This window comes from Physcomitrium patens, chromosome 1, assembly GCF_059467195.1.
Source record: "Physcomitrium patens ecotype Gransden chromosome 1, ASM5946719v1, whole genome shotgun sequence".
NCBI lineage: Eukaryota > Viridiplantae > Streptophyta > Bryopsida > Funariales > Funariaceae > Physcomitrium > Physcomitrium patens.
This window is the reverse complement of record NC_143410.1, coordinates 30,173,245-30,245,333: the sequence shown is the minus strand read 5'-3', so window position 1 is coordinate 30,245,333 and position 72,089 is coordinate 30,173,245. Positions and strand designations below refer to the sequence as shown.

Here is a 72,089-nt window from a genome sequence, read left to right as displayed (position 1 = left end):
GCTTGCAAATTCTTATTGGGCTGTTCAATCCATCCCAGAAACAGCTTCTTAGTAACGCGATCAGCATCTTCCAAGAAATATTCGTCTTTCAATGCATGTGAAAAATCCTCCCATGAATTCCCACAACGATCCGTAATCGATGTAATGTGGTCCCTTATCTCCGGTATCATGGCAAGTCCAAATAGTGCAACCATTTTCTTCTCAGAAACCCGATTTAATTCCATTTCACGAACATAACATCTTAAATACCTTGAAATATTCCTCCCATCAAATTGATCAATTTTATTGACCACTGCTTGCAATACTTTGGTTGCCAAAGCTTCTTTTTGATCATTGCTTTGCTGTTGCTGCATTGAGAATGAGAAGGCTTGAAACAAACTAGCAATAGACGGATCCATGTGCATACCTTGTCCTTTAGAAGACTCCCCACCAGAAACTTCTCCCAAGAATCCTTCAAAATTTTTATTTTTGTTTTCCATAAAAATAAAGATAAAATCAATCAAAATCCAATACCTTCCACCTCAAGCTTTCACGTCGGGTTCACCACTTATGTCGTATTACGTGCTTTCCTGCTCGACAACACGCCGGGCGTCTGGCTGTAGAAGGTAGTATGGAGATTCGCCAATAATCAAGCAGTCTATCAGTTTTTGACTGCTGGAATATAAACGACTGCAAGAATACACCGTAAATCTATACGGATGCCCTTCGACTACTTGTCGAAGTCCCTTTTGCCCCAGCCAATAGGTCTCTAGAGGTTACAGAGAACCTCGAACAATCCAATCTGCTAATCTCCGATACCGCTTTGTACTTACAATCTTGTATCCACTGATTGTCTTGTTAGATTAACCCAATAAATTTCATTCACTCCACATACTCAATCCTATAGACACCCTTTTAGTCCTTCAATCACAGATGTAACTTGATTTCACAAAATTGTCAGGAGTGATGACACCCACTTCATTAAAAATCTCGATTCACGATTACAACACTGACTTCAGCAACGATTGCGTTAGTCTTTCCAAAACTCTATGAAGAAGAAAAATCCAATTCTATGTCTTTTCTTCCCCGACCCAAAGCATGAAGCTCCTCTCCAATCCCCTTAATCTCCAAAAACCTTCAATGAAAACCAAACTAATAACCTTCAAATAAGCTTGAAGCTAGCTCCTTGATCCAAAAAAAAAAAAAAAAACCCCCCCTAACCTTATCCTCTGAATTTCTTTAATCTTCTGTCTTGGATCCGGAATTGGCTCCCACCGTCAGAGCTTAGATCCGAAATTGGCTCTCGCCATCAAAGCTTTCTCCTCCGATTTTACCTTTAAGAGATCTATTTACCAAAAACAACGTTCCCTGAAACAGAGAATGGGACAGCCTGATACAGAATCAAACCCCATAATCGGGACCACATTGAGTCGCTCGACCAATTCAGGTCTCATATTGGATAAGAGTCTAGTAGTAAGACCCGGATTTTCCGGTAATCAGACTGCATTGGGTTGCCCGACCAATACAGGTCTCATATTGGATAAGAGGACCCGGAGTAAGACCTGGATTTTTCCGTAATTAGAGTGCATTGGGTCGCCTGACCAATACAGGTCTCATATTGGGTAAGAAGACCCGGATTGGATTCTCGAAATTAGATCCAATTGGCTCTTCGAACCAGGCTCACCCGTCGTGTGAATTGGTCTTTTCCCTTCCTGCTAACTCCCGTTATTGGAATCGAATGGAGCATTTCAGTATGCCCCGGCTGACTGTAACGGAGTGACTGAACCTGGCCACTCAGTATTTGCACTGGAGTTGGTCGTTGCTCCCAATATTCGAGGTAACTGAACATTAATAAAATTCCCCTTTCTTTTTTATTTTCACGGTATACTCGTGCTACAACACGACAGCATTGTGATGATGTAATATGACTAGTAGGTGAAAGGGTGAAGAAATATATCATATTTTGAGGATCTCACTTCAAAAATATTATAGCAAATTATCTTGGAAAAATAGATATTAGTAAAAGGATAGAAAAATTGAAGGTGCTAATGCTGCCATTTTACAAATTATGCTTCTATTTATTTGTAAGGCCATAAATAAGGCAAAACAAGGTAGATTTGAAAAATAAAGGATAAAGATATATGTAAGGAGGAGTTAGGAGTGCAAATTAGTAAAAATTACCTCAAGAAGATGAAAGTTGATACCCGGAGAGGGCCGGTTATGAACCAGGGTCGAAATCAGACCCTAAGGCACAGAACCGAGTCTCGACGACGACTACGGGACTCTTTGGCAGATCGGAGAGTGGGATTTGATAAATGATTGGATAGGGTTTCTATAGGCATTGATTTTGGATGATTTAGAGTTGATATGACTTAGAAAGAGCTTTGCAAAGTAGAGGTTTGTTTCAGACGACTTGGATTTTATAAAATAAAATAGGGTTTATGTTTTGAGTGATTTCGAGAGTTTTGTTGCAGATCCAAGGGTGAAATTTCTTCGGTTCATGATTACAATTGTTTTTAATACATGTTGTGAATTTGAGCTTGATCTAACGAATGAAATGAGAGATATTGAGTTTAAGCGGATCAAGGTCTCAAAAAGTAGAATTTTAGGTCCAGTGGGGGTTTTTAAGGTTTCATGCAATCTACTAGTTGGATTGGAATGAAACTTCAGTGAAAGGGTATTAGACTTGTTTTTCTGTGTCCATGAAAAATTTGAAATCAATCGAACGGCGAAAAGAAGAGAAATTGCCCTGGAAATTTGGCATCAAGATTGGAGAAGGAGGCCGGCAAACACCCGAACACATTTTTGAGGTTTTTGTCAATTTGGTAACTCCGATCCTTTTCAATTTTTTTTGTGCTTGCTTTAAGTTTGATTTTTAAGAAGTATGCAAATTTTGAATTGAGATCGACGGTTTATTCATTAGATATTGAGGTTTTAATCAGTCATAGGAATTACTAGAATTTGGATTAGGGTTTGGCTAGGGTTTGATTTAGGGTTTGATTTAGAGTTTAGGATTTGGATTAGGATTTGGTTAGGGTTTGATAAGGGTTTGGTTAGGATTTGATTTAGAATTTGGATTAGGATTTGGATTAGAGTTTAGAGTTTAGTTAGGATTTGATTTAGGATTTGGATTAGAATTTGGATTATGATTTAGGGTCTAGGATTTAGGATTTGATTAGGATTTGATTAAGGATTTGGATTAGGATTTAGGATTTAGTTAGGATTTGATTTAGGATTAGATTAGAGTTTGATTTAAGGTTTGGTTTAGGGTTTAGGATTTGGATTAGGATTTAGGATTGGATTAGAGTTTGGATTAGGATTTAAGGTTTGGTTTAGGGTTTAGGATTTGAAATAGGATTTGATTTAGGGTTTAATTTAAGATTTATTTAGGATTTGACTTGGGATTTAGGATTTATTAGGGTTTAAGATTTAATTAGGTTTGGTCTAAAGTTTGAATGAAATTCAATAGAGTTTTAACTAGAATTAAATTAAGATTGAATTGACATATATTTGAGTAATATTTGTGTTGATTCTAATATTTCTTTAAGAATTTTATTGTTTGTTTGAAATTTCTTTGAGTTGTTTTGAATTTGATTACGTTTGTTTACCATTATTATAGTCTAATTAGAGCATTGTTAGTATTCTATTAGAATTAGGATTTTGTTATCGTAATTTTAATTCTTCTTTCTACAACCAAGTGCCTGGAGCATTCTCAAGTAAGACTTCACACATTATGATAGCATTCCACCATAGGAGAAAGGACATAGTTTGGTGCAGATGTTGAAGCAACTCCAATCATTTCTATATCTTCACTTCTTGCCTATCTTGTTGCTCCTTGTTGTGGTAAATTGAGTTGATGTATCGCAAGCATTAACTCCCTCAATTGCTCTTGCATTTGTGCCATTCCATTCTTTATTTCAACAAGTTCTGCCATGATAACACTTAGAAAAGAGAAGATGTCTAATATCGCTCAAGACAAATAGAAGAGAAGACTTGAGAACAAAGAAAATACTAAGGACAATATCAGTTTAGAAGAAGGTAATCTGCAACTTATAATATGCTTATATCTTATCAAGAAAAAAGGGGTAATCCACTCTTAATAAAGATTAGACAAAGCTTTGATATTGTAGGTGTACTCTTGTCAATCTGTCAAGGATAAGAACTCGATGAAAAAATAATCCAGATAAGTAAGCCTTCACTCAAAGAAAGGTAACAAAATATAAATAAATAAGTATGTATATTGTAAGAGAAACTAGAATGGCTATTGCCAAAAGACAAGAAAATAAGAGACCCTTGAAACTAGACTAGAAGCAAGAAAGGAGTTGACAAGAATGAAGAAGGCTTTGCTCTTGTCTCCATATATACTATCTAACTAGGGGCTATGTGGCGATGTTCTATAGGACCTTCAATATGTGTTGACTTTGTAGGACACATGCCTTGACTTACAAGGCAAGTTTTTCTATGTGAGGGCCACATAGTTAGCTTAATCTTCAAGCTAACAACATGTGTGGCACATGGCCAACTTGTTGACCACGTTTCTAATCCAAAAAGTCAATTAAAGACACCTATGAAGTCAAAGCAGTGTCTATGAAGCTTCTAGGAAGCTTTCATATTAAATACTATAGAATTAACTTACTTTTACTAACTTTTACTTATTTCTACCTATTTGTATATGTAATTATTAGCTTACATGAGTATGTCCGTGAGAGTGCCACATATGTTGTTACCTTGAAGACCAAGCTAACTATGTAGCTCACACATAAAAAAACTTACCTTATAAGTCAAGGCATGTGTTCTACAAAGTCAACACATATTGAAGGTCCTATAGAATGTCGCCATATAGCTTCTAGTTAGATAGTATATATGGAGATAAAAGTGTATTGAAACATAGAAAGCATACTCCACACAAGTAAGTTAGGACCAGCAAGGTTGCACTTTAACAAATAGAGTGTTGTATGAGATAATTCTTCTCATGCCAACCCTTTTCCTATATACTAGTACCAAGGTATCAAGTGCTACAACCCATATGGGATATCTCCTAGGACCAGCCCTCCCCTTGTACTCTAATGCACTATAGACCAGCACCTAACCTTATGGGATATCCCTAACAACACTTGTACTTTATTGACCATTAGCAACTACTTAAAGAGTTCTTTCCTTCAACACTCCCACTTTGCTATTGGTCAATTATCTATCAATTCTAATGCCTTACTCAACTTGTTGTGTCTTTCTTTAACTAAGGCTTTTGTCAACAAATCAGCCAACATGTCTTTGGTTTCACAATACATCATATCAATAACTCCCATCTCTATCTTCTCTCTTATGAAATGATGCTGAATATCAATGTGCTTGATTCTTGCATGATGCTTTGGATTCTTTGCAAAAGCAAGACATCCTTGATTGCCACACTTCAATGGAGTGGCCTCTAATTGCACAAGTCCAATATCTTCCAATAACAACTTCAACCAAATTGCCTCCATTGCTCCATGACTTGCTGCCATGTACTCCGCCTCCATTGTAGACCTTGCAATAGTTGGTTGTCTCTTGCAATTCCAAGATATGGCTCCCACTCCAATAAAGAATACATAGCCCGTTGTTGACCTTCTATCGTTTGCATCTCCAGCCCAATCCGCATCACAATATCCATGTAATGCAATATTATCTCCTCCAAGACATAGTTTGAGGTTCAAAGAGCCTTTCAAGTACCTCATGATTCTCTTGATGGTTGCCCAATACATAGGACCTGATTTTGCCATGTGTTGGCTTACAACACTTACCGCAAATGCAAGATCCATCTTTGTGCCTACCATTGCATACATGAATGAGCCTACTGCTGCCTTGTATGGTATGCCTTGCATTTGATACTCAACTTCAGCATACTTCTCATCCGTGAGCTTCATCAACTTCAAGTTGGCCTCCAAAGGAGTTCCAATGGGCTTGCAATCTCCCATGTTGAATCGTTTCAACACTTCTTCAATGTACTTGCTTTGGCTCAATGTGATGGTCTTTGATTCTCTACTTCTTGTGAATTCCACACCCAAACAATAATGGAGCTCTCCCAAATCACTCATCTCAAACTCTCCCTCCAATTTTTTCTTCAACCAATCCAATCTTACCATGGTGTTGCTTAAGATAATTAAATCACCTACATAGAGGATCACAACCAGCAAGAAGTCCTTCGCTTGCAATACATATAAAGAATAGTTAGCTTCACTCCTTACAAAATCTTCCTTTTTAAAGAATGAGTCAATGCGTTGGTACCATGCTCTTGGTGATTGCTTGAGTCCATACAATGATTTCTTCAACTTGCAAACAAAGTGGTGTTTGTCTTGTTCAATAAATCCTTGAGGTTGCTCTATGTAGATGTCTTCTTCCAATTCTCCATTCAAGAATGCTGTCTTGACGTCCATTTGATGCATTTCAAGGTCCATTGATGCTCCAATTGCTACTATGGTTCTAATGGTGGTGAACTTGGCCACGGGTGTAAATATCTCATTAAAGTCCACTCTAGCAACTTGTGAGTAGCCTTTGGCAACCAATCTTGCCTTGTACCTCACAACATTATCCATAGCATCTCTCTTGGTTCTAAACACCCACTTACATCCAATTGCTGATCGATTTGGCGGAAGTGGAGTCAACTCCCATGTCTCATTGTCCATAAGAGATTTGTATTCTTCTTGCATGGCAATCTCCCACTTCATTGCATCATCACACCTCATTGCATGACACAAAGTCAATGGATCATCAAGAAGAGCAACATTGGCATGGTCTTCACTTACTTGTGAAAAGATGTGGTTCTTCCACCATTCACCTTGTGGTCTTCTCTCACGTGTTGGATATCTTCTTTCATGCAAGGAGGATGAGCCTTCATGCACCTCTTGCTGCCTTGTATGGCTCATGGAGTTTTTTGTCTTACTCATTGGTTGGTATTCTTCATCTTCATTCTCTTCATTGCCCTTGTTGTATCTTGCTCGAATTGAAGTCTTCATAGTATTGGGCTCTTCTATCATGGCATCTTCCTCTCCTTCTTCACTTTGAGAATGCTGTTCTTCATCTTCTTGTTTGTTTGCTGGAATTGAAGATGTGTCCACAAACACACCACTACTCCCACTTGGACACATCTCCCACTTTTCACTACCACTTTTATGCTCTAAGAACTCTACATCACGACTTTTGATGATCTTTTTGGTATCTAAACACATGAACCTATATGCCTTGGTGCCTTCACAATAACCAAGGAATACACATCTTGTGCCCTTTGCATCAAGTTTGCCTCTCATACTATCTGGAACCTTGACATATGCAATGCACCCAAAAATCCTCATGTAGGATATGCAAGGTTTGTTACCAGTCCAAGCTTCTTGGGGAGTCATTCCTTCAAGTGCACTTGTGGGACACCTATTTCTTGTATACACGGCATTTACTATAGCTTCCGCCCAATACTCATACCCAAGTTTTTGAGCATGAATCATATTCCTTGCCATCTCTACAATGGTACGATTTGCTCTTTCAGCAACTCTATTTTGTTGTGGGGTGTAGAGAGTGGAGGTTTGTCTTACAATGCCTTCATGCTTCAATAACTCATCAAAGTGTTTGGACAAATACTCACCTCCATTTTTCGATCGCAGCAGCTTAATCTTGTGTTCACATTGCTTCTCCACAAGTGCTTTCCACTCCTTAAACTTGGCAAAACACTCACTCTTGGCCTTGATGATGTAAATCCATACCTTCCTTGAGAAGTCATCAATAAATGTGACAAAGTACCTTACTCTACTCATAGATGGTGTCCTCATGGGTCCACAAACATCCGAATGCACAAGCTCCAGCAATTGGTTTGCTCTTGTTACAACGCCACTAGGAAATGGTGTCTTATGTTGTTTGCCTTGAATGCATCCCTCACAAGCAAGATTCATGGTAGAATGGCCAAGGTCTAAGCAACTTACCATGGATTAAAGCTCCTTCATGCTTTTGGCATTCAAATGTCCAAGTCTTTGATGCCAAATGTCCACCTTGTCTTCATTTGATAGAAATTCAACAAAGGCAGCAACCTCCACTCCATTGATCCTCTTGCAATTGATAATATAGAGATTGCCATCCCTAGTCCCTTTTGCTACTTCTTTGCCTTCCATGGTTCTCACAAAACATCCATTCATGTTAAATTGTACTTTACACCCATGAATTACAAGTTTACTCACCGAAAGGAGGTTCTTCTTCATCTTTGGCACATGCAACACATCCTAAAGAGTGATTCTCTTGCTTATGCCCTTCACCACCACCTCTACTACAATGGTGCCCATTCCAATGGCTTGTACCATACCATTATCACCTAACTAAACCTTGGTTGCTGGAATTGGTTGATAAGTGTTAAATGAACACTTGTATGGAGTCATGTGTTTGGTGCATCCGGAATCCACAATCCATTTGCTCATATCAAGCATGGGAGGAGTTTGTTTTGCCATGAATGCAAAGTCTTCACCTCCATAGTCATGAAAAGCATTGTTGGCATTCTTTCTTTTTCCTTTCTTTGCCTTGAAACAATTTCTAGTAAAATGGCCTGGTTTTCCACAAATGTAACAAGTTTTAGGAGGATAATGTTGAAACAGGGTACTTGCCTTACTTGGTCTTGTAAATAGTGCTGATTGCTCCTCAATAGACTCCTTTTGCTTTCTTTTGGTCACTTCATAGGCTAGTCTTACTGTGACATAGTCGAAAGTGAGGTCTTTCCTTGAAATGGACTCCAATGCCATAATGAAGGAGGAATAGGAGTTCGGAAGGCTTGAGAGCAATGTCATCACAACATCTTCTTCAAGTAAAGGCTTGTCAACAACAGCAAGTTGGTTTGTAAGTGCTTTTACTTTATTCATATGAGCCATGAGATCTTCACCTTCTTCCATCTTCACGGTGAAGAATTTTTGCCTTGACCATAGCACATTGGAGAGATTCCTACTTTCATAGACATTGCAAAGAGTCTTCCATGCATCTGCTCCCCCTTTGTAAGAAATGATATGAGCAAAGTTGCTTTCATCTAAAATGGTGGAAATTATGCCAAAAGCCTTCTTCTCTCATCTTTTGAAGTCCTTTTGCTCCTTGATGCTTGCCTCTATCCCAGGTGCAAGTTCTTCCTCATCTACTATCTCCCAAAGATCCAATGACGCCAAAAGTAGCTCCATTTTTGCCTTCTAGTGGTGAACGTTGTCACCTCTAAACTTTTTAACAACTCTTAAGCTATCACCCTCAAAAGATGCCATCTCAAGCTACAAGTGGGTCCAAAAAACTCTTGATTTGGAGTTGTAATGCAAAAGATATGACTACTTAAAGATTGCTGAACTACAAACCCAAAATTCGCTGTTTTGCAACTTTTTGCATATTTTGAGTCCAAATTACGTCTAAATGGTGGAGAATGGTTTGTAATGTGATTTTATGACTTTCAAACGTCTCTCTAACGTCACTTCACTCAAAAAATGACTCACTTTTTCATAAAACTCTCAAATACTAGTGCTCCTTCAGCAAAGACACTATCAAGGTCTTGCACTAAGCTCATACACTCACAAATCCAGGAGCAATGACTTCAACAATTCACTAGCAACACTCTACCATAAGATCTCAACCACCAAAAATAAGCAACAAAGAAATAATGCAAGAACAACTTACTTGGTAAGAGAATGTGAGCCCATAACCTGTTGAAACATAGAAAGCATACTCCACACAAGTAAGTTAGGACCAGCAAGATTGCACTTTAATAAATAGAGTATGGTATGAGATAATTCTTCTCATGCCAACCCTTTTCCTATATACTAGTACCAAGGTATCAAGTGCTACAACCCATATGGGATATCTCCTAGGACCAGCCCTCCCCTTGTACTCTAATGCACTATAGACCAGCACCTAACCTTATGGGATATCCCTAACAACACTTATACTCTATTGACCATTTGAAACTACTTAAAGAGTTCTTTTCTTCAACAAAGTGAAGCCTTCTTCACTCTTGTCAACTCCTTTCTTTCTTCCAATCTAGTTTCAAGGATCTCTAGTTTTCTTGGCTTTAGGCAATAGTCATTCTAGTTTCTCTTTCAATATACATACTTATTCATTTATATTTTGTTACCTTTCTTTGAGTGAAGGCTCACTTTTCTAAATTATTTTTTCATCAAGTTCTTGTCCTTGATAGATTGACAAGAGTACACCTACAATATCAAAGCTTTGTCTAATCTTGATTAAGAGTGGATTACCCCTTTTTTCTTGATAAGATATAAGCATATTAGAAGTTGCAGATTACCCTCTTCTAAACTGATATTGTCTTTAGTATTTTTTTTGGTCTCAAGTCCTCTCTTCTATTTGTCTTGAGCGATATTAGACATCTTCTCTTTTTTAAGTGTTATCATGGCAGAACTTGTTGAAATAAAGAGTGCAATGGTACAAATGTAAGAGCAATTGAGGAAGTTATTTCTTGCAATGCATCAACTCAATTTACTACCACAAGGAGCAACAATATTGGCAAGAAGTAAAGATATAGGAATGATTGAAGCTGCTTCAACATCTCCACCAAATCATATTCTTTCTCCTATGGTGGAACACGCTTCCAGTGTTAGAGAATCAAGAATTGTCCTACCTGAGAAGTTTGATGGCACCAGATCCAAGTTTTGAGGATTTATCAATCAAGTGCAACTTGTGATTGAACTTCAATCCCAAAGCTATCCAAATCCAGGATCGCAAGTTAGATTCATTGGTACCCTTCTTTGAGGCTCAGCACTATTGTGGTTTTCATCTTTTTTTGAATGATGAGATCCAATATTGGATAATCTAGAGGCTTTTTGGCGAAGTCTTGATCCATGTATGGAGAACATGATGCAATTCATGTTGCAACCAATAAGATCCGTATTTTACGACAAAGCAACTGATTAGTAACATTCTATACTTCATAATTATGGCAACTTGCAACTGATATCAAGTGGGATGATGCTGCACTTATTAACCAATTTCTCTATGGATTACAATATGAAGTAAAAAAATTAATGCTCAACTTACCTAATCCCCAAACATTGAGTCAAGCAATTGACTTTGCTATGAAGTATGACAATCACCTTTTTGAATTTCGATCTGAGAACTATACAAGAGAACCTCAATGTTACTATAATTCAATGGCAACACCAACACCTCTTCAACACATACATTCGGAAGTAGAGGATATGCAAATTGATGCAGTACGATTCGAACCTCTTAGTGAGTAAGAAAAAACTCATCGTCGTCAAGAAGGATTATGTTTATATTGTGGAGAACCAAAGCACACTGCTCAACATTAACCAGAGAAATGATGCAATCACAAAATGAGGAGTATGGCTGTGAAAGAAGACAATATGTCAAAAAATGAATTTGTCCAGCTTCAATAGAGACCGTGCGGCTGGAACCTTGCACAACATCTAGTAAAGGTCCTATTCTCTCCTTAGAGCCCTCACATTGTTTTATATTAAATATTATTTTAAGACCTAAACATTACAAAGTCTCTGCCTTTTTAGATTCGGGAGCCTCAACTTGTTTTTTAGATGAAGAATTTACTAAAAGACATAGCATATCTTTAGTAAAAAAAACTAAACCTGTTCATGTAGAAGTCATAGATGGTCGTCCATTATCTTTTGGAGATATTACTCACGAAACCCTTCCTATAGAAATAATAATTAATAGTCATAATGAATTTGTAGTATTTAGTATCATTAGATCTCCCTCTAATCCAGTCATTTTAGGTTTATCGTGGTTAGAAAAATACAACCCTCAAATTGATCGGATTTCCCAAACTCTTACTTTCTCTAAAAGTATAATTAACAGTGTAGTTAATCGAGTAGAGTGTCATAAGTCCATTTCAATTAAACCCGTATTTATAGGTATAAAAGCTTTCTTGCATACAACTATGAAAGAATCACCATATATTATTTATGCCACATCTGTTTTTACTGGTGAAATGACTTCAAGTCGCATTCCAAGTCCATATCAAGAACTTTAAGATGTATTCGAGAAAAAGAATGCGGATACACTCCCGAAACATCGTCCCTATGTCACGGACACAAAATACAGACTTGAAATCTAACAAGAAGTTCAAGAAGAAGTGGCAGAACTAGATTAAACAGATGAGTACAAGAACAACACCAGAAAGGTGAGCTAGAACTCCAAGAGATGTGTTGTCGAGACTGAAGAACTCTTCAGCCTCGATCCCTATATATACTCCTACTTAGGAAGCTTCTCGAGCTACTTCTATTAACTAGGAAGCTTCTAGAAGGTTCCAGAGGCTTCCTTTCTAGAAAGTTCTAGAAACTTCTCGAGCTACTTCTATTAACTAGGAAGCTTCTAGAAAGTTCCAGGGGATTCCTTTCTAGAAGCTTCTAGAAACTTCTCTTCTAAAAGGTTCCAGAGACTGCCTTTCTAGAAGCTTCTAGAAACTTCTCTCTAAAAGATTCCAGAGGCTTCTCTTCTAGAAGGTTCCAGAGGCTTGTTTTCTAGAAGGTTCTAGAAACTTCTCTCTAGAAAGTTCTAAGGAATATGTCCCTAACATCACCCCCTCTTTTAGCTTCGAGGTCTCTGAGAAGCAATGTTGTTGATCAGTACCAACGCAAGAAAATGAAGATCTGTCGCATAACTTCTGTTATGAACTCCAACTGTTGTTCACGAGGCAAGTGGTTCATCGATCCTTGAAGCCAATGGTAGTGGCCCACGCCTTCGACTTTTGACCAAGCATGAACTTCCGTGTCCTCATTGTGAAATTGTCCTACAAACACGCCTTCTGGTTGACCATCGTAAGCAGGCTCGATCTCAAATACGATCACCAGTGATAGGTTACTCGGTATCCTCTGTCGTCGTCGTGGTACATGTAGTTCTTCATCTCGGGGTCGCCTTCGTGAGCTACTTGGTTGCGATACTCTGACTGGCATAGTATCTATCTCTTGGCTATCCATATCAAAAGACCAAACTACGATCTATCTTGGAGAAAATAACTACATCAACTATGAATTTTGCTGGTGCTCTCCCCTTTTCTTATATTGTTGGGAGAACAAGCTTCAGAAAGAAGCTATCATCGAATTGATTTAGGTTTATCGGGGTGTCGTTGATGAAATTCATGTACCTTTTGTGGCGCATTCGTAAGATTTTTAGCTGGCTCCCACGTTCGCTCATTAATGTCATAGCCGCACCAATGAACAAGATATTCTAACTTTCCCCACCTTCGCCGTGAATCCAATACCTTTTCAACCTTGTATTCTTCGTGGTTCTCGATTTCAATACTAGGTGGCAGACATTGCACTCTTCCAGGAAAAAATGACTCTCGATAAGGTTCCAACAGAGAAACATGAAAGACTGGATGTACCTTCATAGAAGCCGGTAACTCCAGTCAGTATGCCACTGGATTAATTTGCTTCTGGATGATAAATGGTCCCAATCTTCGATAGTCCAACTTATCACATGGTCGCTTGGTCTTGATATTTCGTCGAAGAAGCCAAGCTTTGTCTCCAACTTTGAAAGTAGGTGCTAGATTCCGAAATCTATCTGCAGACGTCTTATAGGATTCTTGAGCGGATTGTAATTGAAGCTTCAACATAGTTTGAAGCTCTGATAGTTGCTTCGCAAATCCTTCAGCTGCTGGATTGTTATTTATTGACGAACTCAATAAATCAAGCTTCGGATGATACCCATAGTTGGAAAAGAATGGTGTTTGTTGAGTCGATGCATGGAGGGTGTTGTTATATGCAAACTCGGCTAGCGGTAGATATGCAGTCCAATCATCTTTCTAATAGTTGATGCTGCATCGTAAGTACTGCTCCAAGACTTGGTTCACCCATTCCGTTTGGCCATTAGTTTGAGGATGAAAAGCTGAAGAAAGCTTGATATCCACCTTCAATATCCCAAAGAGAGATCTCCAAAACATTGACACGAACTGGATACCTCGATCTGATATGATATCATCTGGTAGTCCATGATATCGATACACATTATCGAGAAAGAGTCTTGCTGTAACTTCACTGGATGATGTCTTCTTACAAGGAACAAAGTGTGCCATCTTCGTAAGCCGATCTACCACGACAAAGATGCTGTCAAATGAGTTTGATGATGGCAAGTCCGTGATGAAGTCCATAGAAATTGAAGACCATAGTCGAGGTGGAATTGGCAATGGCTGTAGAAGTCCATAAGGGCGATGCTGAGGATTCTTAGATCTTGAACAGATGTCACAAGAGAGGACAAAATCTTTCACATCCTTCCACATTTGGGGCCACCAAAAATCTCAAGAAATAAACTCCAAGGTCTTGTTGAATCCAAAATGTCCTGCAGCTGGAAAATCATGGCGAGATTGAAGAACTCGGAGTCGTGCTAGTCCTTTTGGAATGTACAATCGCTCTTCAAAGTATAAAAGATCTCCCTCCACCTTGAAATTGTCGTCATTGGTACGTTGCTTGATATCAATGGCTACTGAATCTTTAATGGTCATAGCACGTACCTGGTTTAGGAAGTCAGCATCAAATGATACAATAGTAGCACAAAGTTGAAATCTCTCTAGCTTCAATAACGTTGTACATTGTTGATCAAACGCTACTTCTCTAGCCTTTGGTGCAAGATACGATCTCCTTGATAAAGCATCGGATAGTCCTTGCTGTCTTCCAAGTCGATAAGTGATAACAAAATCGAATCTACATAGTGACATATTCCACCGAGCTTGACGCCGATTTAAAACTCGAGCCGTTATGAAATACTCCAAATTCTTGTGATCCGTATATACGGTTACTGGATGTGCAACTCCTTCAAGAAAGTGATGCCATTCTTCGAAAGAATCTACTATAGCAAGAAGTTCCTTATCGTGGATCTCATAATTGATTTCAGCAACAGAGAACTTCCGAGAATAGAATGCAACTGGATGGAGCTTCTTATCTTCACTCATTTGTGAAAGCACAGCTCCCAAAGCAAAATCTGAAGCATCAGTTTCTAAATAGAAGGCCTTTGTAAAGTCTGGATGTACCAAAATTGGAGCTGTTGTAAATGCTGTCTTCAAATCTTAAAACGCCTTCTCCGCCAAAGGTCCCCATTCCAACTTATCCTTGCATGTTAATCGAGTGAGAAGAGCAGCAACTTGAGAATAATTCTTGATGAAGATCCGATAGAAGTTAGCAAAACCAAAAAAGCATTGTACTTCTCTAACCGTCTTTGGAATCTCCCAAGTCATGATTCCTTCTACTTTCTTGGGGTCCATCTTCAAACCTTCTGTAGTCGCAATGAACCCCAAAAATTCCATCTCTGTCTGGTGAAATAAACACTTTTCTAATTTGGTATATAGTCCTCGCTTGCATAGTTTCTCCAAGACCAAACGAACATGCTCCTCATGCTCTTTCTCGTTTTTAGAGAATATTAGAATATCGTCCAAGTAGATGACAACAAAATCGTCGAGGTGTTCTCGAAAGATGTCATTCATTATATGTTGGAAAACCGCTCGTGCATTGGTAAGACCAAAAGGCATGACATTATATTCGAAATGACCATACCTTGTACGGAATGTTGTCTTCCACTCATCTCCTTCCTTGATTCGTATGAGATTATAAGCTCTCCTTAGATCAATTTTTGTAAAGAACTTCGCACGTCCAAGTTGTTCTAAGAGACTAGAAATCAAGGGTAATGGGTAATGATTTTTCTTTGTTACCTTGTTGAGGCCTCGATAGTCCACACACATCCGTAATGATCCATCTTTCTTCTTCATAAATAAGATGGGTGCTCCAGTTGATGATTTTGAATGACGAATGAAGTTTTTGGCTAGATTCTCGTCGATGTGCTTTCGTAACTCTGCCAACTCCGTTTGCGATAGATTGTAGATTGGGCCAAAAGGTGGTTGTGCTCTTTCTTGCAAGTCTATGGCACAATCATATGGTCGGTGTTTTGGTAGTATGTCGGCGTTCTTCTTTTGAAACACGTCTTCAAAATCTTTATATTGCTCTGGTATACTTGTTATTGAGATCTTCTCCTCGGTAGTTGGAGCCGCATAAATGAAAAATGGAGTGCCTTCCTTAGATGATCTTATAAACGCTCTTGCTCTAATGAATAAGGATTTCTTTTTTCGAGGTTTTTTACTAGGTTTTTTCTTGGGTGGTTTTGTGGGAAAAGTCATCTTCCGCAACCTCCAATCTATCAATGGATTATGTTTTTATAACCAAGAAAGACCAAGAATAATAGGATTTGATGGAGTTCTAATAATATTAAAAATAATATGACTACTATAGTCTTTAAACGTTACTTCTATAGGTTTTGATTCATGGGTGATGCTACCAGACAATAAAGATCACCCATCTATGACCTCAACATGAACAGGTTTTGATTTTTGTACTAAAGGGATCTTATGACGCTTTGCAAATTCTTCGTCTAAAAAACAAGCAGATGCTCCTGAGTCTAGTAGTGCTAAGGTTCTCAGTTTTTGAGGGCCGATAAACAGAGGGATTGTAAAACAAAGTGCAGGTTGTGCAGAAAGAAAGGAACCTGATTGTTGTTGGGATATTTCATTGTCCAGCCGCACGGTTCCTACTGTGGCTGGGCATCCTCGTTTTCCTGAACAAATACTTCCCTAGTCATGACTATGCCTCGATTTGGCTTTTTGGGGCAGTTTCCGACTTTGTGGCCTTCTCCACCGCAATACAAGCATAAATTTTCCTCCATACGTCGCTTTTTTTCTTCTATAGTAAGAGATTTGATACGTACCGCATCAATTTGCATGTCTTCCACCTCTAAATGCGAATTCCCACCGCTTGTCGACATAGTTGGAGCATGGCGAATTGTATGTTGTCTTGGGCATTGATCTTGGCGACGTTGGAATAGGTGATTATCGCACTTCACAGCTTGGCTAATGGCTTCATTGAGCGTTCGTGGATCAGGAAGAGTTAACAGCAAATCCTTCACATCATCTCTTAAACCCCAATAGAATTGACTCATCAACGCTTCTTCATCCCAATTGATGTCACATACTAATTGCCTAAAATTCAAAGCATAGACTGATGTAGAACGCATCCCTTGTCGTAGCGACCGGATCTTTGTTGTAGCCCATCGAACCTTATCGTGTTCACCAAATGCTTCCGCAAATGCTTCCAAAAAGGTTTCGAAGTTGTTTAATATGGATGATTGTTTCTCAAACAAAGGAGCAAACCATGATAGAGCTTGTCTCGTAAGTAAGGTTCCAACAAGCCCAACACGTGACTGCTCCGTTGGATATCGTTTGGGCTGTAAAACTGTTATCAACCTGATTTGATTGACGAATCCTCGAAACTTGGAACGTGTTCCATGAAACTTATCTGGAAGGCTAACTCGAGGCTCCTTATGTTGTAGAATTAGTGGTTCTAGTCGAACCTGAGGTAATGTTGTTTCTCCAAGTGCCGAAATTTGAGGCTGGTGTAGTTTAGATTGTGCTATCCCAGATACTCCATCATTATGAAGCCTTGCCACCACTCCTTCAATCTCTGCAGTTCTTTGTGATAACGTAGCGAGGGCATTCATAATAGCATCTAACTTAGACTCCAAACTTTCTGTCATACTAATGTCTTGACCTCCGGCCATTCTAAAAGAAGGACAAAAATGACCCTATAAGAGGCAATATTGGTTTATAGGAGGGTAATCCACAACCTATAAAACGCCTTTAGAATTTCAAGAAGAGGGGTAATCCACTCTCTCCAAGAAGAATAAGACTCCAATATTGTAACAGAAGAAGTATCAGTTTAGAGGAGCATAATCCGCAACCTCTAAAAAATGCTAGTATACCTTCAAGTAGAGGGGTAATCCACACTCTACTAAGAAAAAACTAGCTTTGATATCTCAAGTTAGTGTAGTCTCGACAAACTATCACGGACACAAAATACAGACTTGAAATCTAACAAGAAGTTTAAGAAGAAGTGACAGAACTAGATTAAACAGATGAGTACAAGAACAACACCAGAAAGGTGAGCTAGAACTCCAAGAGATGTGTTGTCGAGACTGAAGAACTCTTCAACCTCGATCCCTAAATATACTCCTACTTAGGGAGCTTCTCGAGCTACTTCTATTAACTAAGAAGCTTCTAGAAGGTTCCAGAGGCTTCCTTTCTAGAAGGTTCTAGAAACTTCTCGAGCTACTTCTATTAACTAGGAAGCTTCTAGAAAGTTCCAGGAGATTCCTTTCTAGAAGCTTCTAAAAACTTCTCTTCTAGAAGGTTCCAGAGACTTCCTTTCTAGAAGCTTCTAGAAACTTCTCTCTAAAAGATTCCAGAGGCTTCTCTTCTAGAAGGTTCCAGAGGCTTCTCTTCTAGAAGGTTCCAGAGGCTTGTTTTCTAGAAGGTTCTAGAAACTTCTTTCTAGAAAGTTCTAAGGAATATGTCCCTAATATCCTATGATTGCTCAATTGACCTTCAAGAAGAAGCACAACCGCCATTCGGACCAATCTACAATTTATCACAAAATGAGTTGACTGAACTCAAGGAGTATATTGAAGAAAATCTAGTCAAGAATTTCATACGCCATTCTAAATCTCCGGCAGGAGCTTCAATTCTATTTATGAAGAAAAAAGATGGATCATTATAGATGTGTGTTGATTATCGAGGACTCAACAAGATTACCATCAAGAATAGGTATCCACTACCTTTAATATCTGGACTTCTTACTCAGCTGAATCAAGCTAAGATCTATAGATGAATAGATCTCTGGAGAGCCTACAATCTAGTATGCATCAAAGAAGGAGATGAATGGAAGACTACGTTTCGAACTAGGTATGGACATTTTGAATACAACGTCATGCCTTTTGGACTTACAAATGCACCAGCAGCTTTTCAACATCTAATGAATGATATTTTTCTAGAGTTTTTGGACGATTTTGTGGTGTGTTAATTAGATGACATCTTGATCTATTCTAAGAATCCAGAAGAACATGAATTTCATGTTCGTCATGTGTTACATAAATTAAAAGATGCAAGACTCTATGCCAAGATAGAAAAGTGTATATTCCACACTACTCAAGTCAATTTCTTAGGTTACATCATTTCAAATGATAGACTTATGATGGATCCTAAGAAAGTTCAAACTATTATAGATTGGAAGATCTCAAAAACGGTATGAGATGTCTAATACTTTTTGGGATTTGCCAACTACTATTGGATCTTCATCAAAGACTTCTCTCGAGTTGCAACTCCACTTATAGATTTGACTTGTAAAGACAAACTCCAATGGAATCAAGAAGCGGAAGTTGCTTTTGAATCTTTGAAGACAGCGTTTGTTTCTGCACCAATCTTGTATCGTGTTGATTTTTTCAAAGCATTCTTTATGGAAACAGATTCATCAGACTTTGCTCTGGGTGCGCTTTTATCACAAATGGGAACAGATGACAAACTTTATTGAGTAGCCTTTCATTCAAGAAAATTTTCAGCAACAGAAATCAATTATGAGATCCATGACAAAGAACTTTTTGCAATTGTGGATTCTTTTCAAGAATGACATCATTATCTAGAAGGTGCTTCTAATTCAGTCACCGTATATATAGATCACAAGAAACTCCAGTATTTTATGTCAACACATGTATTAAATCATCGTCAAGCTCGTTGGAGCATGTCTTTATCAAGATTCGAGTTCATCATGGCTTACGGACCAAGAAAACAATAAGGTTTGTCCGATGCCTTGTCTAGGCATTCTTATCTTGCACCAAAAGAAAAAAATGCAGCTTTTGAGTAACAAAAAACGGTTCTCTTGAAGCCGGAGCAATTTCATCTTTGAGCAATAAAATCAACATTGACTCTTGATTTAACTTTTCTTAAGCAAGTCCAGTTAAGTATGTCTTCAGATCCTCTTGTTCATGATATCAAGAATAATTCTACTAAATCTTATGTTCTCTCTAAATTCGAGTTCAAGAACAACCTATTCTATTTCGAATGATGCCTATATGTTCTACAAGGAGAAGCACGTTTACGTATTCTTTAAACTCGTAATAACTTTCCAGCAGCATGACATTTTGGATACAATAAGACTTTGGAGTTGATATCTAAGGATTTTTGGTAGCTTCAAATATAGAAGGCAGTCAAAGATTTTGTACAATCATGTGATGTTTGCTAAAGATCAAAAACTCCTTGTCATCGACCTTTTGGACTTCTTTAGCCATTATCCATTCTAGAACAATTATGGTCTTCTGTTTCTATGGACTTCATCACAGATCTTCCAATCTCAGGTTCTTATGACTCTATATTCGTGATAATAGATTGTTTTATCAAGATGGCACATTTTGTATCATATACAAAATTTATCACAAGTGAAGAAATAGCTAAGTTCTTTCTTGATATTATCTATCGCTATCATGGATTACCGAAGGATATTATATCAGATAGGAGAACTCAATTTGTATCAAGATTTTGGCGGACTCTTTTCAAGATTCTAAAAGTGGATATAAAATTATCTTAGGTATTCCAACCTTAAATTGATGGATAAAAAAAGCGTGTTTATGAAGTTTAAGAGCAATATTTAAGATGTACCATTAACTACCAACAAGATGATTGGACAACTCTTTTTCTATTGGCAGACTTTGCTTACAATAACACAGTACATTCTTCTACAAAACAAACACCTTTCTTTGCTAATTATGATTATCATCCATAACTTGATACTTTTGATTTTTCAAAAGTTGATAATCCTACTGTGAAGGATTTGGCAATTCATTTATCAGAGCTACATGCAACAATAAAGGCGCAGTTAAAAGAGGCTCAAGAACAACAAAAGGTCAATGCGGATGTCTATCAAAAGGAACAACCACCATTCCACTTAGGTGATAAGGTGTGGCTACTTCGTCACAATATCAAGACCACTCGTCTTTGAGACAAGTTGGACTATCGAAGGCTTGGACCATTTTCTATTTGTATACAAATCAATCCAATTGCATATCTTTTACATCTACTGTACTCAATGAAAATCCATCTAGTATTCCACATGTCTCTTCTTAAATCATACAAGATAGTGGACATACCAAGAAGATGACAAGTTCTACCTCCTCCTATAGAAGTGGACAATAATGAAGAGTTTGAAGTAAAAGAAGTCTTAGATTCAAGGCGGCGCCAAAATAAATTAGCATGGATATGATATTAGTGAATGCACATGAGAGCCAATAAAGAATCTTACAAATGCAGCAAAGGCAGTTGAAGCTTTTCATTGATGACATCCATCAAAATGAAGATGAAAACCTTCTTTATGAAAGAAACAACATCTAGGCAAGATAACATTATACTTTCAATCTTTGTTTGTAGCTTCTTTATAGTTGTGATGCTCAAGAGATGGAGAACCAACAACGAGCGGATTCGACTCAAGAGCCTTCATTTGCTGACTTATTGGATGAGATATTATGATTGTCACAACCTTAAAGATGATGCTATCGAGATGAAGATCTTCAAAAATGACATGTTCTTCCTCGAATAGATGGCGAGATACAACGCGTTTGGTATCACAATTTGGGAAGGGACTCCCGATGTTTGGTGATTTTGCTAGACGTAAGAACAACTCTTGATGGTGTTCCAAATGTTCTATTCAAAGGAAGTTATGAAGGCCTCAATAATGATCAAATAACTAGGTAGTCTTTCTGCCCTAGTATGGGATACCACCGATGGTTGAAAGGCCCTATCAATCATCTTCGAAAAGAACAAAGATTAGAGTATGTGGCGAATATAATTCGTCGCATCATAGATTTCCTCAACATATGATGACCGCTCCTCGTGGAATTCATCCCTAGAAGGAGGGGTTATGTCACGGACATACTCATAATTATATATACAAATAGGTAGAAGTAAATAAAAGTAGGTAAAAGTAAATTAATTCTACAGTATTTGATATGGAAGCTTTCTAGAAGCTTCATAGACGCTACTTTGACTTCATATGTGTCTTTAATTGACTTTTTGGATTAGAAACGTGGTCAATAAGTTGGCCATGTGCCACACATGTTATTAGCTTGAAGACCAAGCTAACTATGTGGTCCACACATAGAAAAACTTGCCTTGTAAGTCAAGGCATGTGTCCTACAAAGTCAACACATATTAGAGGTCCTATAGAACGTTGCCATGTAGCTCCTAGTTAGATAGTATATATAGAGACAAAAGTGAAGCCTTCTTCACTCTTATCAACTCCTTTCTTGCTTCCAGTCTAGTTTTAAGGATCTCTAGTTTTCTTGTCTTTTGGCAATAGCCATTCTAGTTTCTCTTTCAATATACATACTTGATTATTTATATTTTGTTACCTTTCTTTGAGTAAAGGCTCACTTTTCTAAATTACTTTTTCATCGAGTTCTTGTCCTTGACAAAAGGCTTCCTAGAAGCTTCATGTATGCTACTTTGATTTTACATGTGTTTGTAGTTGATTAATAGGTTAGAAACTTGGTTAAAAAATTAACCACATGTTGAGCTTGCAGAACAAGCTAATTATATGGCATACATATAAAAAACTTGCATTGCAAGTATAGTTAACTGTCTTGCAAAGTCAACATATTTTAGATATCTTATAAGACATTGCCTCGTAGCTCTTAATTAAAAATATATATGGAGGCAATATTGAAGATTTTTTTTACTCTTGTTAATACATTTTTAGTCCTTATTCTTGTTTTAAGACTTTTTAGTCTTTTTGTCTTTGGCAATAGCCATTCTAGTTTAATACCATACCATCTCTGAGTGACTTTCTTATTCTTTTGAATGACATAAGAGCGTACTAAGAATTTATTTTTTTGAGGTTCATATCCTTGATAATTTGACAAGAGTGCTATCTTACTATTTTTGTCTTATTTTAGAATTAAGAAGATTATTCCACTTCTATTGTTGTATTTTGAAAGTTGTGGACTACATACCTTTAAACAAAAAATCTTAATTTCTAACACTAATTTTTTTCCTTAAAGAAAGTGGATTATCCTTCTTTGTGGAAATTTTCATTTGATATTAGAGGTTATAGATACTCTCCTCTAATTTAACTTTTTGAATTTTTTTGACTTGTCTATAGAAGGAAAGATTATGGATGCTACTATCAACAGAATTAAGAATAGATTTACAACTATTGCAGATTTTGATGGGCTTATCAATACTCTAAGAATACAAATATGACATATTTCTAATATAAATCATAGAGGTACTATTCTTATGTTTATATAAGAAGTTTAGAGTCTTTATCAAGAAGTTGAGCAATTGAAAGAAGCAAGTAAATTGACCTCACAACCAAATCTAAGAAGTTTTACTTTTACAAATATAAGAAAGACAAGGATTAATATGCCTGAAAAGTTTGATGGAACAAGATGAAAATTTCAAAAATTTTTGCAACAAGTCAAGCTCTATCTAAAGTTGTACTCCTTCCAATATCTTGATGGATTTATTCAAGTTAGATTCATAGGCACACTTTGATTAGAAAGTGTTCTTTCTTAGTTTGCACCTTTAATGAAAAATAATTTGTAATTTCTTTATAATTTGAATTCATTCTTAGAAATATTTACGATCATATTTGGAAAAAAGTGATTGAGAAAGAATTGCAGTGAAACAAAATCAGACTATGTCAAAAATCCAAGATCCTTCCAATCCACAATAGCATAAGGCCTTACTACAAAATAAGACAAAATAAATCAAAACAAGACTAAACAGACTTAAAAAAAATAGGGTATGAAAGCCAAAATGAAGCAAACTGAATTAAAATAGAATAGATCTGAACAAAAAGATGCAGAACGAAATTTTTTTAAGAGAAAGAGTTCGAAGCCATATTTGACCAAATGTCTCAAAAGGTCCTAGCCAATCCTTTCTATACCTTGTCCTACTACCTTGGACTTTCTAGAATGTTCTTATATGGTAGACTTCACTTAGATAACTACCTTAAATTCTTTTTTTAGAAGATTTGATGGTGAGCCTTATTTAAATAACTATCCTAAATCTTTTCTAGAAGGTTCTATGGTAGATCCTACCTAGTCCACTAACCTAACTTCAATTCTAGAAACTTCCATGGTTTTAATTATCTACATAATTATCTTATCTATATCTTGTTACAAAGAAAGATCAAGCTCTTATCTTTATGACAAGGATCTCAATCAGCCACTATATATGCTACTGAATTCCATATCAAAATATATCTCTTGTTATATATATCATCATATAGAAAAATAAAAAAATAAAAGAATTCTAAATGTTTTCACATAATTTGGCTCAAAATCAAAAATATATATATATATATATATATATATATATATATATATGTTTTAGCCAAAGATTCTCATTGATTCAAATTTGACGTATAGGCCAACCTAATTTTGATCAATGGTGGATTATAAAATTAAGAATCATCTTCTTCCATACTTGAGAGGTGTGGCACCTAATTATAGTATCAAGCTTCACCAAATTCCATCCTACCTATAGATGTTAATGTGTAGATGAGATAACCAAAATTCAACTAACTCATGCTAAATTGGAATTCTACTCCAACTAATCAACAACTGCCATTAAAATTGGAATATATCTACTCCATCTTACAATACTTTTATGTAACCAAAAATATAGTAAACATAACAAGCACTAGACCAATATCTAATTAGAAGAGCACTGAACCTATTTCTAAGCAGAAAAGCACTAGACCTATTTCTAATAGAAGAGTTTTGAGTTGGTCATTAGTAAGGTGTCAGAACTCATCATAAATAGGATGCTAAACTTGCAGAAATATCCAACCCTATAGGTAGGAAATGTAGGGTGGTTAAGAATGGATTGGCTACCATAGTCAAATTGACTATTGATATAGGTGCAGAATTTGTGTGAAGAGTTGCTCGCTCCTTCCTGCTGCGACACTCATCCTAAGTTCCTGCATTACCGTATCTAGCTTGGGGATTTCTGCTCTCTTAATTGCTGCTCATTGATCAAAGTGAGTCTCGGTAACTTAGAGGAACTTCATGATTTGAATCATGAGATCTATTTGGATGGATGCGGCAATACAACGATCAACAACATCACGGAATCGAAGACAGAAGGCCTCAACATCTTCTCCATAGCATTCACAGCTGAGAAACTTGATATAGAGATGTTTCTTAATTAGCCCTGCTAGCTTGTATTGATCGCATGGATGATCTCAACATTCTCTGACAGCTGCAATATGAATACGCGCTTTTTGAACATGAGGTTTGCAGCTCGTGAGAGTAATCATGTGCTTCCCGTTTGTGATATGCATCCAATCGATGTTGAAACTGGTAATATCGTTCGTCCGTGTCCTTTATGAATGCTTCCGCCGCGTTATCTACGAACCTCCAGATATCAGCGGCAGGCAAATGTGCCCATACATTCAATTATCAAATCTCTTAGTTTAAACTGCCGTCTAATTTGAAACCAATAGAGGCAGAATCGAGTTAAGTAATTGACATTGTGCACGTAGCAAGAACAAAAAACACTATGTATATAGCTACAGAATATTTGTGACAAAGAGTAGAAGAGAAGATAGTTACGAGATTAGAAAGAAAGCTTGGCCTATAACCTGTGCAATCTTGTATAGACACTAAAAAGACAACAATCAAAGAACCCGACAAATGTAAGCAGAATGTTGAGAATGTATCCTAGCGTATTATGTATGAATTTCTGTATCCACAGAATACATCGTTGCTAGACTATATAGCGCAACTCTGTTTGATCGGCTATTCGAATTTAAATAATCCGATTCAGGCGCGGACAAAATGAACAGCTTGCCTTGACGTTAAGAAACTTCTAGCAGTTAGGGCATAGCGCCATCAGGATACGTATCAGGTAATCAACTTGACCAAGAGTGAACGACTCTTAAGAGAATTCCTACGCTACAAACAGAGTTTCGTTATGAAGGGTCTGAGAGAGAGAGAGAGAGAGAGAGAGAGATGCTCACAGCTTAGATTTTACTGAGTTGCAGTTAGTCGCAGGGACAATGGCTTCAAAATTGCTGCCTAGTTCAATTCTGGGATTAACAGGTGTGCTCGTCGTCCTAGTTTGATCCTCCAGGTCTGCTGAGTTCACTGCACAATCCAATCCCTTCATGCTTTCTCATTGTTGGAATCTCTGACTGAGGGTTCCGTATTCAAAAGGGGGGGATATCCGATCTCGATGGGTATCCTATGCGGATCAGTAGCCTCGGTGTTGATGAGGAAGATGAAGAGGCCAATACAATTCGGTCAGGTTTGATGTGGGTGCTTCTATTACGGTGATCAAAGTTAATTTCAATTGTACCATCAACAACATATAGTGCTTATATATATATATATATATATATATATATCTGGTATTGCATGACATTCTAGAATGAGAATGTACTGTGTCCTGATCGCGGTACCCATACTGTCTTTTAATGTGGCAATGTGAAATTAATACGAAGATGAAAAGAATTAACGAATGTAAAGAATTTCTTTTCACTGCACAATTTCCATCGAAAACGCTCAAATTAGTTTTTTCAAAAATCATTCTCTATGAAGTAAAATTGAACAGAAATATTGCGGTTACTGTACGAGCAGTAAAACTTGTTATGGTAGTTTGAAGAAACCTAGGAGCTACTTAGTTAATTGCGGGAACAATAGGATATTTATTGATTCATGTTTGTTACTGTATTTAGAAATCATGAAACGTGACCCTATTAATACTTTGACCACTGGAGTTGCTGAGTGCAATTCATGATTTCCATTTCCGTTTCCATTATTTAGTTTTATTGGTGATTCTTTTTGACCAAAAGCTATCGTATAGAAACTTCTACGGGAGTGGTGAAAGAAAATGGATGGTTCTTCTCTTGAAGAGCGTGAGTTCGGAGCTGCTGAATGACACACCACTTCGGACGCGGTTGGAGAGGAACAGGTCGGTGTGAACGCGGAACAAGAAGACTTTCAAGGTCCATAACATACGTGGAGGCGAGGCGTCGAGGATATTCCGCTCCAGAACCATCATCGAAGCTTGGAACGAAAGTGCATCTCCTTGGACGTCAAGCATTCTCCTTCTCAACCCTAATTGCTTCCTCTCTTTGTCCAGTCTTAAAAATTCACAAGTTTGGTATGTGCATTCTTCGTGGCCGAGCTTTGATCTGCTATTTCGATCGTCAAGGAGCTTAAACATACATGCGAGCGTTATCTAATCCGGATTTGGTACCATTTGCCGAGGTAATTGAAGCTCCTGTGGTGATACTGATGCATTGAATTGTCATAGATTGTTCTGAATATGGGGTGTTCTTTACAGCGGAATTTGGCGACAGATTGAACTGGTGAGGGGTGTTTGTCAGTGTTTGAGTCTTATTTCTTGGGGAGAAGCCTAGTCTTTGTGCGTGCGTGCCTGTGCTTGTGTTTTTTCTTTCTTTCTTTTTGTTACTGTAAGTGTCGTGAGCATCTGCATTCGGAATTTTGAAAAGCCTAAGGTAATTCGAAGGATGAGCCTAGTGCAGTTTTAGAGATCTTCTTAGTTTCGGAGCGATATTAATTTTTGATTTTTCAGGTCTGACCCAGTTTATTCTCGATCAAGATTCACTCTTGTTCGCGACTAGAACTATACGAAGCAGAGTCTGAGGGAGGTGGACATAGTGCGGCAAGGGGTACAGGAGTGTGAGATATGAAGAACGAGGACTCAGAGTTGCTGCAGGTAGCAGTGGCGGAGCACTTGAAGCTGCTACAGAAGAAGCAAACGTTCGAAGTTGCTGCGAAAGCTCTAACTACCATTGTCCAGGAACGCTATGTACGAGCAACTCCAGCAGAGCAGCACTCAGTACGTGTCGATGTCGAATTCTCCTGTCACAGCTTTCTGGTTACGCTAATTTCTGCGTGGTTTGATAAATTCGTAAGCATTTACCTTAAGTTCGGAATGACCCACAAGACACTGTCACCAGGATATCATACAATTTTAGGAGATGCAATTGCCGTTGGAAGATGACTTATTCAGTTTAGAAATCGACCGTGGATTGTTTAATTTCATAAGAAAATACACTGCTTCACTAAACAGGCTTCGTGTGCAGTTATTTGTTTCTCTTTTCTGCATTATGTTCAGCAGCAATGGACGGGGCATTTTTTAACCTTGAACATTCTCAAGGGAGGAAATGTTTGTAATAATCGTTGTTTCATGTACCCTTCCATTTGTGTGCAGATTTACGGAGCAGTGTGCAGGGCAGCCACACTTTTGACTACAAGATTCACCAGCACAGCCTTTTGGGTGGCTGGCCTTCTACTTTTCGAATCTGCTGCAGCTGTTGTGAAAAGGCCCGAGGAAAAGAAAAAAATTAGCGGTTTCGTCAAACAAGCAAACGAGTTTCTTGCAGAGCAGATGGAGACGGATGAATTTGTGCCTCCTGCAATGCGTGCAGGGCCTAGTAAGCTTTCTCTAACTTAGTGAGGGGTGTTTTACCAACTGCCATTATTCCATAGCCTTTGGATGTTAATTTCGACCTGATTATGGGTTGATTACCATGAAAATGTATGGTTACTAACAATCCTCGTGCACATGTCATGTTCAGGTACCCCAGCTTATTTATTTGAAGGTCAGTTTCCTGTTGGAGGAGGAGCAGCACCACCACCCCCACAGTGGTTGCAGTCCCAGAATCGTCTCGCATCTTTAGTTCGAGATCAGGTTAACCAAATGGCAGCAAGGGAGCAAGCTATTTCTGCCGAGGGTCGCAATGACGAAGAAGCGGAAGGTGGTCGGGAGCGAACAATGCAACAACTGACGCAACAACTTCTAAACGTAATGGAGACAGTCAATGACAGAAATGCAGGAGAAAACATGGCCCTCAGTGATGAATTTGTTGGGCTTGAAGAAGCCATTCAAGCAACCCTTCAGGTAACTTCCGCTAGTTACTTCCGCCTTTCAAACAATCCCGACTATTATATGTTAGCCTGCAAATGCCTGTACGCTGTAGATGATGCAACCTTTACAATGAGAAGTCCTCTCTAAAATTGTGCTCTGTTTGCTTATAGGAAATCGGCAGTGTTCCACGCGGTCCACCCCCAGCATCTAAGGAGGAGGTCGCAAAGCTTCCAATAGTTGAAGTTACGAAGGAGTTTCTTGAGAGAGTAGGAGCGGATACCGAATGTGCTGTTTGCCGGGAGGGCATGGTAGTAGGAGACAAGTTACAAGAAATGCCTTGCAAGCACAACTTCCATCCTGCTTGTCTCAAGCCTTGGCTGGTAGGAAGTGCTCTTATATACCTTATCATCTCTCGTCATTTTACCTAAATTGAATCAGGTTCCTTACCACTCCTATTCAAGATAGTTTGTGATCGAAATGACTACTATGAAAATTTCTAATGCTCTACTTTTCGTCCATGCAGGATGAACACAATTCATGCCCCATATGCCGGCATGAAATGCCTACCGATGACCATGAGTACGAGCGACAGAAGGAGCGAGACAGAGAAGCTGAAGAGGAGCGAAAGGGTTCTGAGAACGCACTTAGAGGTGGAGAGTTTATGTACATATAGATCCCTCCGCCATTTCGATTAAGCTTAGACACTTACAAAACATAGCTAATAGTAGGTGATAACGTCATTACCTCGTGGTTAACAAAACATTCTTTCTGTATATTTACTACTTCGTAACAGATTCGTGCCAAAAGTCTCTAAGCATCTAATATATACCTAATTATACGCTAATGAATTTAAATGCTTGTGATGACTCAATTCGAGACCTATGTTTCTTAGTAATAAGCACCTGTCGTTCAGCTGAAGAGCTTTGACGTAAGAAAGTTATCACAAAAATAAACAACCGTTCAAAATGTTAAAAAGACTGCCTATTGTCTGAAACAATTTGGAGTCCAAACATCTATATAACATTTAAACATTAGCAAGGTCTATAAGACACACACGCCGAAAATATGACACAAGCTCAAAATCCTTGTCATATAAGGAAGAAATATATCTCTTCTAACTTTGATTAGTATTTTGCTACACATGGCATCTAACAACAATTTATCACATGGCACAAAGGAAAAACAAAACATCGTTTAATGCCACTAAATGTATGTTCTATAATACAAAACTTGTAAAATACTTAGAAGAAGCCATCTGTTGTGCAACTAACCTCCAAAATTGGTGCCCCACTAAAGCCATACTTTGCAACAATACATTGTTTGAACTTTGACATAAGGAAAAATCAGATATATCTCATTTTTAAGTATTTAGCAATAAAGCTTTTGTGAAGATCCATAATGCCTTTTGATTGAAACTTGATGATAGATTGTATAAGTGCATTCTCCTTGGTTATTGTTTCATGAGCAAAAGTTACAAGATATCACAGATATGAATTACAAAGAACCAAATGAACAATATACTCTTGTTATCTAGAAAAGAGTAGATAATCTCTCAAAGATGATATAATATTAAATTAAAATGGGTATTATCAAAGATAAAAAAAAATAGTCTCTTAAACCAAAACTAAAGATAAGAAAGGCATTTATAAGAGTGAAAAATGCTTCATTCTTGCCTCTATACATGTTATTTAATTAAGAGCTATGTCGTGAAATTCTATAGAACCTCTAACATGTATCCAACTTATAAGACATTTTTCTAACTTATAAGATAAGTTTCTTACATGTACGCTACATATCTAACTTGTAAGACATGTTTCCTATTTGTGCACCACATGGCCAATTTGTACCACAAATTACCAACATATGCAATATATGATCAACTTATTAGTTAAGTTTTCAACCTATCAATTAAAATTAAACATATATAAAATTAAGTCCATATCTATGAAGCTTTTGAGAAGTTTTACCACAAGATATTATTAAATTTACCTACATTTATTTTCTATCTAATACTTCTTAATTAAGTAATTATTTATGACTGATATTATTTCTCCCTTCTCAAGATGAGTTCTATGAATAGTCATCATATGTTGAAAAAGTCAAAGATGCAACAAATTAAATTTGCTATATACTTTAATTTTTTTATTTTTTATTTTTTATTTTTTTAAGATTGTTGATAGATATCACAAATATATATATACTTATTCTAATATTTATCTATATAATTAAACAGAAAAAATAAATTTATTTCATAATATTTTCTAGAGAAGCTTTCTAGAAGCTTCATAGATGCTATTTTGACTTTATTTGTATTTATAGTTGATTGGTAGATTAGAAACTTGGTTAAGAAGTTAATCATGTATTAATAGCTTGTCGAATAAGTTAACTATGTGGCGCACATATAAAAAACTTGTTTTACAAGTTAAGACACGTTTCTTACAAAGTCAACACATTTTGGACGTCCTATAGGACATTGCCTCATAATTCCTAGTTAAAAGTATATATGGAGGCAAGAATGAAGTTTTCTTCTCTCTTGTCAATGCCTTTCCACTCCTTAGTATTTTTTTAAGACTTTCTATTCTTCTTATTTTTAGCAATAGCCATTTTAGTTTAATATTATCTTTGAGTGATTTTCTAGTTTTTTGAGTAGCACAAGAGTATTGATACTTTGACAAGAGTCCTAATTCATTGTTCTTGTCTTGTATTAGAAGTGAGTGGATTATCCCTCTTTTATTGTTGTGTTTTGAAGTTCGTAGATTATCCACCTTTAAATAAGCTATTTAATTTTCTAACAAAGATTTTTTCTTTAAAAAAAATCAATCACTTTTCTTTGTCGAAATTTTTATTTGATATTTGAAATTGCAAATTATCATCTTCTAATTTGACTTAAAGATTTGTTAAGTTGTTTAAAATGGAAGAAAAAATCATCAATACTATACTTGGTGGAAGCAAGAATATATTTGCAACTATTATTGATCTTTTCAAACTTGTCAATACTCTAAGGATTGAAATTTTTTACATCACCAATACCAACTATGGAAATACTAATTCTGCATCTATACAAGAAGTTCAGAATCTACATGAAGAAGTTGTGCAATTAAAAGAAGCAAGTAGATTGACCTCACAACGAAATCCAAGAAGTTTTGCTTTTACAAGTATGACAGGGATATTAAATGATATGCTCAATAATTTTAATAGAATGAGATCAAAATTTCAAAGATTTTTGCAACAAGTCAAGCTCTATTCAAGGTTATATTCCTTCTAATATTCTAATGGATTTACTTAAGTTGGATTCATAGGCACTCTTCTATTTGACAGTACTATCTTTTGATTTATATTATTAATGAAAAAAGATTCACAACTCTTTTATAATTTGAATTCATTTCTAAAAATATTAATTATTATATTTAAAAAAAATGATTGACATAGAATAATAGAAACCAAGCTCTTATCAATTTGATAATGATCACAGTCAGTTATCATATGTACTGTTGAATTTCAAAACCTTACTTGCAATGTGGATTGGAATGACAAAGCTCTTATCAATCAATTTTGATATGGATTGAAAGATAATATCAAAGATTTGTAATTGACAATGCCAACAGTAGAATCTTTGAAATAATTTATTTTTCAAGCCATTGCATGTAACAATTAATTATTTGAAAGGCATGAAGAACAAAGACTTGGTTGAAAAAAAATAAACTAAGTAATGATTATAGCTTCCAAGTTTTCAGAAACTTATTTATTAAGACTGGAACTAATGCAAATTGATACAATATGTTTTAAACTTTTTATTGAGCAAGATAAGATACGACATTATTAAGAAAGTTTATGCTATATTATGGAGAAACTAAACACATTGTTCAATCTTGTTCAAAGAAGCAATCACAAAATGAAGAGCACAATTGCCAAACAAGACAAAGTGTTGGAAAACGAATTTTTCCAACCATAATAGAGATTGTGCAGCTAGAATCATGTACAACACCTAATAAAGGTCATATTTTCTTTTAAAAATCTTCATCTTATTTTAAAATAGATGTATATTTAGGACCTAAATATCACAAAGTCTTTATATTATTAGATGCAAGAGCCTCAATTTGTTTATAGACGAAGACTTTATCAAGAAACAAAAAATACCTTTAATTAAGAAAACTAAATCCATACATGTAGAAGTCATAGATGGTCATTTATTATCTTCTAGAGATGATATTAATGAGATTGTTCTTTTAGATGTAGCAATTAAAGATCATAATAATATAGTAATATTTAATGTGATAAGATTTCTTCTTAATTTAGTTATTTTAGGATTATTGTGGTTAGAAAAATATAACCCTCAAATAGATTAAATTTCTTATAATCTTAACTTTTCTTGTAGTTTAATCCAAAATTTTGATAGTGAAGTAGAAATAGATAAGCCTAGTATATCCAAATTCTTTTTGGTATGTACAAGAGCTTTAATGTATGTTACAAAAGAATGGTCATCTTTTGCTATATATACTACACCTATTTTTAATGGTAAAAAGATATCATATAATATTCTTAGCTAGTATCAAGATTTTGAGGATGTTTTTGAAAAAAAAAAATGTACATATTCTTTTAAAGCATCAATCCTATGATTATTCAATTGATTTGTAAGAAAGAATTCAACTACCATTTGAACCAATCTTCAACTTATTATAAAATAATTTGGTTGTACTAAAAGAATACATTGACGAGAATTTAACTAAAAACTTCATACTCCATTTGAAATCTCTAATAGCAGCTCCTATCTTATTTATGACAAAATAAGATGGATCTCTATGGATGTGCATAGATTATCAAAGACTTAACAAGATCACAATTAAAAATGGATATTTTCTTCTTTTGATTTTAAAACTTTTTTGATCAACTCAATCAAGCAAAGATCTATTTAAAAATAGATTTATAAGGAGCATACAACTTGGTCCTTATCAAAGAAAGAGATGAATAAAAGATTGCTTTCTAAACTAAGTATAGACATTTCAAATATAATGCCATATATTTTGGACTCAAAAATGTACTAGCTGCTTTTCTATATCTTATGAATGATATTTTTTGTAAGTTTTTTGATGATATTATTGTTTGTTATTTAGAAAATATTCTAATCTACTCTAAGAACACAAAAAAATATAAATTTTATATTTGACATATATTATAAAAACTTAGAATATAAGATTATATGCAAAGATAGAAAAGCATATTCTACACTACTTAAGTTGATTTCTTAGTACACAACATTTCTAAGAAAGGATTAATAATAGATCTTAGGAAGGTCCAAACTATCATAGATTAAAAGATCTCAAAAATAATCAGAGATGTATAATATTTTTTGAGATTTTTCAATTATTATCAAATTTTCATCAAGAGCTATTCTCAAGTTGTAGCTCCTATTACACATTTGATATATAAAGACAAACTTGAGTAGAAAAAAGAAGTTGAAATAAATTTTGAAGCCTTAAAGACATCATTTATTTCTACACCAATTTTATATCACATTGATTTTTTTAAGGTGTTTTCCATAGAAATAGACACATCAAACTTTGCTTTAGATGTTGTTTTATAATAAATGGAAGCAGATGATAAGTTCCATTCGATAGCTTTTTATTCTAAGAGATTTTTTGTAGCTAAGATTAACTACGAGATCCATAATAAAGAACTCCTTGCAATTATAGATTCATTTCAAAAATTGTGTCATTATTTAGGAGGCACTTAAAATTCAATTATTGTATACATGAATCATAAGAACCTCAAGTATTTCATATCAACACATGTTATGAATCTTTGCTAAGCTTGTTGGAGTATATTTTTATTAAGATTTGATTTCAAGATCACCTATAAATCTGAAAAACAACAAGGTTTATTGGATACTTTCTTTAGATGTTATTGGAGTAAAAAGAGTTTGCTTCAAGAAAGAGCTAGGCTTTTGGGTGCCACTAATTGCTCAATTAAGTCTAAGATATTAAAGTTTTAAGTTTATATTTATAATATTTTTCTTTTTAGGACAATAACATCAATACATAAGCCTAAGTATAAAAAAAAGATATCCAAATATATGATAAAATATCTTAAAACCTTATATATCCTTATGAAAAAAAAATTCTAAAATTCAACAATTCATATTTCATAATTGGACCGTTCAAACAAACCAAAATTCTACATAAAGTATTTATATACTTTCTATAAGTACTAAAACAAATTTCAATTGCAAATTTGTTACGGATCTTGAGATATTGCCAAAATCCTAATAGTAGCTTGAAATCCTTGCTTATACACACCCGTGTGCAATTTTCTTCATATCTCAAAAAATAAGTACTAAAATATCGTAAAAATTTGATTTATATCTTTTTAATCTAATAATACAAATTTATAGAAATTTTGAGCTTAAAATTTATCCAAAAACTCAAGATATGGCTCCAACTATTACTATCAATAAAACAACTCATTTATTATCTTTGAATTACATATGCTATCTTCAGCACCCTATAATTCCTTCATCTAGACTTAGAATTCATCAAATAATATATTAAAAGTATAGCCAAAAAAAATTCTCTCTCTAATTCTAGTTGTCAATCTTTCATTGCTCTTTGTAAGCATATGTTATATTCTAAAGAGTGACAATAGATACTAAATTGACACCTTAACTTTGAGTACCTATGACTCCTTCATAAAAACTCCAAATCACACAAAATTTTCATCCAAACCATATCCAAAAACTTAAAATTTCTGATCTTAGCCTCCAAAGTTCAAATGAACTCAAAAAAAAATCCTAATCTCTAATAAGGCCTCAGGCAGCCTCTTTGAAGCACATTGGGCATGACATTTGATTGATAGGAATGAAGATCTTCACACTTTGCCTTCATCCAACCATACCTTGCTTTCATCCTTTTCAATAAGCTTCTTAATAGTTTAGACTTTCATCTTTAGACTCCAATCTTCTCTTAAGTTTTATACTAAAAATCTAAATCCTACATAATATAAATATTATAATCAAAATAGATAAACCTCCAAATAAATTTTCTTATATCAATTCTTTTTAAATTTACTCACTAACCATTCTAATCTCTATCAAGAATTATAGACATAATATATATATATATATATATATATATATATATATATATATTAACTTTTACATGCTATAAGCAACTATAGTACGACAACGTTGTTATCTTACACTAGAAAAAAGAGATGCAACTTTTGATCAATAAAAAAAGATTCTCTAAAAGCCAAAGCATTTTCATCTTTAAGCCATAAAATCAATATTGACTTTAATTCAATCTTTATCAAGAAAATTCAATAAAATATGTCTTTTGATATTTTTTTTTTTATAATATTAAGAATAATTCTTTTAAATCTCATGATATTTCTAAGTTCAAGTTCAAGAATAATCTAATCTATTTTGAAGGATAACTATTTATTCCAAAAGATAAAATAAAATTATATATTCTTCAAGCTTTTCAATTCTTTTCAATAGCGAGATATTTTGGATACAATAAGACTTTGGAGCTAATATTTAGAGATTTTTAATGGACTCAAATGTGAAAAGCAATCAAAAACTTTGTACAATCATATGATATTTATTCAAGATCCAAAACTCCTAGTCATTGACATTATGGACTTCTTCAGCCATTATTTATTTTAAAATAACTATGATCTTTTATTTTTATAGATTTTATCATAGATCTTTCAATCTTAGATTTGTATGATTTTATATTTGTGATAGTAGATCATTTTACCAAAATGGCATATTTTGTACCACACACAAAATCTATCACAAGTAAAAAAATGGCTAAGCTTTTTTTTCACAATATTTATTGATATCATAGATTAGCTAAGGATATTATATCAAATAGGATGACTCAATTTATATTAAGATTTTAAAGAATCTTTTTTAAGATTTTAAAGGTAGATATAAAGCTCTCTTTGACTTTTTATCTTCAAATCAATGGACAAACAAAAGTGGTGAATCAAATTCTAGAACAATATTTAAGGTATACTATCAATTATTATCAAGATGAATAGATAATTTTTTTGCCATTGATAAAGTTTGCATACAATAATTCAGTACATTCTTCTATTCAACAAACACCTTTCTTTATCAATTACGGTTATCATCCATAACTTGATACTTTTGACTTTTTAAAAGTTGATAATCCTACAACAAAATATTAAGCAAATTATTTGTTAGAATTATATGGAAAAATGAAGGTATAGTTAAAGAGAACTCAAGAACCACAAAAGATCAATACAAATGCCTATTGCAAGAAATAACCACAATTCAACATAGGTGACGTGGCTACTTCATTGCAATATTAAGACTACTTGTCTTTATGATAAGTTGCACTATTGTTGGCTTCAATCTTTTTTTATTTGTGAACAAGTCTATCTTGTTGCTTATTCATTATATCTACGAAGGTCTATGGAGTTTCATCACACATTTGACATGTCTCGACTTGAGTCATATAAGATAATGAATATCTTGAAAAAAAAAAAATGCCACCTCATCTTATAGAAGTGGATAATAATCAAGAATTCAAGGTGAAAAAAATCTTAGATTTAAGGTGGCATCAAAATAGAATAGAATATCTTATTCATTTATATGCATATGGTATTAATGAATATATATGGAAATGAGCAAAAAAACTTACAAATATAGCAAAGAAAGTTGAAGCTTTTTGTTAATAAAATTCATCCAAATCAAGATGAAAAATTACAAGATCCATAAAAGATGAAGATTACTCCTCATGAAACTTGTCTCCAAAAGAGGAGGTAATGTCATAGACATACATACTTACTCTAATATTTATCTACATGATTAAATACAAGTAAATAAAAATAGATTTATTTCATAATATTTTTTAGAAAAGCTTTCTAAAAACTTCATAGATACTACTTTAACTTTCCATGTATTTGATGTTGATTGGTAGGTTAGAAGCTTGTTTAATAAATTAACTATATATTAGTAGCTTGCAAAATAAGCTAATTATGTGGCTTACATATAAAAAACTTGTCTTATAAATTAAGATATATATCTTGCAAATTCAACACGTTTTAGAGGTCTTATAGGACGTCGCTACATAGTTCTTAGTTTAGAATATATATAGAGACAAGAATGAAGTCTTTTTCACTCTTGTCAAAGCTTTTTTAGTCCTTAATCTTATTTTAAGCCTTTCTAGTATTTTTGTCTTTGACAATAGCTATTTTAGTTTAATATTATCTTTGAGTGATTTTCTATTTTTTTAAGTGGTACAAGAGTGTATTGACATTTTAGTTCTTTGATATTGACGTCCTTAATAATTAGTCTTTTCTACCATTGATAGTATCTCATACTAGGATATAAAGGCCACTTTAATGTTTGATCATTCTTTAGGCTTTTGTAACTTCTTTCAAATTAAATATTTGTCACATTATGAAAGATTGTTTCTATCTCCAATAATATCACCAAATATTGTGAATATCTTCTAAGGTTTTGATACCAAATGTGTTATGTCTCATGTATTTATTTAAATAAGAATATTTTGTTCTTAAAGATTTTCATTTTTATTATGTCATCTTGAAGGCTATGATAGTCTCAATGCCTTGTTGGATAATTTAATAAATGATGTCTTTTTAATTAATTTTTTTGGGTATTAATTTTATATTTCTATAGTACCAAAAATATTCAAATATCACAAATAAAGTTAAAAAATATAATGCAATCTTCATTGAACCTTGTTTCTTTTATAGCTAAAAGTTGTTTAACTTCTCATCTTAATTTTGAAAGATGTAATCAATGAAAAGTATCAATATTTTCTTTTATATTTTTAAGATATTAATTAGCTTCTATATGCATTCACTCATATCACATCTTTTTTAATTCATAAGATATTCCAACTTATTTTGGCATCATATAAAGTATAAAACTTCTTTGATTTTAAATTCTTGATTATTATTCATTATATGTATATGTATTTGTTTTCTTTTTAGTATATCTTCTATCTTGTATTATTCAAGAAGAAACATATAGAATACATGATGGATCTTCATAGAATCTAATAAATATAATTAGTAAGCAATTGAATTTATTCACAAATAATAAATAGTTCAAGTCTGTGATAATCTAACTTACTATAAAAATAACTAATCTTGATATTAAAACAAAGTAATTATATTTTATTATCAATATTGTGAAGAAGTTTGTTTGAAGTTTATTTTTGATTTAGGAAAGTATAAATCTTCTTGCTATAGAGATCTTTATTGCTTATGTATGTCTTAATTAGTTTCTATCATATCTTTTGTACTTTTTGCACTAAGTTATCACCAAAATCCTTTACTTGCATCTAATTTAATCTTCATCACTTTCAATTTGTATAATTTAATATAAAATCAATAGAATAATTTGAAATTTTTTGAAATAAATTAAAAATTTTATCTCCTCTTCATAATCTAATTTTCAAATTTATTGATGACTTAAATCATGTGTAGCAAGAAAATCTCCCAAGTTATCTTTTTTATTATTTTTTTTTTTTCCAATCCTACACTCAACTATTTTTTTTATGCATATCTCTTAAACCAAATTTTAAAATATCTAAAAACTTTGAGATTGTATTTTTGACTTGATAAAACAACAACATTCAAAGTTTCATAATTGTAGCTCTTATAGATAGCAAGTACTTATCTCTAAAAAATGATGCCTTTGACTTATAAACTTACCAGACTCCCTTTGTTTTAACACTTTGTTTCTTCTTAATTTAATTATTTTTTGCCCTCAATTTTTATACACACTTAAATATACTTATTTTTAATACTATTATAAAAACTTATTCTAATAAAATACTCCAATAAATTATAATAGACACCAATTCAAGATCCAAAATCTATATTTTTTATAAACCAAAGAAGAAAAATACAACAACATTCTATTGTACATTTACTCACTCTTTTAAGTCACTTCAAGTCTTTAAAAATATCACCAAGATTTTTTTGAGATATTTTTTAAATGTGTCCAAGATATCTACTATATGTCTTCTAATTATTTCCAAGATGTCTCTTAGTTGAGAAGCTACTTTACATAGTCTACTCAATCCTTATTTTAATCTTCATTATCTAATCTTTTTGATTGTCAATCTAATGGCCATTCATCTACTAATGCAAATAAATACATAAATTAAAATAATATTATATTAATATTAATTTAATTATATATTTAAAATAAATAAAAATATATATGATTTCTTATTATTTAAATATAAAATATTCCACATTATAATAACAAAGAATTGAGATTATTCTTTGCAATATTCATTTGTGTTGATATTTTATCTTTTTTGATCTATTTTTAATTATACCTTCAATTTTCTTTATAAATTTGATAAATAATTTATTATGTTTTTTTGCAATATTTTTAACTTTTAAAAATCAAAGGTATCAAGTTGCAGATGATAATCATAATTATTATAGGGAGGTATTTTTTGAGTAGAAGAAGGTATCATTTATTATAGGAATTGTTTTTCAATAGTAAAAGAATTTTTTAATTATCTTGATGGTAATCAATGGTACATCTCAAATACTGCTCTAAAACTTGATTCACTTATCTTAATATTCTATTAATTTTTAGATGGAAAGAAAAAGTTAATTTTATATCTACTTTTAATATCTTTAAAAAGAATTTAATATCTTGATAAAAAATCTACTATTACAATTATAGAATCATATGAGCTTAAGATTTGAAGATTTGTAATAAAATTGATAGAAACATAAGATTATAATTGTTTTAGTATTGATAATGGCTGAAGAGGTCCATAAACTTGATGATAGGAATTTTAGATCTTAAATAAGTATCACACAATTGTAGAAATATTTTAAATATCTTTCATATTTAATGCTACAAAAAATCTCTTGTCATGAACTCAAAGATCTTATTGTAACTAAAATATCCTATAGCTAAAAATTTGTGACAAGCTTAGAGAGAATATAATTATATATCATCTTTTAGAACAAGTAAGCATCCATCAAAATAGAGTAGATTGTTTTTGGATACAAATTTAAAAATATTATGAGTTTTAAAAGGATTATTCTTAATATCATAAATAAAAAGATTTGATGACATTCATGATTGAATTTTCTTTAAAAACTTGAATCAATAATTAATATTGATTTTATAGTTCAAAGATGAATTTACTCTTGTTTAAAATAGAATTATTTTTATTAATTAAAAGCTGCGTGTTCTTCTTTTGATATAAGATATAAACATATAAAAAGAGCATTTGATAAACTTTGCTATTTTTTTCATTAATAAGGAATCTTAAATTTGAATCTTGATAAAGATATCCAATTAATTTAACAACAATTTTAAACACATGTTGACATGAAACACTTGAGGTTCTTGTAATTTATATATATGGTGATTAAATTAGAATTTTATTTTTAATAATAGTGCCATTCTTAAAATGACTTTACAATGGCAAGAATTTCTTTGCTATGGATCTTGTAGTTGATTTTGGCTACTAAATATTTTTTAAATGAAAAGCTATTAAATGAATTTCGTTACCTATTTCTATTTGTAATAATATTATATCTAAAGCAAAGTATGATATATATTATTTTTATAAAAAATGTCTGAGAAAAGTTGATACAAAAATAAAAGTTTTTTTTTAAGCTTCAAATGCTGCATTTGTTTTTTTTATTCTATTTAAGTTTATTTTTACAAGTCAAAATTATAAGTAAAGCTGCAACTTGAAAAAAATTCTCAATAAAAATTTGATAATAATTGACAAATCTCAAAAAAATATTGAATATTGTTTTTATTATTCTTGAAATCTTTCAATCCATGATAGTTTGAACTTTCTTAGGATCCATTAAAAATCCATCATTTGAAATAATGTTTTCTAAAAAATTAAATTGAAGAGTGTAAAATGTACACTTTTTTATCTTGACATATAGTCCAATATCTCTTATTTTTTGTAATATATAAAAAATATAAATTTCAAAATTTTCTACATTTTTAAAGTAGATAAGAGTGTCATTTAGATAATAGATAACAAAATTATCTAAAAAATCTCAAAAGACATCATTTATTAGATGTTAAAAAGTAGCAAGCAAATATGTGAGTGCAAAAAACATGATATTATATTTATAATTTCCATATCTAATTTGAAATGAAATCTTTCATTTTTTTTAATTTTTTATTTTACTTTTTTGTATACATCAAACTATGAATTGTTGTATTACATGAAGTTTTGCATGAGAATGCATGAAGCACTCATTTATAGAAGATAAATTAGAATTTTCTATATCAAAGTCCTAAAAATTCTAATAGAAACTTGAATAAATCTTAATTAAAGCTTAATAGTCTTAATCGAATCTTAAACAAATCCAAAAGAAGTCTTAAAGAAATTATGAAACAAACATAAAGAAATTCTAAAAAAAATCTAAAGAAATTATAATTTTTATTTATAAAAACTCTAAAAAAATATTAAAAATTAAAATCATAAGTAAATTCTAAAAATATCTTAATTAAATTTTAAAAAAATCCTAAAAAAATCCTAACTAAATCCAAATATAATTTTAAATAAATCTTAATGAAATCTTAACAAAAAATTAATACAATTCTAAATTTTTGATAAAATCCTAATTAAATTCTAAATCTTAAATAAAATTCTAATAAAATCTTAAATCCTAAATAAATCTTTTATTATTCCTATATAAAATTAGAAACTCAATAATTAACAATTAAATTATAAATTTTGATTCAAATTTTATACATCTTTTAATTTTTTAATGAAAAATAAGCAAAAATAATTTGAAGAATACTAAACGTACAAAATAAAAGTTAAATCCTATAATCCGCTCAAGTATTAGTTGGCCTACTTTTCCAATCTTAATTCCAATTTCTTATTGCCAATATTTCTTAATTTAATTTTTCAATAGCTTTTAAACTTTACATAGTTGTTGAAAATCAAGTCAACTATTAGTGTAGGATTTTTGTTTCAATTTAAACCGCAAAAAACTACAATTCTTACAATTCCTCACTAGTCTTTTAAACTCTAATTCTTGAGACTCCAATACTTCTAAGTTTTAATAGCTTTTAAAATTAAACATTTGATCAAGCTCAAAATTTCAACATACATTCAATATAAAAATAATTATTTAATAAAAATTATTTTACTTATAGATTATCAACTAATTTTACTTAAAAATTTAAAGTATAATTTTATTTATTTATTTATTTATTTTTCAAAAATCCAAAGACATCCCAAAACAATCTTAATTTTTAAAAACCTTTATAAAGTCATTACAAACTTAAATTACTGAAAGTTAATTTATAAAAAACCTTTTTTTTCAATCTTTATTCTTCAATCAACAAATAAATCTAAGATTATCTTAGATCTATGGTTTTATATCTTAGGATCTAATTTTGACCTTGATTCACAACCTCACTTCTTTGGATATCAATTATTTATTTTTTAAGATAATTTTTACTACAAATTAATTTTAATTTATTTGAATAAAAATTTATATTAGTATTTTTCTTATCTATTTTGAATTGCCTCATATATGGCCATATAAATTAAGTAGAAGCCTAATTTGCAAAGAAGAAGCATTAGCTCTTAGTAATTTTACTACCTCCTTAATTATTATTTATACTTCTAAAGTATATTATTACATTATTTTTAATTAATCTCTTCTATCTTATAATCTTTTTTTTTTTTTTTTTACCTAAAAGCCATATTATAATATAAAAATACTCATTATAGATTCATTTTAGTATAGATCTTTACTTGATAGAGTTGATTAAGTAGTCTTAATATTAAAAGTAGATGTTACTTATTTTTTATAGTGAACTTTTTGTGTCATTTTTTCATTACTACATCTAAAATATTTTTTTTTATAGATAATCTTTCCACAAGATAAAAAAAAATGACCATCTATGACTTAAACATGCATAAATTTAGTATTTTTGATTAAGTGTATTTTTTAATTTTTTAACAAAGCTTTTATCTATAAAATAAGCTAAGGCTCTTGAATCTAATAATTGGCTTTGTAATTTTTTAATTCTAAAAAAATATCTATTCTAAAGCAAAATAAAGGATTTAAATAGTAGATAGGATCTTTATTAGATGTTGTATAAGATTTTAGCCACACAATTCTTATTGTTGTTTGATACATTCATTATTTGATACATTAATTTTTTTCGCAACCATGCTCTTTATTTTGTGATTGTATTGCTTCTTTGGATAATGTTGAGTAATGTGCTTAGGTTCTTTACAATATAAGCATATTTATGCTTGCATATTTCATACTTGTAATAACAAGACTTTCTGGATTCAATTTTAAGGTTAATCTATTGGCTTCTTTCAATTGTACAACTTCTTAGCATAGATTTAGAATATTATTATTAATTTCTTTTATAAGTATTGAAATAATTATTCTATGCTTGATATTAGAAATATGTAAAATCTCTACCTTAAGAGTATTAATAAGCTTATAAAAGATTGAAATAGTTGCAAATCTTTTTTTTTTTTTTTTTTTTTTTTTTTTTTGAGTGTAGCATCCATAATTTCTTCTTTGATTTTTGTAATAGATAACTATAAAAAATCTAAAATTTAAATTAGAAGATGGTAATTTACAACTTTTAATACCAAATAATTTTTTTTATAAAAAAATAATTCACTCTTTTTAAAAAAAGAATCAATGTTAGAAGAAAAAAAATATTAAATTAGAAGTAGATAGTTTGCAACTTTAAATCACAACAAAAGAGTGGAATAATCCACTTACTTATAAATATAATAAAAATAGTGAATTAATTTTCTTGTCAAACTATCAAGGACATAAATTAAAAAGAATCAAAGAATCAATATACAATGATTCAAAAACTTCTTTTAATGTTGACATATTTTAGAAAGAATAGTGTATTATAGATGAATTGTAGTAAATAATGACACAAGAATTGTATAGAAAATAAAGTATTCTTTTACAGCTACCAAATGAGCCTAAATTAAAAAGAATCCAATAAGTAATTGTAGAGCTATGACCAATCCAATTTGGAATAGTATTGAAATATTTTTTTGAGTGTGGTATCCAATTACATGAGTATTTTGTAGGACCTCCTTTGGCCTTGATAATTGCTTCCAATCTCTTAGACATACTTTCTATTAACTTTTGGTATAAAACTACTTCAACATTATTCTATTCTATAGCTATTTTTTCCTATAATTTCCAAACTCTCTTTGGTTTTATCATCCAAGTTTTGAGCTAGCGTTTGAGGTGCTGCCAAAGATATTCAATAGAATTAAGATTAGGAGACTAGAAAAGCTAATTCATTACTTTAATTCCATGATGATCAAACCACTTCCATATTAGTTTTGAATTATACTTAGGATCGTTATCTTGCTGAAAAATCACTTCTTTTTTAGAAATGCCAGATTTTTCAATGCTAAATAGCAGATGTTTTTCAAGAATTTCCACAAATTGCTGAGCATCCACCCTCTTCTCAACCTCTACCATGCTCTTAACTCCATTTCATTCCATAAAATCCCATACTATTATATTTTTACCTATATAGTTAATTTTTTTTTTAGATCTTCTTGTCATCAAGGATTGACCTTTTTGTTTTCACAACCACTTTTTGCCATTTGATCCAAATTTGTTGATTTTTGTCTCAACTGACCAAATAACCTTCTTCCAATCTTCCATAGTCTATTCCTTGTACTTCATAGCACAATCCAAGTGTTATTTTTGATAGCAAGTAGATAGTAGTGGTTTTTTTTTCTTCACCATGGCTTTCATATTTCGTTTCTTAAAAATATTTTGAATGGTTTGGATTGATACAAGATTATTGATAATATGTTAAGGTTTTTAGTAACCTCAACAATATTTTCAGCCTTTCTAATGTTGATTTAGCAAATCATTGCCCTTTCATCTTCTATAGTGAGCTTCTTTGGTTTGTTTAATTTAAGATTCTTTCTATTAAAAGTGATCTTTTTTCCTAGCCTAGAGATAGTAGTTTTATAATAGTCAAGTTCAAAAGCAATTTGGCCATAAGATTTTTGACAATAAAAAAGAATAGAGGTGATGTTGTCTTAAAAAGAACAGAAAATGGATCTAATAGTTGTTCAAGGAATTGTTAAGGACACAAGAATCTAATAAAGAAATATGTCAAGATTAAAGACAAAGAATGAAATTGATAGCAAAAGTGATTCCAAAGACTCCTATTTATACTATAATGAATGTTACAGAAGTCCATGGTACTTTTTATGGGATTTTCTATAATCTTTTAAAAAGCTTCTAAAGAGGCTTGTAGAAGCCTATAGAACTTTTTAAAAGATTATAGAAGATTCTATAAGTATCTAAAAATTTCTAGAAATTTATAAAAAATTCTAGAAGGTTGTAGAGTGTGGTAAGTTAGAATATGTCCATACCAAGAATTGTGATTAAGAATAATGCTTTTATAGCTGCTAGTAAGCATTAATAATATTATTAGATTAGTAATTATATTATCACAGTAAATCTAATGATGATTGAATTCTATAATATTGATTAATTGATAGAATCCAAAAATTAGATACTAGATTAATAAAAATTGTTTGAATACTAGTCCAAATTATATTAGTCATAGCACCGCAATTACTTAATAGATTCTTTTCAATCTAGACTCATTTGGTAGCTGTAAAGGATTATTTTATTTGCCATACAAATCACATGTCATTATTCACTATAATTAATCTATAATATACCATTCTTTCTAAAATATGTCAATATTAAAATAGTTTTTTGAATCATTGTACTCTTATATTACTTAAAAAGAATAAATAATCATTCAAAGATGATATAGTATTAAATTAAAATAGCTATTTTTAAAAACTAAAAAAAATAATAGTCACTAAAAAAAATAATAGTCACTGAAAATAAGATAAGAAATAAAAAATTATTTATAAGAATAAAAAATATTCACTTTTATTTCTATATATTATCTAAATTAGATCTATATAGCAATGTTCTATATAACCTTCAACATGTGTCCAACTTACAAAACATATATCTAACTTGTAAGATAAATTTTCTATATGTATACTATATAGCCAACTTATATCACAAATTTCCAACATGTGTATTACATGGTAAATTTGTTGGCTAAGTTTTTAACTTGTTAATCAAATATAAATACATATAAAATCAAACTAATATTTATGAAGCTTTTAGAAAGCTTTATTATAAGATATTATCAAATTTACATATATTTACCTTCTATCCAATATTTCTTATCTATATAATTATATATGTCTATGATAGCAACATATTGCCAATTATTTGGCCAAGTTTTTAATCTACCAATTACCTATAAATATATATAAAGTCAAATTTGTGTTTATAAAGCTTCTTAACAAGATATCATCAAATCTATTTATATTTACTTATGTTTATTTAACTCTTATAATCTAGATAAATATATATATTTATAATATAAGCTCTAATAAATTAATAATATTAAAATATATATTACTAAAAATATCATCTTTCAAGATCAGCATCCACTTATTGAACTTTTTTCTTATACCACAATGGGCTTCACCAATGACAAGCTTCCGACCTATCCCTTATTTTTTACAACAATTGGTTTTGTATCTATAGTTTTAACCATGCTGATTCTTCTTTTATTTTGTCTTAAGTTTCAATTTATTAATACCTCACCTTTTTAGTTTCTAATACAAGTTATTCCTCTCAAATCTGCCTAGGTACAAGTCATATTCTTCTTTACAACTTTGCTTATTGAAACTTTTATTCTATGCTACTACTAATCACTCAAATAAGTTGCAAGTTTGTAAAATCTAAATCTTGTTTATAGCTTGTTTTCATGAAAAGAATTACATCAAATACACAAATTTAGGATACACAAATGTTCTCAAGATGTGACCAAATATCCTTAAACCACTTCTTATGGAGATTTCTTTTGAATTTGTATCATCCCATAACTCTCAATTTAATTGTCCAATTAGACTCAAACTTTGTACAAATTAAATTATATTCTTAACTACCTTCATACAAACAATCAACCATAAATTCATTACAAATCTTTGGATATTGCCTAATTTCAAGTACTAACTATATCAACTTCTAAGCGCTTGAGCATTATATCCACCATATCTCAAAAGACCAATATTCAAATACTGTGAAACTTTTTAGAAATATTTTTAACATAGTCATCTACACTTATAGAAATTTTGAGCCAATATTTTATCGAAAAATTCAAGGTATGGTCCAAACCAAAACCTATATAAAAAAAACTCATTTAAAAACTCTAGTTTTGAAGCATTGACTTCCAAGAACTCTTTCTCTTTTGTTCTAAATTAGAATTTATCAATTTCTTTTTTATAAAATGTAGTTCTTTAAGTCACCTTTCCAATGCCACCTTATGATTATTAAATGTATAATAATCGTGCTTGCGGCTTGTTAGATGAAGTGCCTGCGAAGGTGGTGTTTTGGGTGTTGCGCGAGCATTTCGTTGTCTCGACGTATTGCGTGTGTTTGTTGTTGAGGATTTCGGGCGGTATGTTGTCAAGGGCTGTAAATTCTGGGGGATGTCTTCGCAGCATTGTGGCAGTTCCAATCCCGTGTTTATTCTGGCTGTGGTGGGGAGTGGACAGACTTGGGGGAAATCGGGATTGTCAAGGGTGGAGGACGTTTTTTCTGGAGCTTAAATTACCACCGGCGTCCAGTGACGGGAATGGCTGTTCTTGGGCCGCGAGGACCGGAAGTTCCATTTCTTGACGTTATGTGCGATACCACGCAGGATGCACTTGGAACAGGGACCACATGCGGCGCTCATGTGACAGTCCAAACAATCGGAATTCGTTCGTCTTTGCCGTGGGCTTAACCGCGAAGCTGTCGTAGAGATGATGTAATACCTTCGTTGTTTTTTCAGGTAGCCAGGCGTGGTTGGTGCAATCCCGGGCGTTCACTGTGCTATCTCGGAGACACGGACCTTCCAGAGTTATGCAGGGCGGGTCATGTCGGAGAGTACGACTGAGTTTACGGAGCACAGAAGGTTGCGACTTGTTGATAATTTCATTGGGTGGCTGGTGTGTTCGTCCCGACTTAAGTGGATGGAGTTGCTTTTAATATATCGAGGAGTTGACTTTAAAATTGCTTTCTCCTCCGAGAGAACCCTGTAATCTCCAGATTTGTTAGCCTGCATCTAATCATAATACGGTGCGCTGCGGCTGTTTGGGATGTGGAGAGGAATTATTTGCATGGATTTCGCATCGGGGATTCCTCTTTAGCTTCGTATCTGTACATCCCAGACTTGATCGAAGTTATCAGATGCGAGCGGAAATGAAGGCAACGTCGACGAACCTGGCTCAAGTTCATGTGGATTGGTTCAATTGTTAGGGGCAGAGTTAGATTTGGATAGTTTGAAAAATGTATTTACTGGTTTTTGTTAACAATCTTTATACTTTGTTCAATTTTTTCCACAAAATGATTGTTAACACAAAATGAGTAGGGTACTTGGACAACAAGACACTCAAGTAGAAATTGACTTTGCTTAGGAACAATGAGAATCATTTGGTTTTATTTGGTTTTCATGATCTTGGAAAGGCTTGCACAGTTCTTATTTCTATTTTTATTCAATTTCTTTGCTATATCATATTTGTTTTCAAAGCATGAGAACTGCAGACGTAGTTGAGTATAGGTGTAGAATTACAGTATAAATTTAATTTAATATGTCTTCATGTAGTTTTTGTGATTTAGTGTTTGTTTGTTTGAGTTTGTTTTGGAGAGAGAAAATACATTGTTCTTAGTCAGATTTGGCATGTCATATTTTTAGATTTGGTTTCAATGTATCTTAAAACTACAAAAAATAAGAGTTATAAAAGTCATTCCTTTACATGAGTTATTTAAATATTTGCTTCACGTTTCAAATCAACCAACTATATACAAATGATGCTCATGTTGGTATTTTGAACGAATAAAGAATTTCTCAAGGATTATATGGAATAAATACTTTTTATAAAATCGATATTTAGAGGAAATTTTGTTAGTTCAGCGACATTGCCGCGCAAGCTCTCTGGAGCGCGCGTGATATCTGTTCCTCTGTGATACCGGCGCGACGCCGCGCAACTTGGCGCAGTCGGAGGCCTCAGCGTCTCGCTACATAAGCCGTCCCCTTTCCCATGTCCACTTGAGCGACCACTTCCAAGCTCGGCATCTGCTTGTGCTCCCGTTCCGCATAGCTGCTCCTTGTCTGCATCACCCGTGATTCCGTCACGCACCATGGCCAAGCTTTTGTTCCTCGTTGCTGTTCTCGTGATAGCTGCAGCCGTGGCGGCTGATGCTCACGTAGCACCTGCTCCCGCTCCTGCCGCAGCGAAGGCTCCTGCGCCGACTCCGGTTCCCGCACCTGCTCGTGCCCCCTTCGTGAAGAAGGATTCGAGCTTCTCGCTGAAGTGCGTCATTCACAACGTGGCGACGAGGGACGTAGCGGTGAAGCTGGTCGTTCGGGGCAAGGACGCGGCGAAGCGTGTGGTGGCAAAGTCTGGGCAGTGGACCGCCATCGGGCCCGTGAAGCTGGGGTGCTCCGTTCCGGTGGTGCACGTGTGGGTGACAGTGAAGAACAACAGGGGCTGGGCTGTGACGAAGAGCTTCCCGATCAGGTTGGCCGAGTTTCTGAAGAACGTCGTGCCCAAGTGCACGAAGGTGCTGGCGCTGACGGCTTTTGAGAAGGCGAAGGCGAGGGGGAGCGAGAGGTGTCTGGTGGTGAAGGTCGGCAAGAAGGAGGTCCTGACCGTGAAGTACTAGATTCCAGATCCCAGTCAAGGTATGTGCGCGAGTTGGCAATGCATTGCATTGGATGGCAATCGGCGAGGTTTGCGGTGTCGGGTGGGGCTTGTGCGGAGCTGTGCTTGTGAGTTGCTTGTGATCGCACATCGGCGGGGAAATCTCATGTTGGGTCGCGTGGTTTCTTGGTATGATGCGCAGGATTGTTGACTTGTTGGAGTCTCTGCAATCGGGCTGTGAGAATGGGGACACGCTCTCCACTGTAGGAGTTGATCTGATCGGGTCGGGTGGTGCCAGCACCGGAAGTCTCGTTCAAGAGACATTGTGTGATGCACATAGGAGCGGGAACATGGATTGTAGGAGATATTAGTTATAGGTACGTCGGAAGCGACGCAGTTGGGGTTGTCGAGGACGTCGGCAGCTTGATTGTGTTTAAGGGAGGACCACTTCGTTATTCATCGTAATGTGCATCGGTCGAGATCAGCGTCCATTGTTGCGACGCTGAAGGCCGCTACCTGCAAACTTGTTGTGCTTGGGTGGTCAAACTTGTGTGGATTGTTGGCTGTGGATTAATGTGCTTTTGGGGCTTGACTTTGAAAACATGATAAGGGAGTTGTATGGACATTGGTGCGCAGTCGTGAGTGATTGGAGTGGAATAGGTACAGTTCATTGGCTTGAAACCTGTTCTTGTGAATTCGGGCACGAAACGACTTTTGCCATGCATGATATCATTTGCTGTGATTGTTAGGCTTTTTTTGATGAGTTTATGGTTGATCTAGAAAAATAAATGTTTTTTTATCAGAACTTACGTAGGACTGGATGGTAAACTTGAAAACATACCATGTTGTATATTTGTGCAAATATTTGTAAATTTGTACGCATGTATAATTTGGTTCGGATCTTCGCAAGGAGGAGATTTGAATATATGAATTGAAGTGGCTTCATGTCTATTACAACTTCCTTAGGACATAATTGTGTGTCTATAACTTATTAAACTTTTTTTGTTTATGTGTATATATATGTATATGAGATTTTTTTTTAGAGAACCTGGAATTTTTGTTGCGTCTTGTCGAAGTTAGTTTTGAAATCAATGGATATAATGTTTATAACTTTTACATGTTTCAATTGCATTCTTTATGTTTAGGGTAGTAGCATGAAACAATCTTATTTTTTGGTTATTTCCATGAAAGAATGTGTCTACGTTCAAATTTATAGCCTTGGCAATGATATGAATACTTTTGTACTCAATCATCTCTTGTTTTTTGTCAGATAATTGAGGAACTTAACGACACTCACTGATAAGTTGAGACATAAACTGATAAGGTTAGGACCTAAATTGAGCAGGTACCCAGTTTTGTAAAACGTGAGTGTGAAGATGAAGGCCTAATTGGACTAGACGATAGCGGCACATTATACTGTCAGTGCTGTGAAAGCTGGTAGCTGCAGGTGAGCACTGGTTGTCGACGATGCAAAACCGCCTCAAAGCGGAACGGAACAGTGTAACTTCAGCTGCATGAACTAATAAGTTAACATTAAAACTTAACGCCAACATCGCAGGCCTTGTCATGAGAATATCATTATGTATGTTTTCATCCAGTAACAAGCGCATGGCTCGAAATCTGATACTGTAGAGCGAGAAAAAGCTTCACGTAGGTAGTTTCACCAGCGTTAAACGAAAGGGCCTATCCATCTTAACAGCAGATTGCAAGTCCTGCGCGACTCTGAATGCTACCTTGAACGTATTGAAAATCTCAGGTTTTTCGTTAACATTATAAGGAGAAAAGATTATAGATGATGAGGATGGAGACGCTCACTAGGTCAAGGAGAATCTGTGGCCCTCATGAGTTAACACGTAGTAATAACGGTTGAAGGCGACAAGCCATCTCACATAACCTCACATTGTGTCGCTAGTGCAGTGTTGAATTCTGTTCTCCAATCTGCGATCCCTAAGGAAATGTTTCCGAAAACTTCGGTGCTCCTCGATCCTAAAAAAAACAGAACTCTACATCTATTCTTAACTTAAACTGATAATTAGAATGAAAGCATTCCATTGCTTGCCCTACGTTCACATTCAAACTTCGTGGATTCAGAACAGCTAAATTGAGAGACTGAAGCTAAAAATCTTTCATGTTTCAGCCGTAAACGAAGTGCTATCCTGAATAATCATTACCTGAAGCCGACTTCTCAAAATGTCTCCAATAAGAAGTGGACCTCAAATCTTACGCCACAAAATGGAAAGAGAGTTGGCCGCAGATTCAAACTGTGATCGCCCTCAATACGGACATCATTGACATCGTTGATATAACACTGCAGGTTCCTAACATCAATCCAAGCAGTACTGATTATTCAACAGCGATGGAAAGCAGAGGGTGTAGCTTCCACTTCGAATATTCGCACTCGATTCATTCCTGTGCTAATTTTGAAGTGGTGTGCGTGTCCCCTACAACAAATCGTGATGCTACAAGAAGCAGAAGCTCTTTACTTGCTTATCGAAATTGCAACAATCATCAGAAAAGATGCTCCACACTATGACTTGAAAGAGAAGCGCCTCCTAAAATTGCTTTATTTACTTGAATTATTATTTCCAGGAAATACATTTTTGAAGCCTAAGCACAGTACGACTCTGACCCAACCCCATGATTACATCCCAGTTCAACGCAACCTGGCTGCTGACAAGTGAAGAAAGCTCCACAAGATATATTGCCCTGTAAGCAACTAAAATACAGACCCTCTTAACCTTAGAGGCTTTAATTAATGCTTTCAGTGTACAATATTGGGAGTAGTGAGAAATCATAGACTGCCTTGCTCCAAACTGCTCCAGATTCTTAACCAGAGCTAGTGGAAACCACAGGTGGAGGTATCACAGCCTCGCCTGAGGTCAGCCAGCACTTCACAAATTACTTCATCTCTGAGAGTATAGGCTAATGTCTTCATCTCTAATGTCAGGCTTGGTCAGCATTCAAGCTTGACCACACCACCAGGCAACCACTCTCTTGGCACCATGTTGTCAATGTGCAAAGTACGGTTGACAACGACTATTGCCAGCAAAAATATATGGCCTAATTAGAGGCGGATGCTTGGCTCAAACATGTGAACTAAAAAGACTGCTGTTGAGTGCTCCGTCTTATCTCCTACCATCTTCCGTGTCATCAACTAAAACATCTTACTCCCTCCTACATTAGCATTACAAATAACATAGCAGAAATCGGAAGCAGAGACCTCCAGGCATGTGTGAAGAAACCAAGCATCTGAAAGGAACACAATTGCTTCAGGGCAAGTAAAATGGCCAGACGTAACAAAACAACGCCATAGCTATCGTCCAATACTTTCACTTAAGCTTCTAAGATCATCTGATTTGGTTACTTCGTCAGAAAAGAAATATCAAGAGGGCGTGAAACGAGCCGAAATTCCTCTTTAAAACCCTGTGACAGCAAAGAACTTCGACCCTCGCAAATACTTGTCTGCCACAACACAAATCCCCGTCTAATACTCCTGGCCTTCTAGATCAGACCTCATAGGGTAGTCGAGCCCATTCAATGCAGTGATCTTTCTCAAGTCTTCCTTATCGTACAATGGAAGGAACCAATAGAGCTTCCTTGTGCCAAAAACCTGCTCGAAGTTTCTCTTCCACCCCAAATCAAATAGCCACCTCGTAGATGTTTTCTTCTCATAAGCCTCGATGGTGGTTGTATTGCCACCAACAAGAGAAATATGCATAATGAGGAAACCAAGAACACTTAAAGCAAATGCCATGTTCAGCACAAACCCGAGGAAGGTAGCTACCAGAGAACCGGGAATAGCTGTCTCTTCCACGTCCCCGAAGAACGCAATAAATGCTGGCAATAGCGACACCGTAACCACCGAAGTCTCCAGCAAGGTGTAAAAGAGGAAAAGAAGGAAATACTTATAATTACAAGCACCGACGCAGTTCACCACCCATACACAATGGTGATCCATCTTCAAAATGCACCGGCCACATACGGAACAATGATGGCAACGTGGAGGCTTGTACTGAGAGCACTTCCGACAGTAGCGAGCCCGACCACTTTGACTCATCGTCGGAATCTTAGCTGAATCATGTGAAGAATTTTGTGTCAAAGGTAAAGATGGCACTTCTAGGTCCTCCTCGGATGAAGAAGGTCGCCACGACGGTGGCACACCACCAGGATCAGTAAACACAACCGAAAAATAGCACCATAGTAGCATCGCCAATAGAGCATGAAAGAGAAAGAGTACAAGAAAAGCCGTAAATGCGTCAGAGCCACCTCTGGCAAGCTCTGGTCCATAATTGGTAATCACCACGGCATAGTAGGATACCCCAACAACCCCCAGCACCACCAGCACCATAATAGAACCGACAGCCTTGAGACCCGTACAAAACTTGAACACATTCCAAGCCATGGTGGGCGTGACTACCAGAATGGGAAATGGGTGCAGGTCTGATAAGACTCGCTTCAAAGACCTTGGTTGGGATATCGCCAGCTTTCTCCGAGTTCTACTACGATTTAGAAAAATATTGCGAGCCTTCGAAAATCATATCCAAAACAACATCTCCAATGCGGGTTTCAAACCTCATACAACAACCCGACTCCCTCGTCTCTCTAACTTCGATCCACACTCTGTTCCAGATCTCAAGCATATACAGCAACCAACGATCATGCTTCAAAGGCTCGAAGAATCTGATCCAAAGTCCACCAAACAAAGACGTCTATTATAAATCCCAAACTCAAAACGCAACCCTACCGCTTCCACTCAATACCATCCCCAACTCAAATATGCTCCGAATCCTACCCAGCAACTCTGCATACCTCTGTACAGCCCTAAATCACTCCAAGCTCACACGTACATTGATTCGGCGCTCAGACCATGATTCGAAATACAGGAAACTCTCCCGTATCCCTGTGCGACTCAAATCAAATACCAACATCCATCCACAAAAGGTGAAAAGAACGTCAAATACAACGGCATCACATAGAGCCTGGACCAAAGAAAGTAGCGCACCACGTACATGAGAAGGAGGAAGGGATGGGCATCAACCTGGAGGGCATGGGGACGACGAGGGACGTGTAGCGCGGGGTAGCTGCACAGAGAAACGCCTGCTTAGGGTTTGGCGATCCATGTCTCTTCTCCAGCACCACGAGGCTTCTTCGCACTCTCTTTCCCCGACGTCGGAGATGGACGAAGACAAGGGTGATGACCTGGGAGAAGGCGATTTGCCACGTTGGCAGAGGAAGTTTCTGACGTGGCAGATAAATGAGCCACCCACACTCGTGGAACTGCAATGGGCTACCATTGAATTTAGGATCGCTCCACTTAGGGAATATATAACGTCGCTATTTCTGTTAATTGCTTTTTTCCTTTTCTTTTCTCCGTAGCGACAGACATAGGACAACTCATAAGATTATCTAATCATGATTACATGAGATTCTTCTTTTTATCAACAATTGGAAGAAATTTTTCAACCATTAATATAAGTTTCCATTAATATTTTTTTATTGATTTAAGTCACAATATTTTTTCATTAATTTTAGTATTATGATCCTAAACTATTGTGACTTATAACTTGCAATAGTTATAATTAATTAACACATGAATATTTTGTAGGATAATTAATTACAATCATTCAAGCATAACATAATTGTAAGAATTTCTTAAAAAAATTTATAAGAAAAAATCTTTTAAATATTTAAATTTTATTTGAAAATTATATATACATATATATATATATACATATATATATATATATATATATATATATAATTATTTTAAAGATATGTTAAATTTTCATTATTTAATATTATTCATGAACTCATTAAATAATTATATAGACAAGTGTTTATTTCTTTGTTGTTGATTGATAATTTATAGATGTAATATTAGCATTTATTCATATATAATTACAACAACCTATTAGGTCATTATATAATTAAGAATTTAATTATTTTTTAGAAATAAATCTACTATACTTATTAAAAAGTATAAAAGTAAAAAAAAGAAAAAAAAAGAAAAAAAAGAAAATATATATATTACTTGTATAAAATATGCAAAAATATAAATTCCTAAATACTAAGAAAGTAAATAAAATTTGAACTAAGATTTGATTATAAAAGAAAAATTTATAAGATTAAGGACAATTTTAAAATTACTTTTTTATATACATCTTTTATAGAAAAAAATATTAATAGTTCTTAAAATAAAATAAATAAGTAAATAAATAAAAAATAGAAGAAAATCAAGGAATAGAAATATATATATATATATATATATATATATATATAATAGAAGAAAAAAATCAAAAAGAAGAAGAAGAAGAAAAAATAAATAAAATAAAATAAAATAAAATAAAAAGATGATGATCACAAAGAAGAGAGGCTAGCCTTGATCTATAGTAGCTTTTTTGTCAATAGGGATGTAGGCCTCCTTGATCTCATTTTTTTTTTTTTTTTTTTTTTTCAGTTTTTTTATTCATTGATGAATTTTGAACTTCAACTACTCCAAAATTCTTTTTGGAAGTGTTTCTTCTAAAGTGTAGCTACGATGTTCTTTGTCCATTGAATATTTTGAGATTACTTTCTATTTAATGTTGTTTGGTAATGAAGGTGTTGTGAGATTACTTCATATTTGATGTTATTTGATAATTAAGGTGTTGGCACTAGAAGTGTTGACACTAAGGATCAACTAATGCCTTCTCTTGTTTGACATGGTATTAGTCTACATATGAAAGAGATGCAGCTCAACATAACTTCCTCTAATCTCCACTCCATCAAATTTTTGGAACTTAAACTAAGCTTTATTCCTTGGTACTTTGAGGTCTTTTGCAAATATGGAGAGTGGAGAGGTAGAAACCCTCTTCTCCAAGAAGTTGACAAGACTTTCCTTCATGATAGCTATAGACAAATTGACAATATAATATCAGTTGTAATATGTGCATAATTTTTTCAAAAGCTCTTAGGCCTTAATTTGTATAAGTAGCAACTCAACCATGGTGTTACTTCTTTCAAAACTTTAAAGTCACTATATGTACTCAATTTTGTGCCTTAGGATATGATTTTGACTGTAGTTGCCAATTAGTCCTCTCTAAGTATCAATTCTTGTCTTCTTGAGATAATTTTTTCTAAAATCAATTCTTAACTCTTTCTTATATATGCTTATATTCTTATTTTTTTAATCTATCTTATTTTGCCTTATTTATGGCTCTATAAAGTAAATAGAATCTATTTTTATAAAAGATAATTTTAATATTCATAGGTTTTACTACCTGCCTATCATTTATCTATGTATTAAGTAAATTGCCTCATTTCTATTCTTGTATTTTGAAGGTAAGATATTAATGACTTTTAAACTAATATTTTAGTTTTTTAAGTTTGATTTTTGTATTTAAAAAAGTAGATTATTCATCTTTGTAGAAATTTTTATTTGATATTAGAGGATTAAGTTAATCTTCCTTAAATTTGACTTATAGATTCGTTTAAGTTTTCTATAAAAGAAAAAAAATTATAAATGCTACTCTTGGTAGAAGTGTCATGGACATACACATGTAAGCCAATAATTACATGTATAAATAGATAGAAGTAAGTAAAAGTAAGTAAAAATAAGTTAATTCTATAGTATTTGATATAGAAGCTTTCTAGAAGCTTTATAGATGCTACTTTGACTTTATAGGTGTCTTTAATTGATTTTTTGGGATTAAAAACATAATCAAACAGTTGGCCATGTGCCACACATGTTGTTAGCTTGAAGACCAAGCTAACTATGTAGCCCACATGTAGGAAAACTTGCCTTGTAAGTCAAGGCATGTGTCCTACAAAGTCAACACATATAGGAGGTCCTATAGAATGTCGCGACATAGCTCCTTGTTAGATAGTATATATAGAGACAAGAGTGAAGCCTTCTTCACTCTTGTCAACTTCTTTCTTGATTCAAGTCTAGTTTCAAGGGTCTCTAGTTTTCTTGGCTTTTAGCAATAGCCATTCTAGTTTCTTTCTTAATATATATATCAAGTTATTTCTATTTTGTCATCTTTCTTTGAGAGAAGTCTCACTTATTTATTTGTCTTTATCATGTTCTTATCCTTGATAGATTGACAAGAGTATACTTACAATATCAGAGCTTTGTCTAATCATGATTAAGAGTGGATTACCCTTTTTTTTTGATAAGATATAAGCATATTAGAAGTTGCGGATTACCCTCTTCTAAACTGATATTGTCCTTAGTATTTTCTTTTTTCTTAAGTCCTCTCTTCTATTTGTTTTAAGCGATATTAGGCATCTTCTCTTATCTAAGTGTTATCATGATAGAACTTGCTGAAATAAAGAGTGTAATGGCACAAATGCAAGAACAATTGAGAAAGTTAATGCTTGCGATGCATCAACTCAATTTACCACCATAAGGAGCAACAAGATTGGTAGGAAGTGAAGTTATAGAAATGATTGGAGCTACTTCAACATCTGTACCAAATCATGTCCCTTCTCCTATGGTAGAACGTCCTTCTAATGTTAGAGAACCAAGAATTACCCTATCCGAGAAGTTTGATGGCACTAGATCAAAGTTTAAAGAATTTATTAATCAAGTACAACTTGTGATTGAACTTCAATCCCAAAGCTATCCAACTCCAGGATCGCAAGTTAGATTTATGGATATGCTTCTTTCAGATTCAACATTATCATGGTTTTCATCTTTTCTTGAACGACGAGATCTAATATTGGATAATCTAGAGGCTTTTTTGGTAGAGTTTCGATCCATGTATGGAAAACATGATGCAATTCATGTTGCAACCAATAAGTTCCGTATTTTATGATAAGGCAATCAATCAGTAACATTGTATGCTTCACAATTTCGACAACTTGCAACTAATATCAAGTGGGATGATGCTGCACTTATTAGCCAATTTCTCTACGGATTACAATATGAGGTAAAAAAATTAATGCTCAACTTACCTGATCTTCAAACATTGAGTCAAGCAATTGACTTTGCTATGAAGTGCGACAATTATCTTTTGAATTTTGATCTGAGAATTGTACAAGTGAACCTCAACGTAATTATAATTCAATAGCAATACCAACATCTCTTCAATACAAACATTCGGAAGTAGAGGATATATAAATTGATGTAGTACGTTTCAAATTTCTTATTGAGCAAGAAAAGACTCGTTGTCGTCAAGAAAGATTATGCTTATATTGTGGAGAACCTAAGCACACTGTTCAACATTGTCCAAAGAAGCGACGCAACTATAAAATGAGGAGTACGGCAATCAAAGGAGATAGCATGTTGAAAAACGAATTTGTCCAGCTATAATAGGCACCATGTAGCTGGAACCTTGTACAACACCTAGTGAAGGTCCTATCCTTTCCTTAGAACCATCTCTATGATTTATGATAAATATTATTCTAGGACCTAAACATCTTAAAGCCTCTTCTTTACTAGATTTAGGAGCCTTAGCATGTTTCTTAGATAAAAAATTTGCTAAAAGACATAGCATATTTTTAGTTAAGAAAACTAAATCTGTTCATGTAGAAGTCATAGATGGTCATCCGTTGTCTTCAAGAGATGTTACTCATGAAATCCTTCCTATAGAAATAGCAACTAATGGTCATAGTAGTTTTATAATATTTAATATTATTAGATCTCTTTCTAATCCAATCATTTTAGGTTTATCATGGTTAGAAAAATAAAATCCTAAAATAGATTAGACTTCTCGTAGTCTTGACTTTTTTAAAAATATAAGTAAGAGTGTAGTTAATCAAGAAGAAAGTCATAAGTCTAGTATAATTAAACCTATATTTGTAGGTGCAAGTGCTTTCTTGCATGCTGCAAAAGAAGGATCACCTTGTGTCATTTATGCCACACATGTTTCTATTGGTGGAAAGACTTCAAGTGGCATTCCAAGCCAATATCTAGATTTTTAAGATATATTTGAAAAAAAAAATGCGGATATTCTTCTAGAACATCATTCCTATGACTGCTCAATTGACCTTCAAGAAGGAGCACAACCGCCATTTGGACCAATCTATAATTTATCTCAAAATGAGTTGGCTAAACTCAAGGAGTATATGGAAGAGAATTTGGCCAAAAACTTCATATGTGATTCCAAATCTCGAGCAGGAGCTCCAATTTTATTTGTAAAGAAAAAAGATGGATCATTGACGATGTGTGTTCATTATCGAGGACTCAACAAGATCACTATTAAAAATAGGTATTTGCTACCTTTGATATCTAGACTTCTTGATCAGTTGAATCAAGCTAAGATCTATATAAAAATAGATCTATAGTGAGCATACAAGTTGATATGCATCAAAGAAGGAGATGAATGGAAGACTGCGTTTTGAACAAGGTATAGACATTTCAAATACAACGTCATGCCTTTTGGACTTACAAATGTACTAGCAATATTCCAACATTTAATAAATGATATCTTTCGAGAGTTTTTAGATGATTTTATTGTCTATTACCTAGATGACATCTTAATCTATTCTAAGAACTTAGAAGAATATAAACTTCATGTTTGTCAAGTATTACAAAAACTAAAAGATGCAAGATTCTATGCCAAGATAAAAAAGTGTATATTTCATACTACTCAAGTCGACTTCTTAGGATACATCATTTTAAATGATGGACTTATAATGGATCCTAAGAAAGTTCAAACTATTATGGATTGGAAGATTCCCAAAACGGTAAGAGATGTCCAATGCTTTTTGGAATTTGCCAACTACTATCGGATCTTCATCAAAGACTTCTCTCAAGTTGCAGCTGCATTTACACGTTTGACTTATAAAGACAAACTTCAATGGAATCAAGAAGTAGAAGTAGTATTTGAAGCTTTGAAGACAGCCTTTGTTTCTGCACCAATCTTGTATCGCATCGATTTTTCTAAGCCATTTTTTATGGAAGCAGTTGCATCAAACTTTGCTTTGGATGCCGTATTGTGACAAATGGAAACAGATGATAAACTTCACCCAATAGCTTTTCATTCCAAAAAATTTTCAACAGTTGAGATCAACTACAAGATCCATGACAAAGAACTTCTTATAATTGTAGATTCATTTTAAGAATGGTGCCATTATCTAGACGGTGCTTATAGACCAGTCACAATATATATGGATTTCAAGAACCTTAAATATTTTATATCAGCACATGTTTTGAATCGTCGCCAAGCATGTTGGAGTATGTCTTTGTCAAGATTCGAATTCAAGTTCACTTATTGATGAGGAAAATAAGAAGGTTTGTCAGATGCACTCTCTAAACAATCTTATCTTGCACCAAAGGAAGGAAATGCTGCTTTTGATCAACAACAAATAATTTTCTTGAAGCCAGAGCATCTTCATCTTCGAGCAATGAAATCAATACTAACTATTGATTCAACTTTCATTAAGCAAGTTCAATCAAGTATGTCTTCTAATCCTCTTATTTGTAATGTTAAGGAAAATCCTTTAAAGTCTCATAATACTTTCAAGTTTGAATTCAAGAAGAATCTACTATATTTTGAGGGACGCCTATATGTTCCAAAAGGTGAAGCTTGATTACGTGTTCTTCAAGCTCGTCATGACTTTCTAATCATAGAACATCTTGGATACAATAAGACTTTGGAACTAATATCTAGGAACTTTTGGTGGCCACAAATGTGGAAAGCAGTCAAAGATTTTGTACAATCCTATGATGTTTGCTTGAGATCAAAAACTCCTCGTCATCAACCTTATGGACTTCTTCAGCCATTACTCATTTCAGAATAATCATGGTTTTCTATTTCTATGCATTTCATCACAGATCTTCCAATCTCAAGTTCTTATGACTCTATATTCGTGATAGTGGATTGTTTTATCAAGTTGGCACATTTTGTACCATATACAAAATCTATCATAGGTGAAGAAACAGCTAAGCTCTTTCTTGATAATATCTATCGCTATCATGGATTACCCACGGATATTATATCAGATAGGGGAACTCAATTTGTATTAAGATTTTGGGAGAGTCTTTTCAAAATTCTAAAAGTGGATATAAAACTAACTTTGACATTCCATCTTCAAACTGATGGACAAACGGAGCGTGTTAATCAAGTTTTGGAGTAGTATTTAAGATGTACCATTAACTACCAATAAGATGATTGGATAACTCTTTTGCCATTGGCAAAGTTTGCTTACAATAATACGGTACATTCTTCTACGAAATAAACACCTTTCTTTGCCAATTATAGTTATCATCCATGACTTGATACTTTTGACTTTTTAAAATTGATAATCCTATTGCAAAAGATTTGGCAATTCATTTGTCAGAGCTACATGTAACAATGAAGGTGTAGTTAAAAGAAGCTTAAGAACAAGAAAAGGTCAATGCGGATATCTATCGAAAGAAACAACCACCATTCCACATGGGTGATAAGGTATGGTTACTTTGTCACAATATCAAGACCACTCATCCTTGTGACAAGTTGGACTATCGAAGGTTTGGACCATTTTCTATTTCTTCACAAATCAATCTAGTTGCATATCGTTTACATCTACTAGAATCAATAAAAATCCATCTAGTATTTCATGTATCTCTTCTTGAACCATACAAGATAGTGGACATACCAAGAAGAAGACAAGCTCCACTTCTTCCTATAGAAGTGGACAATAATGAAGAGTTTGAAGTAAAAGAAGTCTTAGAATCAAGGCGGCGCCAAAATAAATTGAAATATCTTGTACATTGGTATGGATATGATATTAGTGAACGTACATGGAAGCTAGTAAAGAATCTTACAAATGCAACTAAGGCGGTGGAGGCTTTTTATTAATGACATCCATCAAAATCAAGATGAAAACTTTCTTTATAAAAGAAACAATTTCTAGGCAAGATAACATTCTACTTTCAATCCTTGTTTGTATCTTCTTTGTAGTTGTGATGCTCAAGAAATAGAGAACTAACAACCAACAGATTTGACTCAAGAGTCTTCGTTTGTTGACCTACCAGACGAGACATTATAATTTTCACAACCTTTAAGACGATGCAATCGAGATGAAGATCTTCAAGAATAACATGTTCTTCCTCAAATAGATGGCGAAATACAATGCGTTTGATATCACGACCTTGGAAGGGACTCTCGATGTTTGGTGATTTTACTAGAGGTAGGAACAACTCCTGATGGTATTCCAAATATTTTATTCGAAAGAAGTTATGAAGGCTTCAACAATGATCAAATAACTAGGTCGTCTTTCCGCCCTGGTATGGGACACTACCGTTGGTTGAAAGGTCCTATCAATCATCTTCGAAGAAAATAAAGATAAGAGTATGTGGCAAGTACAATTCGTCGCATCATAGATTTTCTCAGTATATGATTACCGCTCCTCATGGAACTCGTCCCTAGAAGGAGGGGTAATGTCACGGACATACACATGTAAGCCAATAATAATATGTATAAATAGATAGAAGTAAGTAAAAGTAAATAAAAGTAAGTTAATTCTATAGTATTTGATATGGAAGCTTCCTAAAAGCTTCATAGATACTGCTTTGACTTTATAGGTGTCTTTAGTTGACTTTTTGGGATTAGAAACATAATCAAACAATTGGCCATGTACCACACATATTTTTAGCTTGAAGACCAAGCTAACTATGTGGCCCACACGTAGAAAAACTTACCTTGTAAGTCAACGCATGTGTCCTACAAAGTCAACACATATTGGAGGTCCTATAGAATGTCGCCACATAGCTCCTAGTTAGATAGTATATATAGAGACAAGAGTGAAGCCTTCTTCACTCTTGTCAACTCCTTTCTTGTTTCCAATCTAGTTTCAAGGATCTTTAGTTTTCTTGGCTATTGGCAATAGCCATTCCAGTTTCTTTCTTAATATATATATATATCAAGTTATTTCTACTTTGTCATCTTTCTTTGAGAGAAGTCTCACTTATTTATTTTTCTTTATCATGTTCTTGTCCTTGACAAGAAGTAAGAATAAGTTTGCAACAATTGTAAATTTTTACAAATTTATCAATATTCTTAAGGTGAAAATCTTAAATATTTTTAATATAAATTATGGAAGTAGTATTTATATGTCTATGAAAGAAGTCAACAATGAAATTCAAAGTCTACATCAAGAAATTGTGCTATTGAAAGAAACAAATATATTAAGTTTATAACTAAATTTTAGAAGTTTTGCTACTATTAGTATAAGAGAGACAAAGATAACTATGCAAGAGAAGTTTGATGGAACAAGATCAAAGTTTTGAGGATTTTTACAATAAATGAAGCTTTATTTAAGGTTGCATTCTTTTAAATATTCTTATGGATTTATTTAAGTTAGATTTATAGATATGCTTTTATTTAAAAGTTCTCTTTTTATTTATAATTTTTATAGAAAAAAAGTTTATAACTCTTTTATAATCTTAATTCATTCTTTGAAGTATTTATAGCCATATTTAGAGAAAGTAATTGAAAGTTGATGAAAGAGACTAAACTTGTATCTTTACAATAAGAATCTTGTGAAGATAAATTTTATTTCTAAATTTAAATTATAAGATGGCTTTAATTAAAAATCTCTTGTAATTGGTGGTGTAAAGTAGAAGTAGTAAGAATAAGAACAAAAGAAGCACTACACAAAACAAGTGAAATAAGTGCAATCAAGTAATTATACACTACAAAATTAGTTACAATCTATTTATTGGATTTTTATCTAATAAAAATAAAAGTAAAAAATAAAAAAATATATTTTTAGGTATATAATATTTTATATTTTCAATGATATAAAAAATATATAAATCCAATTTTCTATGAATAAGTTATAATAGATTAAAGATAGAAGGTAAATAATAGAAAAATTAAATGAATAATTTTCATCTCAAGGATAACCTGCTTAAGAGATCAAAAATTCGAGCCTCATTAAGGCTCACAAGTAGTGTATATGGATGTTAAGAGAGGCCACAAGGCCTTAGTCTTATCTTCCTTTCTATATCTAAGGTGCTATAACCTATATGGAATTTGTGCACCTCCATTTCTACAAAGACTACACTAACTATTGGTCCTCCAATGTTTTTACTAGTAGATCCAATATTTTTGCATTTTTAACTTCAAAATTCTATTTAAAAATACTCAATTAGTCCAGAAATTTGTATTTGGCCTTCAATTCTTGCTCCATTTCTTCATAATGGCTCCCAAAGTTGTAAAACTCATTTTTACCAAAGTTTTAAAAATTATTCTAAATAAATTCAAATTAAATTCTAAATAAATTTCTAAAATTTCTAAAATTATTTATTAATACTTTTATCAATTTAAAGCTATAATTTTCTATCTTTTTAATTTTTTATAGTGATGAAATAAATTTAAATCTATTATAAATCTTATTTTTTATATAAATAACTAAAAAGACATTAGGTTCTTTTTCATGCTTCTTCTAACTATTAACTAATATTTATAGTTTTTATAAGTAATATATATATATATATATATATATATATATATATATATAAATATATTACTTATAAAAACCAATATAAATATTGATCTTAATAAATAATCCTTAATACTCAATAATAAGTAAAAATACTAAATTAATTAAGATAATTGCCACTAAGACTTATTAAGACTCTAATTCTACAATTAAAATTAAAATTTTTTATTTATTTAAGGATTTTTACACTAGTATTATTTACCTTCTATCTTTAATTGCGATACGATGACATCACCCTAAGCATAACCTTGTAGATTTACTCAAGTCGGATTCATAAGCACACTTCTATTAAGAAGTGCTCTCTCTTGGTTTTCACTTTTGATAAAAAAGAATTTAAAACTCTTCTATGATTTGAATTAATTCTTAGAAGTGATTATGGCCACATTTGTAAAAAATGGTTAAGAAAGAGTAGCAAAGACCAATCTCTTATTTTTACGATAAGAATCAAAATCAGCCACTATATATGCTATTAAATTCCAAAACCTTACTTGCGACATGGATTGGAATGAAAAAGCCCTTATCAATCAATTTTGATATGGATTGAAGGAGAATGTCAAAGATTTGTTATTGACAATGTTAAAGGTAAAATCTTTGAAAATATTTATTGCTCAAGCCATTATATGCAACAATCCATTATTTGAAAGATATTAAGAAAAAAGACTTGGCTAGAGAGAAACAAGTCAAATAATGATGGCAGCTCTCAAGTTTTTAAAAACTTATTTATTAAAACCAGAACCAATATAAATTGATATGGTATGTTTTAAATCCCTCACAGAGCAAGAAAAGACTTGAAAAAATCAAGAAGGCTTATTCTTATATTATAAAGAAGCTAAATTCATTGCTCAACATTCTCCAAAGAAACAATACAATCATAAAATGAAAAGCATGGTTTCGAAAAAATACAATATATCAAAAAATGAGTTTCTCCAGCTACAATAGGAATAGTACAGCTAAAATCTTGTGTAACTCTTTGTGAAGATCTTATTGTGTTCTTAGATCCCTCATCTTGTTTTATAATAGAAGTTTATTTAGGACCAAAAAATCACAAAGTTTTAGCTTTGTTAGATTTAGAAGCCTCAGCATCTTTTATAAACAAAGATTTTGTCAAAAAGTAAGAAATATTGTTAGTCAAAAAAAAAAAATTATATATTTAGAAGTCATAAATGGTTGTTTGCTATCTTTTGGAGATATTTTATATAAGATTGTTCCTATAGATGTAGCAACTAAAGATCATAATAGCAAAGTAATATTTAATGTAATAAGATTTCTATCTAATTTGGTTTCTAATCCATCAATTAATTATAAACATATGTAAAGTCAAAATAATGTCTAAGAAGCTTTTTTAGAAGATATTATAAAATTAATCTTCTTTTATTTAATTCTATCTATTCATATTATCCAATTAACAATTATAATAGATATATATCTGTAACATTGTGTTTTTTCTAGGAACGAGTTGCACGAGGAGCAATGATCCTATGTTGAAGAAGTCTAAGATGTGACAAATTATATTAGCTATGTACTTTGATCTTTGTTTCCTTTGAATGTAATTGATAGGTCCTCTTAGCCATTGGTAATGTCCAATTCCAAGGTGGAGAGACTACCCTTTGATTTGATCATTGTTGAAACCTTTGTAACTTCCTTCAAACAAAACATTTGTAATACCATCAAGAGTTGTGCCTACCTCCAATAAAATCACCAAACATCAAGAGTCTTTTTCCATGTCATGATATTAAATGCATTGTATCTCGCCATTTATTTGATAAAGAATATATTATTTTTTAAGGTCTTCATCATGTTTACGTCATCTTGAAGGTTGTGATAATTGCAATGTCCCATCTAATGTCGAAAAAGAGAGAGTTTGCCTTAAGAAAGCATTGGGCTTTTAGGTACCATTAAATACTCAATCAAATCTAAGATATTAAAGTTCCAAGTTTATATATATATATATATATATAGAATATTTTTTCTTTTAGGGTAATTATATTAAAACATAAGCCTAAGTATGTGAGCCATTGCATTGACTTACTTTCATATTTAGTATAAAAAAATACACTTATTATGCTTAAAACACAAATTTTAAGAATTAGTAGTAGAATTTTAGAAAAAACATAGAAAATAGATTACTAGTAGCGAACATCTAATCTAGGATAGAGTTTAGTAAGAAAAATTCTATAAAGATTATATTTTTTTTAGGTAGCTAATATTAGAAGAAATAAAAAAGAAGTAGTCTTGATGTCAATAAAGATAATATATATATATATATATATATATATATATTATTTATTAATAGTTTCTAATTTGTATATATATAATAAGAGTTAAATAAATAAATAAAAATTTAAAAGTAAGGTCAATAAAGAAGAGATATATATATATATATATATATATATATATATAGTGGATGGAAGAGATAGAAAGCAAAAAAGAATAATTGAAGAAAAAGAGAAGAAAAGAAAAAAGAAAAGAAGGAGAATGAAGAAAAAGAAAAAAGATGATGGAAAAGAAGGAAGGACAAAGGAAAAGAAGAAAAAAAGGAAAAAGAAAAGAGAAAGAATAAAAAAATAAAAACAATAGAATATGATTACAAGGGCGAGAGGTTGCTCTTAACTTCCGGCAACTTCGTTTTCAATAGGAGTCTGGTGGCTTCGGATTCCTCTCCCACTTGTTTCAATTTTGTCTCTCTTGTGTGGGACAAACTCCAATAATTCTAAAATGGTTCTCTTATCTCTTTTGCATCGTGAAGAAGAATACATGTGCTGCTGCAGATTAGACTTGCAACTGGATATTGGAGGACCAAATCTTGGCTCCAATTGAAACAAAATGTTTTTTTTTTTTTTTTTTTTTTTTTTTTTATCTTTTGAGTTTTTTTTTCCAACGTGCATATATTGTTTTGGGGTAGAGTTGTAGTTGGGTGTCGAAGGACCAAATCTCAGCTCCTATCAAGCTATTTTTTTTCTTTTTTTTTCTTTTTTTTTCTTTTGAGTTTTTCTCTGACGTGCGTGTGTTGGTATAGGGTTGAGTTGCGGCTGGATGTCAGAGGACCATTGGCATCTTTTGAAGCAAGCATGAAGATGGATGGTTGCGATTTGTCTCTACTTGATTGATGCACCGTAGATAGCATCTTTTTTCTTCTTCTTCTGTAATTAATATAGAGCACACAATTGATGTATTATATTATAAAGGATTGGCACTGCTATAAGAAGGCTAGTATTGCGATGGATTTGTAGTAGTAGACGTTAACCATTCACATTCATTGTGGTTGTATAGAGCTTGGAGATCTTGTGTAATTCAAAAAAAATCACATCAAGTGGATGTCATAGAGAGTTTCATTGAGTAGCACAATGATTATGCTAGATTGAAGAGCTACTACAATCCATTGTGATTGATGGAAATTCTGATCTGCTTTTAATATTTTAGCATTGGTTAAGGATGTAGTTCTAAAATTTTGTGTGAATTGGTGCTCTCCTATGACTATTCGATGACAAGGATTATCTAGTCATAATAGAATAAATTAGCAATGGTTTTACTTGGCTCTTGAATTTTTTAGATCAAAAATTGTGTAGAGAGAGTCGAGAAGGGCATTACATATCTTGTTGTTTTTTATAAGTTTACATAATACATAATAGAAGCAGATCAAGTGACTGGAGTGGCCTTCTTTATAGATAGTGACTTCAAGCTACAACAGCATGGTAGTAGAGGCATGGCGATAATTGTTATTCTCTCATCCAAAAGTGGTAGGATGAAGCTTTAGAAAGCAATGTGGAGGCTGACATCACAAAGTCTAAATTGAAAGAAACAAGAGTGAACTAATGGCATTGCGGCTTGGCAATCTTTTGAGTCAGAATCTTTACTAGGGAGATTGAAGAAGGCAGTGCTGTAGAGGCAAAGAAACTTGTCTCAAAACCAGTCAAGGCCACATCCTCGATCATCTTCATAAGAATTCAAGCAAGTTCAGTTAGGTTGATAAATAGTGCTGAATGAATCCTAGTAAAGATAGATGAATTAGGGTTAAGATTGAATTAAGATTTGGTATGAAGTAGCAGATGTTGGATGATAAATCTAATCAAAGATGAAATTTTGAATTGAATGAAAAGTAATTTATGGATGATAAATTATATTTGGATGAATTTTTGTATTGATAGATGGAAATTAATAAAATAGATAAAATAAAATAAATTTATTCATTAATTAAATTAAATTAAGATAATTAATTAAATATTAAAAAATAAAAATTCTTAGGCATGCATGTAGTGAATAGATAGATGTTGTAAGAAAGAATTAATAGTAGAAGGTTGCTTCACAGCATGGGGTATAAAGAAGATTTAAAGGTTATTTAATTGTGGAATAAATAAGAGTGATAATATTGATAATTTACATAATTAATTCACTAGTTGTAAACTAGAATAAACTTCCTAGTAGTGGAGGTTTATTTCAGCTCACAAAGCATAAAACAAACACTCAAATATATGATAAAATATCTTAAAATCTTGTATATCTTTATAAAAAAAATTTCTTGAACTTCAATAGTTCATATCTCACGATCTAAATATCCAAACAAACTAAAACTTTACATAAAGTACTGATATACTTTCAACAACTATCAAAAAAAAATTCAAATGCAAATTCATTATAGATCTTAAGATATTGCTAAAATTCTAATAATAGATTTAAATCCTTATTTACATACACCCACATGCAATTTTCTTTATATCTCACAAATTAAGTATTCAAATACCATGAAACTTTGATCTATAGATTTTTAATCTAATAAAATACATTAATAAAGAAATTGAGACAAAAATTCGTCTAACAACTTAAGATATGGCTCCAACCATTACTATTAACAAAACAATTCACTTATTGCCTTTGAATTACATGTGCTATCTTCAACGCCTTATAACTCCTTCATTCATACTTAGAATTCATCAAACAGTATATAAAAGGTTTAGTTGAAAAAGTGCCCTCTCCAACCCCAATTGCCAATCCTTTGTTGCTCTCCATAAGCATATGGTATGCCCCAAAGAGTGACAATAGGTGCAAAATTGACACCTTAACTTTGAGCACCTATAACTCCTTCATAAAAATTCCAAATCACACAAAATTTGCATTCAAACCATATCCAAAAATCTAAACTTGCTGACTTTAGCCTCCAAAGCTCGAATAACCTTAGAAGAGAAACTCTAATTCCTAATAAGGCCCCGGACAGCCTCCTTGAAGTCTATTGGACATGACATTCGACCAATAGGGATGAAGATCTTCACCTCTTACCTTCATCCAATCATACCTTGCTTTCATCTTTTTCAGTAAGCCTCTTAATAGTTTAGACTTTCATCTTTAGACTCCAGCCTTCTCTTAAGCTTTATACTAAATATTTAAATCCTACATAATATAAAACTATAATAAAAATAGATAGAATTTCAATAATTTTCTTATATCAACTCTCTTTAAAATTACTTACTAACCACTCTAATCTACATCAAGAATTAAAAATATAATATATATTTTAATTAATTTTTTACATGCTATAAGCAACTACAGTGCAACATCAATAAGTCAGTAAATGATGGCTCTTGAGTTGAATCTGCTAGTCGTTGGTTTTCCATTTTTTTAATGCCACAATTATATAGAAACTACAATCAAGAATAGAAGATAGAATGCAATCTTTCTTGAATTTTGTTTCTTTTATAGCAAAGGTTTGCTATCCTTCATCTTCATTTTGATAGATGTTGTTAATGAAAAATATCCATCATCTTTGCTACATTTACAAGATTTTTTGTTGGCTTCTATGTGCATTCACTAACATCATATCTATGCCAACGGATAAGATATTCCAACTTATTTTGGCACCACCTTGAGTCTAGAATTTCTTCTACTTCAAACTCTTCATTGTTGTCTATTTCTATGAGAAGAGGTGGAACTTCTTTTTTTCTTGGTATGTTCACAATCTTGTATTGTTCAAGAAGAGATATGTGGAATATATGGTAGATCTTTGTTGACTTTGATTGATGTAATTAATAAGCAAATTGATTGATTTGTTACAAATAAGAAAAGGTCCAAGCCTGCAATAGTCTAATTTATCACAAGGACAAGTAGTCTTGCTATTATGATGAAGTAACTATATTTTGTCTCCTATATTGAATTGTAGTTGTTCTTTTTGATAAAAATTATAATAGATATATATTAGTGCAAATTACTAG

At 33.2% G+C, this 72,089-nt stretch overlaps 3 protein-coding genes across 4 annotated transcripts; 2 read left to right on the top strand and 1 right to left on the bottom strand.

The window, feature by feature from the left end:
* Nucleotides 1–26,998: 26,998 nt before the first annotated feature.
* On the top strand, nucleotides 26,999–29,549 carry LOC112292025 (E3 ubiquitin-protein ligase AIP2). The gene is made up of 6 exons (XM_024540109.3): nucleotides 26,999–27,078; nucleotides 27,407–27,673; nucleotides 28,049–28,271; nucleotides 28,416–28,738; nucleotides 28,876–29,085; nucleotides 29,229–29,549. Exons 2-6 carry the CDS (start codon nucleotides 27,521–27,523, stop codon nucleotides 29,376–29,378), a joined length of 1,059 nt encoding a protein of 352 aa, XP_024395877.1. The 5' UTR covers nucleotides 26,999–27,078; nucleotides 27,407–27,520; the 3' UTR covers nucleotides 29,379–29,549.
* A 20,257-nt stretch (nucleotides 29,550–49,806) lies between these two features.
* On the top strand, nucleotides 49,807–50,998 carry LOC112280604 (uncharacterized). The gene is made up of 2 exons (XM_024516258.3): nucleotides 49,807–50,516; nucleotides 50,678–50,998. Exon 1 carries the CDS (start codon nucleotides 49,973–49,975, stop codon nucleotides 50,495–50,497), a length of 525 nt encoding a protein of 174 aa, XP_024372026.1. The 5' UTR covers nucleotides 49,807–49,972; the 3' UTR covers nucleotides 50,498–50,516; nucleotides 50,678–50,998.
* Nucleotides 50,999–53,174: 2,176 nt separating this feature from the next.
* On the bottom strand, nucleotides 53,175–55,654 carry LOC112286043 (putative protein S-acyltransferase 14). 2 transcript variants are annotated; one of them, XM_024527557.2, is made up of 2 exons: nucleotides 55,514–55,654; nucleotides 53,175–55,155 (listed from the first exon to the last, which is right to left on the bottom strand). In XM_024527557.2, exon 2 carries the CDS (start codon nucleotides 54,875–54,877, stop codon nucleotides 53,960–53,962), a length of 918 nt encoding a protein of 305 aa, XP_024383325.1. In that variant the 5' UTR covers nucleotides 54,878–55,155; nucleotides 55,514–55,654; the 3' UTR covers nucleotides 53,175–53,959. The 2 variants fall into 2 exon arrangements, with proteins under 2 accessions (XP_024383325.1, XP_090112055.1); XM_090255929.1 differs by having other exon boundaries at nucleotides 55,485–55,617.
* Between the last annotated feature and the right edge of the window lie 16,435 nt (nucleotides 55,655–72,089).

Bases quoted from the DNA above. Each gene is read 5' to 3' on its own strand.
- LOC112292025 (XM_024540109.3), top strand. From the start codon at position 27,521: ATGAAGAACGAGGACTCAGAGTTGCTGCAGGTAGCAGTGGCGGAGCAC. The intron at 27,674-28,048 runs GTACGTGTCGAT...ATTTGTGTGCAG, and splicing joins CTCCAGCAGAGCAGCACTCA to ATTTACGGAGCAGTGTGCAG. The intron at 28,272-28,415 runs GTAAGCTTTCTC...TGTCATGTTCAG, and splicing joins TGCAATGCGTGCAGGGCCTA to GTACCCCAGCTTATTTATTT.
- LOC112280604 (XM_024516258.3), top strand. From the start codon at position 49,973: ATGGCCAAGCTTTTGTTCCTCGTTGCTGTTCTCGTGATAGCTGCAGCC.
- LOC112286043 (XM_024527557.2), bottom strand. From the start codon at position 54,877: ATGGCTTGGAATGTGTTCAAGTTTTGTACGGGTCTCAAGGCTGTCGGT.